Here is a 64,757-nt window from a genome sequence, read left to right as displayed (position 1 = left end):
TTTTTTACTTAATATTTCTGGTTCCACTAACAGTAGTGAGCACCCTCATTAAGCCTTTGTTCTATTTTGAAATAGTGTGACGCTTAAACAGCTGTTATAAGTGGTAATATTAGTTTTCCCAAAAATTGTAGATACGTGGTTAAGGCAGAAACGGGACGATATGTCGCAAGTCAAGAAGACGTTTGTTTGTGATTACACGTTTCGAATCGAATCGAATAAAATGACAGTGGCTTTCTCCATAATACAATTTCAATTGCCGAGGCGCACTGGCTATCGAATGCTGTGATCTCAAAATCAAATTTCCATTCGAGTTACATATGTAAGTTCGATATCAAATGCCGTGATTCGAGTCCATGATTTGACGAACTGCGAAAATCTGGCCAGTCGTGAAGGTTTGAGTTATTCGCACAGAATCGATAAGACCTTGCATACCATGTTAAGAAGGCTTATCCTGCGCAAATAGGCCCAAACAGCAGGATCTCCTTCTAATAGATTGGGCAAAGTGCGCTGAGATTTCAATCTTCGGCAGGTGGTACATCGCCCTATCCATCGTTTTTTTTTTAAGACGTCTCTATTTTCCACGGTATCGTTCAGTTGTCTCTCGCGTCGCCATTGGATGCAGGACGGCTTGGTTTGCTGCGTATTTCTCCATCGAACCGGCACGGCACTCTTCGTCATACCATTTGTTTCGGGGTGGGTAGAGGTAACCAACCACCTCTTCCGCAACGGTGCGAACTGATTGGGAGATGGAGTCCCACTTCTAATTTTTCGTCTATCACAACGTCATCAATTTTGTTTTTCGTTATTTAATCGGGGGACGCCCAAGTGCCTTTGTGGATGTTTCGATGATGGACCAAATATTCCTAAGACGACTTTAACATCGTGGCATGGGCAGTGCTCGTACGCTTCTCTCAAGATCCCATAGAAACGCGATTCTGGTCGAGTCCAAAAAAGCACACCAATCATTTATTTTTGTGTCAACAATTGGAAATGCCAAGTGAACCCAAGTCCTCCATCTGGTCTTTCTATCGCCGCCATGCCAATGGCCAATGCCCATCCACTACATGGCCAAGCCAACGGAGCCGTATATTAATCCGCCGAACTACATATGTCAATCGTTCATATTTGTTCAGCAAAGTAACTGCTATTCGTACCTAGGCATAGTCGTCGGGAGTTCGACTGCACCATCATCGTCAGACGACATCTTTTTTTCCTTTGTGATATTTCTCTTCGTACCACTTGCGTTTTCGGGCTCACTGAAATCCGACTACTTCTCCGGCGGTACGACGTAATGAGTGAGAATTGTAGTTCCACCTCGCATATGTCGGTTTGTTGAAGACTGCTCCCTGAGAGAAGATGCGATTGCGGCTTTTCGACGTTAAGATTCCCTTGCATTATTGGACGCACATTTTTTGCTGCACAGAAGCATGTGCGTATCTTATGTGCTGATCCGAGTCGATGTTTGTCCCTCGGGGTGAACGTACGTTTAAAACGGTGGAAGCGTACCTTCCGTCTATCACAACATGATCGATTTGTTTACTCATTTTTTCATCTGTAAACAGCCACGTAAGTATGTAGCTTCGTTAATATTTTCATACTGGAACTTAGTACAGTCACAATTAGGTCGCTCCCGAACACGCGTTCGGTTGCTACCTGGAGGACACTTGGTGTAAACACCTTTTTTGACCACTCCCTGGTGAATGACTATTAAAAACTTTCCACACATGCGTGGACTTCTGTACCTGAAACCCAACTAATAATCGGGATCGATTACAGTCGTGCACTGAAACTGCATGACCCGTATAAAGACCGTACCCCAGTACCGCAGTTTATTAGGCGACCTTAATTTTGGCCATTTTTAGCTGCAGAGCATTGTAAGTTCATATGTATAAGTTCCTATGTACTATGTCTAGTATGTATAGTATAAGCGACTAATTTAGGTTTGTCCAAAATTTGTACCATATACGAATTTTCAACCCTGTGGGGAATGTCTCTAGATCTGAACTGGTGTGCTTTTGCATGCAAACAACTGGCGAATTAACATGTTGATGTCCTAGGAAGTGTCAATTGCCCCCCGCTGCATCCCTTTTTCGATAGTTCCGAACTAGTCCGAAATTCTATTGTTCCGAACCAATTCTAAAATCGACATACGAAAGAGAAAAGCATCATGATTTTTCAATCTTTTCGGTTCTTCCGTGTGCGATTTTAAATTATTTTCAAAGAAATTTTTTTCAATTTGAAATTAAATTTGTTTGAATGATTGTAAGAAATGTACGTTTACATGCCTTTGGCTGTAGCTGACTTTGCAGAGGTGCTCGCTGTTATTGGTTAGTTCCAGACGGTTCCAAGATGTTAAAATGTTAACACACACTTTTGTTTTGTATTACCAAATTATGAAAAACCATACGCGAAGTGCAGAATGAAAGTGCATTCGAACGAAAAATCCGCAAACATATATCTATGTAAAGTAAACAAGCCCCCGCTGCATCCCTTTTTCGGTAGTTCCGAACTAGTTCTAAACTCGTCAGATAAGATCTAGTTCGTATTGCATCCCTTTTTCTATAATTCCGAACCAGTTCTAAATTCGTCACCTTAGATATAGATTTATAATGAAAGATGTGAAATAAAATAGTTTTTTTAAGAGTACATTTCGCTGATTTTGAACTGTCTGGGATCTAGTTACTATCGGACTGGTTCGTATTTGGCAAAAAAGATCTTTACAGAACTAGAAATTTTATTCACAAGTCCGCGGTTTCCCTGCAGGGAAAGTACAGGATGTTCTAGACCCCCCGTCCACACCCACGTAAAAATAGGACCTACAAAATCTGGGATGCTCTATCTTTAGGTGGTGTTGTTACCGGCTTCCGCTTTCGACCGGAAGTGAGTTAAACTCATCGGAAGTCCATTTTTTAAATGGGATATATGTACATGTTTTTTACCACGAATTCTGTTCATAAAAATACATAACTTTTTCGGAAACTTTTTTCTTGAATGGACTTCCGGTTAAAACAATGGACTTCCGGTCCGTTAACCAAAATATAGAGCATCCCCCTCTTGGTAATTAATATTTTTTCGTTTTCCGATAAAACATTCTCAGAAAATAATTTAAGTAGGCCTTCTTAAGAAAAGCCATTCTCAAAGGCCTACCGAAGAAATACTGGAAATAGTGCTTCCCTGCATGGCTTCTAAAAGGGCGTTTGATATTTGCAATTTATGCGAATGTGTAAGTTTATATTATTTAACACTACAAATGAATTTAAATATGCATTTTCGATTGCAATCAAAACATATTTGAAATAAACCTTAAATAAACTCTTTAAGGAAGTATGATTTTTATGAATTAAGAACTCCTCCAAAAGGTCTTCTTAAACACGTCCTACAAAGCCCTTCTAGAAGCCCTTATTTGGGTAACGAAAGCAGAAGGCCTTCAATTTCTGCCACTCCATACAAAAAAATAAGGGAATACAGAGTGGGAAGCCTCTTGACTTTCAAGAAGGCCTTTTGGAAGGGCTTTTAGCTCCTCAAATTATCTACTGGCTTTTTACTCATTTCAGAAGTCCAGGACGAGTTGAAGTTCGAAGGTCATTTAGAGGTGAAAAAATTCCGAGAAAAAGTTTCAAACAAAATTCTTATTTATTTTTATCTTCAGAATTCGAATCTGTAGTAAAAATATGTACATACATACATATGTCTCATTTAAAAAAATGACTTTCGGCCAGTCTAACCCACTTTCGGTCGATAGTACCACCAACGTTTTCTTTAGAGCTGCATACGGGCCTTAAGATAGGGCATCACTGAATTGGTAGATCATATTTTTACGTTTTTCAATAAAAAACGTTTCCCTCTGTTTTAGAGGGGTTGAACGGGTGGTCTAGGATACCCTGTATATCGATTTCAGCCTAACCAAGCGAGATATTTTCTTCCATTTCTTTCTTTGTAATAAATTTTACAGAAATGAATTAACGCTTGCCCGAGAAGGCAAAGAAAATGTTTGTCCATCAACGAAGCGCTTGGTTTTTCCAGTGCATTTATGTCTTCTCTTTAAATACTTTGTACCTGTTGATTTCCACCACCAAGCGCTTTTCTGAATAAGTTTAGCAAGACAGGTGGAAGAGCGTGTTCTCTCAGGCGTAACTACTTACCTCTTGGAATTTTCAGTATGGCACGAACAGCTGAAAGACTTAGATGAAAACACAACATTCGAAAAGAATACAATTTCAAAAATAAATTTGTAAAAATATTTTTATTATAATTGCTGTAATAATTACTTAGCATATTAAATAAATGAATAATACCAGTGTTTCTATTTATTTTAAATATTGTATGTTGTTGTATTTTTCTGCGCAAATAATCTAAGAAGAAGTGCAGTTTGTAATTTCATAAATCGCTGATGCATAACCGATTGTTGCGAAAACAGTAAAGTGCCTCGAAGAAGATGAATAAAATTACTAAACAAAAGGCATGTATTGAAATGACTGGGTCCAAGTTGAAAATAAGAACGAATACTCTGGAACAGTCGGACGTCAAAGAATTGAATTCAAAAGATAATGAAGTCGGATCAGCTGAAAGTAATCTTGGAGGAAATATATTAATTGGAAATTATGATGTAAGTATCAACAATCAACTCGACATTTACAGCGTAGGGATATTAAGTAACTTCATAGCTTACTGCGTACCGTGGATGCGCTTTTGTCGAATTAAAAAAGTAAACTTAGTAACAAATAAAAGGTGAATAAAGTAGGTTTTTGGAGATTCAAATCGTTTTAATGTTAAAAAAAACCCCTCGAATTTTTTTTAACCCTTTCCGTCGATTTGTTAAATATATTCGACATTTCATACGGCTGGTCCTGAAATGCGACTGATTATCTCCTATCTCCTATTTCATATTTTTTATTTTGTATTTATTCTATTTCTTTGCAAAGCTTGCTTTTTGTTAGCATTCTAGAAATTAATGGTAACAAAATTAGTTTTTATAGTTTTTTTTTTTTTCAAATTTTAGCGTTGCGACTATCCCATAGCTGAAAACACGTAGTTTTAATATTTAGAGTACATAAATGTGATAACCGGAATAAGTTTTTAAAATAAAAACTAGTTTTTCGAACAATATTTAAATTTATTATAACAATGGTTCAAATTAAAAATGGGCTATATTAAGAAAATCGCACGATTTGAACTGATTGAACAATGCGTTTACACGTATTTTCTTAATCGAGTGAGAAATAAAGAAAAACAAACGATTTGAAAGCAAATGCGAGCCAATGCACTTTTTTTTTTTTTTTGGGTTTTGATATGTGTTGGCGGAGCCGAACGCTCACAAAAGCCAGGTTATTCCTCTCCTTTGCAAAACTGTGTTTTGCTGCCACTACAACGAATGCTCTTTTTTCCTTGATAGTGAGTTTAATTCCTCCTTGGTATGGACTTGATTTTTGTAATTGGATGAATGTGCTGAGTCGTTGACAGCTCTGCTAGCAGGGTTGCTCTGACAGTTGATCGCAACATGTATTTATGTTGCCATTGTAGCAAACGGTTTGGTTGTTAGAATGTTATCGAATACGACAACAAATTTAATAATTTGTGAGTGTGTATATTAGTGTATGACTCGATAGGCTTTAGGCCAACATTGTAGACGAGACAGAGAGTTCTGGACATGTATTCGCGTTACAATTAAGAAAGACATAAACCAAAATTAAACTGTAACGATATCTTAGAATTTTAAATGAGCTTCTTTTATAAAATATGAAAGTTGTGATATGTTGCCAATGTTCATACCTTGGAATATGTTAAAAAAGTCACTATTATTCTTAACTATTTTATATTTATTTCTGACCGCATTAAGCCTTTCACACCTAAATATTAAGTGCTCATAACTATTAGTTTCTCCACACATGCATCTGTTAGAGCCAATGATTCCCACTCTGTGCAGATATGCTTGATCATAAGTGTGTCCAGTAAAAATTCTGTTTATAGTTTTGGTCTCTTTGGCAGCAAGTGTGCATTTATTGAACCAGGACTGTCTGGGACTTCTCGGAAAGATCTGAGCATATAAATTGGGCTTATTACTTGAATATAGTAAAAACTGATTATACCAGTCTTCTCTGATAATGTTGTGATTTGTTTTTAATGCTTCTTTAATAGACAACCTTACCTCAAAGGTTTGAGATAAATTTGTAGCGGCTTTGGCAATTTGATCAGCCTTTTCGTTGCCAGCTATTCCAATATGAGCTGGTATCCATATTATGTGAACTACTATGTCATGGCTAATTATTTTTTTTAAAACTTGCTCTATGTTATAGTTATCATTGTGATTTTTAAGGAATAGTTGGCATGCTACCAAACTGTCCGTAAATATCACAATTTTCTCATAACCTAGATTGATTGCTACCATTATTGCCTTATCTATTGCTTGGACTTCCCCAAAACTTGACGAAGACCTAAACCCAATCTTGTAAGAATATTCTTTGTTCTCACATTGATCATATACTCCAATCCCCACACTATCCTGCTGTACAGACGCGTCTGTAAAGAAAATTTTATAGTTAGCTGTGTTATAATCGTCAATGATATTCGCATAAATTGATCTAGCTAATTCCGTCGGTGTGTTTTGTTTTTTGTCAGGAAGGATTTTAGTCTTGACAGTCATGTTCGTAGGAAGAGCAACGTGATCGGTCACACCTAGACGATCAAGTATGTGTCTAAATTCAGTGTACACTTTGCTATAGCTAGAATTAACATTGGGAAATTCTTTAATGGCCTGTTTACATGGATTGTTGGTGGAAAAAATTTTGATGATCTCTTTAGCAGTTAGCCACTTCGCTCTTTCTGCAGGCGGCAACTCATTGGCCAGCGCATATATTAACGGTATTGGTGTAGATGGGGTCACTCCCAGTGCCCTTCTTAAGAAGCTGTTCTGATATGTTCTAATTTTTTTGTCCACAGTGATACAGCTATTGGCAGTAGACGTTCTGGCATATTCAATTTTCGATCTTACCATCGACCTGTAAAAATTGAGAGCTACATTGGGCCTTAAGCCCGCTTTAATTGTTGTTATTAATTTGAAAAGTTGGGAGTTATTAGCTGATTCTTTTATTATAGAGTCAAAGTGCTCAGTGAGCGTGAGTGAGGCGTTAATATTTCTGCCTAAAAACTTAAGAGACTTTGTCTGCTCAACACGTAACCCATTCAACGTGACATTAATGACCTTCTTACTCCCCTTGCTTAAATATAAAACTTTAGTTTTTGCAGGATTGCAAGAGAGATTTAACCTCTGGCATATATCCCCAATTTGTGTAATTTTGTTTTGTAAGTTGTGCGTTGCCTCCTCTAAATTATCCCCATAGGATGTCACAATAAAGTCGTCTGCAAATTGACATAAGTCTGTGTTTTGGTCCCTGATGCTATGTAACTCTATCGTATAGATGTTGAATAAAATTGGGGACAGGCAGCTGCCTTGAGGTATACCACCACTAATCTCCATTATTTCACCAGCTAGATTCAGCCTCCTAAAGGCCAGAAAGTTTGTAACCCACTCCACTATGTTGTCTACTACTCCCATACTAGTTAACATTCCTCTCAGTTTGGTGATGCTGACACAATTGTATGCGTTACTAATGTCAAGTGCACAAATTAAGATTTTACGTCCTTTATATTTGTTGATGGCAAGTTGGTGCAGAAGGTAATTTACTGCCATTGTAGCTGATTTTTCTTTTCTATAAGCAAAGGTTGTGTACGGCAGAATATTATGTTCTTCCATGAATTCAACTATTCTATTCTTCACACATGAGTTCACACACTTTAACAGTACTGACATCAGAGCTATTGGTCGAAAATTCCTATAATCATCTAAATCTTTGTCTTTTTTAGGGATTGGGACAATTCTAATGTTCCTCCAACTATCAGGAATTTGATTGGTAAGCCAAATATCGTTCAAAGCTGAACGAATATTATTCAGTGAACTATCTGGTAACGCTTTAATCATTTTATACGTTATTCTATCTTGTCCACCTGCTGAGTTTTTATTTTTTTTACTTAGTACTTCAACTAGCTCCTCATATGTAATGGCAAGACTGCAATCCGGAATGATTTCCTTATTAACTTCCTGAAACTCTTCGTTAGGGCCAACTTGTTGTTTTAACATTTTAAGGTATTCTTTAACTTCTTCTTGTGGCCACTGAACCTGATTAGTTCTCTGATAATCCCCCCTTACAGCTTTGACAAACCTCCATGCATCTTTTGTTGTAGGATTCTCATTAATTTCATTTATTTTATTTTCAAAACTGTTTCTCTTGGCTTCCTTTACTAGCTTTTTCCATTGGGATTTCATGCTCTCCAAATTGTCTAAATTTTCTACAGAAGGCAGTCTGTTACATTTGTATTGAGCGACCTTAAACAATCTAAAGGCCTTTGCTAACTCATCATTCCACCAAGCTTTTGGCCTTCTTCCCTTATTTAATCTAACGGTTGCATTTTTGATTTCTTCTTGAAGTGTATTTTCAATGGATCCAATATCAGGTTCTATGTGTGCTTCTTTTAAGGCTTTGATTAATTTGTTATTCGCTAGAAATTGCATCTCTGAAGTGACTATTGTGGGACTTTCAATTGTAATTGGGAAGTGATGGCTACCTCCAATCGTTACTGGATCTACCGACCATTTAAACCTGATGTTGGAATTTGTAAAGGCTAGGTCTAGTACCGAGCCATTTGTTTGCCTGAGATCTCTTTTGTACGTTGGGGACCCATCATTAAGATTTATGAAGCTGTACTCTTGTATAGTGTTATAGAAATTTTTGCCTCTACATGAGCTGATAGTATCTCCCCATTCTACAGCCCTAGCATTGAAATCTCCCAGTAATAAAACGTTGTGGTGGCCCTCTAGGAAATTAAGCACTCTTTGAATTTCTTCCTTGAATATACCATTAGGAATACTAGGTGGGAAATACACCGCACATATCGTAATGTTGGGTTTTAGATTTTTGGTTTCAGCAATAAGAACATCAAAATTTGTACTATATCTAATTTTGGGGTGAATTTAATACCTTTTTTAAACAATATCGCTACTCCTCCATATCCATCAGGCCTATATTTTCCAATGGTGTTATAATTTAAAATTTTTTTGGAGCCTTGATGTGAAAAAGTTTCACACAGTACTCCTATGTCATATTGGTATTTGTTTAGGTAAAATTCTATATAGTTTGCATTTGTCTTTAACGATTGTATATTATATTGTAACATCTTCATGTTGCAATATTTGACATCTTCTAACTAGCTGAATTTCATCATCTATTGTTGTACTGTCAAATTTTAGTTTTAGATTTTGAATTGCTTCTAATTCGGACTTGAGCTGATGCTCAATGCATAGTTTTTGTGTTATTTTGAACATTTCTGTTAAAAGTTTTTCAACTTCCGTCACCCTGTTTTTGTTATACTCTTTTTTCTCATATACGGGTTCACCACTTGCTTTTTGAGCAGTCACTGTACGTTTGCTATTATTGCTTGGTTCTGCTATAATAGCTCTCTTTGCTACTTTGTTGTACTTAACTTTCGTCATTCTCCTATTAATTTCCTGGTTCTTATCTATTATCTCCTCTCCAGCGCCTAGATGTGGAAAACCTGTATCCTCTTCATATAAAATGTCACATCTATTTTGCCTATCTGGGTAGTACGTCTCTAGTACCTCTTTTCTAGAAAGCTTCTTGATCGTTCTGATGGGACCGATCTCGCGCTCCTTCTCCCACATGTCACACTTGTCCTTGTCCGTTGCTGTATGGTCCACCTTACCACATAAAATACATATTAATTTGTCACAGTTGCTATCACATTCTTGAGTTCCACATCTAAGACATCTGCTTCTTGATTTACAAGACATTTGCGTATGTCCTAATCGACCACATTTTCTGCATTGTCTCAGAGGAGGTATATAATACGAGACTTCTAACTTAGTATATTCAAATATAATGCTTTTAGGAATATCCTTACCTAAGAATCCTATTTTGATTGTAGTAGTAGGTACAAAACGTTCTTTCTCATCATTTGTTTCCCTGCGTGTAAAACGATGCACTGAGGAAATTGGCACACTAGAATTTGCTTATTTTTTGATGTCATCTACATCATAGTCAAAGGGCACACCCATGGGCGTAGCCAGAACGAAATTTAGGAGGGGGCCCATACAAAATAAAAAATTCAAAACCAATAACTTACTTATGTACTAAAATTTTTTTTATTATAGCTTAAAATTATTGTAACCAATAAAGGTAAATATGTTGTACAAAAAACAAATAGAAGTTCACAAAAGTTGATATAAAACTATTCGTCGATTTAAATTGTTAACTTTTTACTGAGCATGTTTATTTTACGAGGAGGAAGCATCGAAAGCCTAACCCCTTCCGTGTGAGACTTTGACCCAAACAAAAATTCCTACCGCCATGTACCGTTCCCCTCCCGGTACCACCTTTAAGGATTTCGTCGGGATTATAACACTGTGTGACTTATAAGGTTATAGATCTATTCTCTTCCTCTTCTTCCTTTTTGGCGCCGTAACCGCCAAAGCGATTTTGACCAACTGACGCCTATTAGAAATGCCAAGTGAAGCCAGAATACTTTCAGAGCTGGGGCGTCGGTGTCCATTCGAACGACATGATCAAGCCAGTTGAGCCGCTGTATTTTAATACGCCACATACCAGCACGGGCATGATGAGTGATTTATAGTGTGGTTTTCGTACGTCGAGAGAGGACTTTACTCCTGAATTGCCTACTCAGTCCAAAGCAGCACTTGTTGGCAAGAGCGATTCTGCGTTGGATTTTCATGCTGACATTATTACAGGTGTTAATGCTGGTTCCCAAGTAAACGAAATTCTCTACTTCCTCGAAATTATAACTGTCAAAAGTGACGTGGGTGCCAGGCGCGAATGTGCTGATTGTTTGTTTGATGACAGGAGATACTTCGTCTTGTCGTCGTTTACCACCAGACCCATTCGCTTTGCTTCCTTGTCCAACTTGGAAAAGTCAGGACAGACTTCGCGGTTTTTCTTACCGATGATGTCAGTGTCATCGGCATAAGCCAGCAATTGTACGCTCTTGTAGTAAATTGTTCCTAAGCGGTTCAGTTCTGAAGATCTTATTATCTTCTCCAACATCAGATTAAAGAAGCCACATGAAAGAGAGCCGCCCTGTCTGAAACCCCGTCTGGTGGCGAAAGGCAACAGAGCAGAGCTGGTGGTATTACCTAACGTCATTTTTCACAGGCGTATGACAGACATAGCGGCATATACCTTTAAGTACTGTCGAAAGCGGCTTTAAAGTCGACAAATAGGTGGTGAGTGCGGATCATTTTCTCGCGGGTCTTTTCCAAGATTCGGCGTACTGTGAATACCTGGTCTATGGTAGACAATACATTCGATAAGACCTTGCAACCTATGCTTAGAAGGCTGAACCCGCGGTAGTTGGTACGCATGGCGGGGTCGCCTTTCTTGTGGATTGGGCAGAGCGCACTTGAATTCCAGTCGTCGGGCATGCACCTTATTACCTCCTTGCCATCGTAATTAAATAGCTCAGCTGATAGGCCGTCAGCTCAAACAGCTTTGGCATTTTTCTTCATAGTCAGGCGCTGGGATATCGACTCCATCGTCATCGACTGGGACCTCGAAGTGCTTCCGCTATTCAAAAGGGTCGAAAAGTGTTCCCTCCATAATCTGAGTACGTTCTGGACATCGGTCACTAGGTCGCCATGGTTGTTCATACAAGAGTCTTGAAACCTTCCGTAAGTCGCTTAACTCTCTGCTAAAAATTTCGGGTGTTTTTTCTGTCAGACAGCATTTCAAGCATTTTCTCACACTCGTGATCGTACCAGTAATTAGCAGGAAATGTGGTTCCACTGCTCGCGCAAGTCGGTTTGTTGAAGAGTGCTCTCTCACAGCAGGTGTGAGGGAGTGCTCTCTCACAGCAGGTGTGAGGGTCGAGCGCCGAATCCATTGGCCGTCTATTTTGATTGCAGCTTTTCGACGTTGAACTTTCCCTGCATTGTTGGGGGCCCTTTTTTTGCTTCTCCGAGGTTAGGTCGTATATTGGATGCATCAATATAGTAGTGCGAGTCGATGTTTGGCCCTCGGAGTGTACGTATGTACATCTAAAACATGGAAGCATGTCTTCCGTCTATCACAACATGCTCGATTTGGTTTCCCGTTTTTCGATGTGGAGACATCCATGTAGCTTGAGAGAACGAAAAATGACACTGAAGATGGAACAACGCCGAAACCGGTTTGTCTCCAAACCAAATTTGACAAGGGACGACGGAAAATCATTCCACAATACATCACACTCCTACCCTGTCGGAAACACCAACAACGAAAATGAGAATAGCTTGATGGATGTTTTTATGCTAGAACCCAGTAATACATAATGCCAAGCTTCGGGCCCCGGCGAAGTGGATCATCCTCAGCCCGCCGTTTCTATGTGGAGGCTGATTTTGTCGACACTGGCACCAAAGATCCCTTCGTTGCCCACCTTGGCATTTAAATGGCCAAGCACGATTTTTATACGTGTCGGGGGCAGCGCTAATATGTACGCTCTAATCTAAGAGAGCCTTGGATGCCTCGTCCTTCTCTTCCATCGGGGCATTGGCACATGTGAATGAGATGTTGAAGAATCTCGCTTTGATGCGGATTGTGGCTAGACTTTCGTCCACTAGAGTGAACGCCGGTCTCTCTCCCACCACAAATCCAACACCGAATTGCACTCCTTTACGTGGCAACTGTAGTAGACGTAGCAAGGCTCACGCTTACCTTCCTCGCCCCGTCCATCGCATTTCGTGGATGGAGCTGATGTCAGCCTTTATTTTCCCTAGGACTTCAACCAGCCGGACAGAGGCACCATCCCGATTAATCCCCAGCGCAAGCGGGGTGTTACGCCCTCCCACTTTACCTCGCTCCCAAACTAGCGTTCGGTCGCTACCCAGAGTATTCATGGATATAAATATCCGGACGTAGTTAGCTGCGATTTGAACCGTAAGCACACGAATCACTTCTGGCCACTCCCAGGTGAATGGCCGTCAAAAGCTTTGCAGTACTGGGAAATGTACAAAACATAGGGACCAAAAACGAATATCTCAACTAAACCCTGATGAATTTTTTTAAATTCGCTCTACATACCTGTATAATAAACCAAATAGCCGGACAAAACGTTAAATGATATACATACATATGTATGTATGTATAAGTATGAGGGCGTATTGAACATTTTGAGTACGCAGATTTTTTAGGCTGGTATATTTATTTATGCTAAATATATTGCTTGATTTTGTTTTGTCACACTTTAGAAGTAAACGTCTTGGCTGTTCACCCAACCGCTTAGTAAAGACACAAACCTAAAGACAAAGTAATAAACAATTGAACTATAAATTTATTTATAGTTTCCGTTCAATCAATTTTTGCTCATTGTCGACTGCAGCCAGGTTTTTACCCTTTTAAAATGGAAGTGCTTTGAAGTTAGAGATAATAACTTGATACAGAACCGGATGATCCACATATCTACTTTTCAAATCAATTTACTAATTATTTAGTTAGCGTTGGGAGTATAATTTGTTATACTGTATATATATAGGAAAAACCTTGAAATTTAGGGGGGGCCGAAATTATCAAGCAAGCATTTCGTGGTAGTATTTTTGAATATCTAGGCAAAAATTTGAAAGTTAGGGGGGGCCCGGGCCCCCCCTGCCCGTCCCTGGCTACGCCCATGGGCACACCCCTTACCACACCATACGACTCAAAGGCCGTATTTGGGATAAAGGGTCTAAGTCCACGCTTTTTAAGATCGCTATTGATAAGAAGGAGTTTGCTGCATTTGCAGACTTAAAGGTCACTTTATATAAAGTTTTGCCGATCGCATAGATGAGATCAATGTCATTAAAATTGAGGTCCCTAATTCGGCTTCTTAAAGCCAATCCGTTCCTAACCTTTAATTCATTCAATTCCTTGCACTCTGCTGCATCAACTAATACAAAGTATGTTCCACAAAAATTTGTCGGGTATAACGGTGAAACGCGCTCACCCTTATCTGCACCCACGCCTATTTTCGCGCCATCAGCTATTACGGCTTCCACCTCCATTTTGTCACTAGCATTTTCTGTATTAACTTTTCTAACCTCCTGCACTAACTCATTCTCGATTGCAACGGCAATCAAATTTTCATTAATCTTTTTGCACAGATTGAGATCATTGGCTTTTTTATCTAATTTGCACTTTTTATTTAAGTTCATTGTCGATGTGAAAGATTCAAAGTCGTTAGCCGATGCCGCCACCGACTTTCTGGTCGGCGACGCCATTCCGGCTTTAGTCTTTTTTGTAGCCCTAGGCTTCACTTTTTTTCCCGAAATTTACTCAATACTAAATTAAAAATACAAAAATGGTATACAAAATTGACAAAATACTCACAATACTTGATAATCTGCTGGTTTATGCTGCAATTTGCACACAAGTAGATAGAAAATCTAACTGCACTTAATGGCAATTCACCGGAGCTCTAACGGTAGTTATTCCTTTATAGAAAAAATAAAACACAATCAATTCGGCACGTCCAATCACTCTCGAAGTAAAAACGCGAATGGCCAATGCACTTTGGAATTTCAAAGCGTATTGAAATTTGGTTTATGTTACCTTGTTTATACCTACGGAAGAACCGCATTAACAAAAAACCGATTTGACTCAACATATTTTCTTTCAAGCATTTATACCTCTGTCTTTATAGCGCACTCGTTGTAGCCGTATTCAAAAGTAAATAAACGACATTTCTTTAATAATTAATTTGCGCGGTTGACCGAAATGGAAGCAAACAATAATTCGAATTTATTATAACACTTGGGGTGTTCACAGTTCGTTCCAAATTGTGTCCCAAAATGTAGACGTCTACATTTTGAGACATTTTTAGCATCAAACTGTGAGCACTCCTTTCTGGCAGTCGTCGCAAAACTTTACTGGTGTTGCCAGACATTTCTTCTTTGCGTCCATTTTTTATATGTCGCCTTTCGATTCTGGCTCTGAAAAATTTTAATTGTTTAACTTAATTACCGATTGCTAATATTTGTTCTTTCTTTTCCGTGATTTGTTTGTTTTCATCAGCCATTGCGCTCAAATCAAATGCAAATATGAAAAACGTACTTAATAAATTAAATAAAAATTATTAGTATTGCCACAATGCAACCCTGCTGCGAGTTTGCAAAATGTAGACGCGTAAAAAACATACCTTTGAGTGTGACCAAATGTAGACGGCGTCGTTTTCTAATTTTGTATGTGAAACAACAACACCACAGATTTTACGGTTAGAAAACGTCTTAAAATGCAGACGTCTACATTTTAAGACACTATTTGGAACGAACTGTGAACACCCCAAATAATTCATATTTTAAACGGGCTGTATAAAGAAAACCAGCCTATTTCCACTTCACGTCAAACGAATGATGCCTTTATAGTGGTTTTCTAAAGGTGTTCTTACACGATATGCATTTGCATCTGTAAATGTGACTTTTTCAATACATATGTAATTGCGAATGTCTGTCAAATTCGGAGTCTTTATTTAACTATTTAAAAATACGTTCTTTGAAAACGAAATAAACTAAACTCAAATGATTCTACCTGTGTGCCAGATGAAAATAGAAACATTTCTATTTCGTATGTACGTGCATCTGCTTTGTACAGAAACAAATCTTATTTGCCTCTACACAATAAGTTGGCATTTCGTTATGTAAAAAGTGGCATGTACACATGCAAATATATATCGTGTAAGAACACTTTAACTGATGTGAGAAATAAAAAAACAGGTTTGAAAACAAATTCAGGTCAATACCTTTTTCAATTTCAACGCGTTTTAAAATTTAGTTTATGCATCCGTTTTGAATCACAGCGAACTGAGTCAAAGTGCTTTATGTGTCGGTACAAGGTATGTGTCCATTTTGAATGCCTGCGAACTGATTGAAAGCGCCATTTACTAAAAGACCTATAGCAAACGTTTATTTTTAAAACTGAGCTATCTGAAACAGGTCTGTCAATTTGGCTTAGACAGTACCCTTTGCCATTTTGGCAGTATTTTACTTCAAATGGTACCGATATTTTTAAATTTGTCACAGGGCTCCAAAATGGCATTTTTGAAAAATAGTAATACATATCTCGATAAATTTTTCTGAAATTTTTAACGTGCACTACTTTTTCTTCAACAAAAAAATTTTAGGTTTCTAAAGTTTATATACTGGTTTATTTTATTTTGGTTTGTACTTATTTGGCACTTTTATTTTTCTATTTGGCACTTTATTATTCCAAAAATGGCTCCTCATAATCTGAAATACCTACAAGAGTCTCCAAATGTTTAAAAGATTGTCAGCGGAAGGAAATTGATTTTCCGTGAGCGTACGCGAACAGAAAATTTGCAGAAACTTGAAAGTTAGACGAACAGCTGATAGAAATTTTGTTTACATTAACAGCTCTATTCTGCACGTTACCGAAGATTTTGTGGCCGGAAAATTTTATTACCAAAAAATGTTACCACTTGTCACCGCGATTCTAGGTACGTTGGTAATGCAGAGAGCACAGAATGCGAAAAAGGTTTAAAAATTGGCACTTTAATTACCGGTTATAAAATTTATGTTACCAGCGCAGAATAGACCTGTAAAAAGTATAAAATTGAAAACGTAAGAAAAAAAATCCTCAATTATTATCCTGATACAGTTCACTGACTAAACGAATAATTACTTATTTCTTACAAGTTTAATTAGTCGCATTTTACTATTTCAACTTTCAAACCATCAAATTCAATTTAGGGATTTGCGTAAATTCCAACCAGCTCTTCTTGATCAGCTGTTTTCTTGTTGGCAAATTGCTGTTGGCTAAAATATGTATTTACATATATGTATAATATGTATGTATGTAAAATATGTAAGTATATGTGTAATATGTATGATATATGTATTTTAAAAAGTAAAACATGTTCTAAGCAAGGAGAAAGTAAAAAGAGCCGCACTTTGCTAACCCTTTCGCTATTTTGATGCCATATGGCGTCATGGTTTTTTGAATACCCACAGATTTAACTAAGCTTATCTGAAATTAAATTTTTATATCCAACGCGGTAATGGGAAGTTTCATAAACTATATTTTAATACGGTATTGTTATTTTGATCCTTACTAGATGAAAAATTTCAATTTTAAAACTTAACTAAAATATCGATTTTCTTCAATGAATTAAAAACAAATTGATATGCTATAGTCTCCAAAATAGTGTCAAATATTGCTATAACTTATAGGCTGCGTTTCTTTATACATTCCGGATAATCCGATTTCACAGCCGGAATAAACAGAATGCGTTTGAAATATACGTCAAAATATCATCAGGAATGTTCTAAAGAATAAATAAACAAAAAAGTTTATTCCAAACGTTCAGAATGATAAAGAAATGCAGCCATAATTTATTCAAAAAAAAAAAAGGCGTGAGTACTAGGTACTCATGAAATTTGATGTGTATACATATACACATATACACATACATACATATAAATATAATCTCAATCAAAGCTCGTTAGCTGTCAAATTGGTTGTGCTTGTTATTCACACAACTCGAGGAAAAGTTAAACTTCTTCTCTGTGCCACCGTGGTGACTTTTTTTTTGCAACACATATTAGGCCATTTAAATATATTTTAACTGAATATTTTATTAAAAATACCTATACAAACCTATTTTCCTTACCAGCGTCAATTTTTGTTTACTTTAACATTTGACATTCCTCCTCTTCTTCGCAAGTATAATCGATAAAATTGGGTTGGACACCAAAAAGTTATCGGTTTAATCTGAGATATTTTTAATTATAATTTTGCATGGCTCATCTCTTTTTCTAATAACAGAATAGGGAGTCAAGCTCGAAAATTAGGATAATATTTTTATAAATAAAGGCGATTCAGTTACACACATACAAACGTGGGTTAGGTTAGAAATTAAACATTAATTTCACTTAATTTTATTCATTTTGCTGATTTAATTTTTTTGATGCATTTTCATTTTTAATTCTTTTAATACATGACATTATCGGTATGATTGATAAAATACACTTGTACATATATACTTGTGACTCAAGGGCGTTAAAATATCTTGGAAACACCGCATATAGGTTGATTTTCAAGTTTTATGCGGCACAAAATATTTTATTGCCTCTATCTACTCAAAATTGTTTATTAAATGTAAAATTGAAATAATTTGTATTACAGATAGGTTATATTAATAAAATATATATATTAGCCAATAATTTACTATTTAAATATATTGACTACCTTTATTTATAAAATGTGTGTACACTATCATTAGTTAATTAGCTTTCACTTTCAGAATCTTCGCTGGCCTCAAACTATTCCTTTGTCACATCTTTGACAACGGATTTAGAGGGTAACAGCTGCTTTATTGTGTCTGGGGAGAACGATTTGATATTTTTTCTTTTTTTGGTCATGAACCGAAATACTGCTTAAAAACGAGTCCGAGCTCATCAACAGCCGGTTATATACATCACGGTTACATACTTCACGAGAAAACTACCGGGAATAATTTTCTCGGTAGTGTTTGTTGTGGGCCTCTTGAGCCCCCCGATAATTGTCCTATTGTTAATAAGGAATTAGTATCTTGTGCATTGTGGGTGTCATAGGATGCCATGCCGTCGTCGATTCGCCACTTCTCGCTCGCTATATTTGAGTTCCGGTCGCTTAACGAAAAATTTTGCATGTGAACGCAACAACAAAGTTAGCTAGCACGGATAGACGATAGCAAGTTTGGTTGTACCTCATTGAGTTCGTTCGTTTCGCCACTTGCTAACTGATGGCGAATCGATGACGGCTAATAATCAATTGAAGCGCATTTCCTCTTACTATGCACATGCCTAAATGTATGCAACCATTTGGCAAGCGAACACAGGGTGCTTCCAATGAAAATAAAAATTTTACGCTGAAATACACATGCTAACCCCCTCGAAATTTTGTGCTGGGATATGCGTTACAGCCTCGCAAATTTTACCCCTACCGAAACCAAAGATGTATACACATCAAAAAGTGCTGATAAACGCGTGGTATTTTTTTAAATTTGTATGATGCCATATGGCATCAACAATATTTAAAGGAGCTGAAATCCCCACCAGCAAATAACGATTTATTTGTACTGGAGAAGTCTGATAAATTCATTTGCAAGCTATTTCGCAGAGAGTAAAGTTCAATGTGCCAAACAAATTTAAGGATTGTGAAATCGAAAAGATTTTAGATGATTTTGATGAATCAGATATTTCTGACTTAGAGGATTCTGAAAAATCTGACATATTAGATGACTTACTTGACGCCTTGGATAAAAATAATTCTTTTGTTATAGAGGAGTTATCTCGCCAAAGTCCACTTGAAATTGATAAAGATAATTTTGAGAATCTTGATGAAAATGAAAAAGAAGAAGAATTATTAAAAGTGGCAGATCAGGGAGGAGTATTGGAAACATTTAAGAAGCTAAACGATTATCGTTGGAAAAAAGACAGATGGACCGCCCCAGAAGCACATTTTGAAGAACAAACGCCCAAAAACAAAGTAAAGACTCCACTACAATACTTTTTGGATTATTTTACAGATGATATTCTTAATGAAATCGTGGCAGCAACCAACCAGGCATCGCTCATAACCTCGGGGACTTCAATCAAACTAACCATGGACGAGCTAATGCAGTTTATTGCTCTAGAAATGATGATGGGTACAATTGCTTATCCTCGTCTGGCAATGTATTGGACGAAAGTAACTGAGATCCCTTGGTTTCGCCAGTGTATGACTAGACCCAGATTTCATTCTCTACGCAATAGCTTAAAATTCTCGTCGAGCTCCAGTATGAACGACAAGCTATTCAAAGTTCGCCCACTTTTAGATGCATTCTCTAAAAAGTTGTATACATTACCGAAAGATGAGAATCTTTGCGTTGATGAAATGATGGTCCCCTTTAAAGGAAAAACAGCACTTAGGCAATATATGCCTAAAAAACCCACTAAGTGGGGTATAAAAATATTTTGTCTTTGTAGTTCGAAAGGCGTTCTCCATGACTTTGAGATTTATCAAGGAAAGAATACAATAATTGGTCAGAAAAAGTTTGGGTTTTGTTCCGATATTGTCATTCATTTGACAAAAACGATTCCCGAACACAAAAATTTCAAAATATATTTCGATAATTATTTCATAACACTTGCTTTAGTAACTTATTTAAAACAACGAGGAATATGGGCTACAGGAACTATAAGAAGTAACAGAATAGGAAAAGTACCTCTTCAATCGGAAAAAGATCTTAAAAAGCTTGGTAGGGGTAATTTTGACTTTCGTATTGAAGAAATGAAAATATATATATTGTAAGATGGCTTGACGGGGGAACTGTACAGCTTGTGTCGACGATTTACGGTGCGGAAAAGTTAAAATCGAAATTCAACAACCAAAGCTTATTGCTATGTATAACTACGGTGACCATCCGTTCTGTTTTTTGCAGGACCGTACTGTTATTTAAAGGTCTGTCCTGCGTAGTTTTTCAAAACAGAAAACCCCCTAAATGTACTAATTTTTCCCAAGTGTCCTGCCTTTGTCCCGCATTTTCTTCGACATCTTAAAATTAAATTTCTTAATCGAAATAAAAGCAGTGTCGAAACTAATTGATAACTACATAATGGTAAGCTGGTTTTGAAGGTTCAACCAGTCAATGCGTTCTAAAGCCAATTTTCTTTTCAAACAAACGTTTTCGTAATTTAACCTACAGTTACTTTGCCGATTTCGATGAAAATTAGTGTTACAACCGACCAAAATCGAAAAAAGTGAAATTTCAATCATTTTCTTTTTACAGTAAATGAAAATCTGATGAGAAATGTAGATGTTACGGATCACGATCTGCACAAATTATATACATTTGCAAAGGGCAAAACTGTAGGTCATTTCATGAGATATTGACGAACAACTGAAAACAGTACAAAAAATATGTTTTTCGAACAAATATCGAAAACACTTTTTTGAAACCATGGGTATTTTTTTCGTGTTCAGCGACCCAACGTTTGCCTAAAAAAATTACTTTACAGAGGTTCATATTTCGTGTAAAGTAATATGTAATATGCCTTATTATAATTTTGTAAATATTCATTTCAAAAGGGTTAGTACCAAAGAAGCGAATATGATTTATGTTTAAAATTTAAAATTGGATTCACAATTAAGAAATATACACTCTTCGTTATTTAAATAGCGCACTGGACTATATCCTTAGTAGCTACAGGTTTCCTTTTGTTTGTTTGATATTCATAAATTTTTTATAAAACGTCTACGTCTAAACCCGATATTAAAATTTTTGGAAAATTAAAATCAAAAAAAAAAACAAAGGGGCGACATTTTTTTTGTGTTGACGGTGCTGCGCATTTTCTTCCATATAAAAATGTTGTCAAGCATACAGGCCGGGAGAAAGTGAATTTAAGTTTGCGATAAAACTCACAGGGATTGTTCCTTGAACAATTTAAAGAGACACGTATTTTTTCTTTTTGCTCAGAAATGCGAATTTTTTGAATGATGAATTTTTTTCTTTTTGAGTACGAACGCTTTTTTTTCCTCTCTTAATAGCAACTTTTGATGAAATCGTTTATAACTGCCGCAAAAAAGCAAGGATTTTAACGATTTTTTTTTAAATTGCAGTTATTGATCTACCGAATCGAAAATTTTTCAAGAAAAAAATTAAAAAAAGGCGTTAGTACTAGGTACTCATGAAATTTGATGTGTATACATATGCGAACGGCAAAGCATAAAAGTACGTTTACATATAAATATAATCTCAATCAGAGCTCGTTAGCTGTCAAATTGGTTGTGCTTGTTATTCACACAACTCGAGGAAAAGTTAAACTTCTTCTCTGTGCCACCGTGGTCACTTTTTTTTGCAACACATACTAGGCCATTTAAATATATTTTAACTGAATATTTTATTAAAAATACCTTTACAAACCTATTTTCCTTACTAGCGTCAATTTTTGTTTACTTTAACATTTGACATTCCTCCTCTTCTTTGCAAGTATAATCGATAAAACTGGACACCAAGAAGTTATCGGTTTAATCTGAGATATTTTTAATTATAATTTTGCATGGCTAATCTCTTTTTCTAATAACAGATTAGGGAGTCAAGCTCGAAAATTAGGATAATATTTTTATATATAAAGGGCTAGGTTAGAAATTAAACATTAATTTCACTTAATTTTATTCATTTTGCTGATTTAATTTTTTTATTCATTTTCATTTTTAATTCTTTTAATATATGACATTATCGGTATGATTCATAAAATATACTTGTATATACTTGTGACTCAAGGGTGTTAAAATATCTTGGAAACACCGCATATAGGTAGATTTTCAAGTTTTATGCGGCAAAAAATATTTTATTGCCTCTCTCTACTCAAAATTGTTTATCAAATGTAAAATTGAAATAAAATAAAAATGAAAAATATATAAATTAGCCAATAATTTACTATTTAAATATATTGACTACCTTTATTTATAAAATGTGTGTACACTATCATTGGTTAATTAGTTTTCGCTTTCCGAATCTTCGCTGGCCTCAAACTATTCCTTTGTCACATCTTTGACAACGGATTTAGAGGGTAACAGCAGCTTTATTGTGTCTGGGGAAAACGATTTGATATTTTTTCTTTTTTTGGTCATGAACCGAAATACTGCTTAAAAACGAGTCCGAGCTCATCAACAGCCGGTTATATATGTCACGGTTACATACTTCACGAGAAAACTTCCGGGAATAATTTTCTCGGTAGTGTTTGTTGTGGGCCTCTTGAGCCCCCCGATAATTGTCCTATTGTTAATAAGGAATTAGTATCTTGTGCATTGTGGGTGTCATAGGATGCCATGCCGTCGTCGATTCGCCAATTCTCGCTCGCTATGTTTGAGCTCCGGTCGCTTAACGAAAAATTTTGCATGTGAAAGCAACAACAAAGTTAGCTAGCACGGATAGACGATGGCAAGTTTGGTTGTACCTCATTGAGCTCGTTCGTTTCGCCACTTGCTAACTGATGGCGAATCGATGACGGCTAATAATCAATTGTAGCGCATTTCCTCTTACTATGCATATGCCTAAATGTATGCAACCATTTGGCAAGCGAACACAGGGTGCTTCTAATGAAAAAAAATTTTACGCTGAAATACACATGCTAAGCCCTTCGAAATTTTGTGCTGGGATATGCGTTACAGCTTCGCAAATTTTACCCCTACCGAAACCAAAGATGTATACACATCAAAAAAAAGGCGTGAGTACTAGGTACTCATGAAATTTGATGTGTAAACATATGCGAACGGCAAAGCATAAAAGTACGTTTACATATAAATATAATCTCAATCAAAGCTCGTTAGCTGTCAAATTGGTTGTGCTTGTTATTCACACAACTCGAGGAAAAGTTAATTTTCTTCTCTGTGCCACCGTGATCACTTTTTTCTGCAACACATATTATGCCATTTCAATATATTTCAACTGAATATTTTATTAAAAATACCTTTAAAAACCTATTTTTCTTACTAGAGTCAATTTTTGTTTACTTTAACATTTGACATTCCTCCTCTTCTTCGCAAGTATAATCGATAAAACTAGGTTGGACACCAAAAAGTTATCGGTTTAATCTGAGATATTTTTAATTAAAATTTTGTATGGCTAATCTCTTTTTCTAATAACAGATTAGGGAGTTAAGCTCGAAAATTAGTATAATCTTTTTATATGTAAAGCTATTGTTAGGCGATTCAGTTACATACATACAAATGTAGGTTAGATTAGAAATTAAACATTAATTTCACATAATTTTATTCATTTTGCTGATTTAGTTTTTTATTCATTTTCATTTTTAATTCTTTTAATACATGAAATTATCGGTATGATTGATAAAATATACTTGTATATACTTGTGACTCAAGGGCGTTAAAATATCTTGGAAACACCGCATCAGTTATTTTTTTTGAGCATTTCTATTTGTATATATTCCCAAATTTAGTTTTTCTTTTCGGAATATAATCTGCGGTTCATGTAAATGCAATTCATGTTGCAGGATTTTACCCGATGCTTTTTTGTTCCGTACGTTAACAGCAAAACGTTACTTAAAACTTTAAACTTTTTACTCTCACTTCAGAGAGTGATTTTGCTGTTTGACCTTTTTCCAGGATTTTACACGAAAAGTATTGGCTCAGAGCTATTATATCATCCATACATATGCATATTATACAAACATATATTCATGTATGTTCATCAATTATCAACGGTCCCAGTTAAAATGATTTCAGTATTTTTTTAAAATTTCGCCTTTCTTTTTTATCAAAATAGACTACTAAACCTATGCCTAACACCATCTACGAATATCAAAATGCATATGTGGAGTTTAAATAATCGGATGTAATACTCAATTTCCTCTTACTATGCATATGCCTAAATGTATGCAACCATTTGGCAAGCAAACACAGGGTGCTTCTAATGAAAATATAATTTTTATGCTGAAATACACATGCTAAGCCCTTCCAAATTTTGTGCCGGGATATGCGTTACAGCTTCGCAAATTTTACCCCTACCGAAACCAAAGATGTATACACATCAAAAATATTTTTTTTCGAAGGGAATTTTGATGTGTGTATGTGTGATTTTATCGATAAAAACGTTTTAATTGCGTATGCATGTTCACTTTGAGCAAATTGTGAGCACTGGTTGGGGAAATCTTCGGTAGATTGGGCAAATCGCTAATTGGGCCCCAATAGGGTCAAAATTAGAGCCCAATTGGGAAAAACTTTTGGCTCTGATCGGGCAACCTTCAAAAAATTTCCAGCAAGGAAATTTTGTCATAATGGGCAACAATTTTTGTGCCCTCAACTGGCACGAAAATCTGCTAGCATCATATAAGTGCATTTTCAGAAAAAAAATCATAACTCGAAAATGACGAATTTTAGCATATTGCTACTCGTACTGAAAATAGTTTATACTATTTCCTAATAGACAAAAAAGTTTGAGAGAAAAAAAAGATGTGACAATTTGAAAAAAATCAATTTGAAAAAAAAGAAATTTTTTGCCATGCAGAAAAAGTATCGTTGCGCGTTTTCTTCCATATAAAGTATGCTCGACAATTTCTTTTATATGAAAAAAAATGTCTAGCACTTTCAACAAAAAGAGCTATTAAAGTTTTCTAAAAATTCTGAATAAAAGGTTTACAATTTTTGGGTGTAATTGTTAGTTTGTTGAATTTTTGTACGAAGTTTGAAATGTGGATTTATGTGGTGCTGGTTATGTAATGTGCTACACTTTTATAAAGAAATATAAACATTAAATAAACACAAGAAAAAGCTGACAACAAGGGTACCCAGACTTACTTTAGACGAAATACCTTAAATGTCTTATCAAGGAGCATAATGGTTCTGGAGGTTGATTTAATGGTGGTAATATTAGATTGACCCCTGGACAACTCAATCCTGTAGCTCGTTTGTGTAACTCTTCTCTACCGATTATTTCTCTACTGGTAGAGAATATACCGTTACGATTATCCTTGAAACCTTGAGGGATTTCCCAAATATCCTAGGGCTCGTATCTCTGGATTGTTAAATAAATTCTCACGATGACCAAATGATAGTACAATTAACTTTATTGTACAACAAACACTTTAAAATACACGCTAATACAGTAAAAATACTATAGCTTGCTTATTTGAAACTCACTTTACTTGTAGATTGCTGACTTGTAACTAACTAACTTCGCTGTGGCGGCGCCCTTATATACCTGCGCTCGCACTTATGACAACTCTAGAACGTTCTGAAGTTTATCGCTCATTCTCTTTCTCTCGCTGTTCGCAGTGTTCATCCAACTTGACGTTTCTCTTTTTAGAACATTCTACGTCATTCCTCGAGCATTCTGCCTATTTCTCGTTGTTCGCTTCGCGTTGCCGCAGTATTCGCCACACTGCCCTCCACCTAAGTCTGATTGTCCCGATCAGACACACTTGCTGCTCCAAACGTTGCTAGTCTTTCATCTTTGTTGTCGATCTCCCAGCTGTCTGGATTCGATGCACTGCGTGCTTCAGCCGTTTGTCAACCTTATACGGACCTTTCCAGTTACGATGTTGTTCGGAGGAGAAGCCTTTCTTCGGCAGCGGCATGTGCAACAACACCAGATCGCCTTCCTGTAGCTCCTCTCGGCTTGATGCGTTACTTGACATTGCTTCCAGCTTATCTCCGGTGGTGCACCATCTCACATGGTCGTGCTTCAGCCGGCCACTGGTGGTGACCAGACCATGTCTCCTCTAGTGGGCATAGTTTTTGCCAGATCTATGCCGCATCCTCTGTCCATGACACCCAGGCTCCTGCCTTCGTGCTGCACTGCCTTTAGCACATCTTGCTAAATCCGGTTCCTCACGCTGAAACTTGCCCACTGTTTCCGCATCTTGCTCTTTCGCCGGCGTCAACCTCATTGACCGGACATGTATAACCTCGTCCCTGGCTTCCGGCTTAACTGCTCGCCTTTGCCGACCATCTTTTTCGGGACACTTCAAAGCGCGCCTACTACTTCCACAGCCGCTTCCATTTCCGGCCACCGGCGTATCACCATTGCAACGTGATTTAGCGGCTTTCCTCCTGCCGGAAACACTGCCTGGCTTGCCATGACCACTTCCTTGTTGCGACCTCTTCTTCAGTGAGCTGGCGGAGCCGTCACGCTTTTCCTGTATCGGTGAACCGCTTCCTTCTCCTGACGAAACCACACCGTCTTCATCACTGCCCACCTCCGCCCAACTAACCGCTTCCGTTTCTGGTAATCTTCGACACTTCCTCTAAGACTAACCGTCTGCTGCAGTACTGGCTGTCGTAACCAACCCTAAGTGGCACTCTCCTGTGACGATCTGTCAGGATCATTCTCTGGAGGCCAATCTTCATGCCTTGGCCAAGTAAGATGTCCACGCCGATGATGACTTCATCCATAATGTCTGCCACTATAAACTTAGTGTACGAGGCCCCACCGTCGATTATTACCTCGCATGGTACTTCTCCTAACACTTGGGTTCGTTCACCAGTTGCAGTCTGCAGCTTTGCTCCAGGTAGTGGCTTCACATAAAAAGTGGCCAAATCCGGTCGAATAATGGAATGTGTCGCTCCAGTATCCACTGTCAGTACTCTCTCCTGCCCATTCACACATCCACCAATAGCGAGGTTGCTCGCATTCCGGCCAATTTTTGAGACGGAGATTATGGGCCCTTCAACTTCTGGAGCCAGCACGCGGCCCTTCCTGCTGGCTCGTTTTAGTTTAACGACTGACTGGATTTAGATTCGTCTCCTTCAGCCCTGCGTTTGCGTCCTGCTGAATTGTCGAGCCCACTAGAACTTGCGCTGCAATCGCGGGCGAAGTGGCCTGGCTTTCCCCATTTGAAACATTTGCCAGAGCCATGCTTTTTCTCACCCAGCAGTTGGATAATCTTCTTCAGTATTTTATTTGTTTCGTCCGGTGTTTCCACTTCCACGCGATGTGCTTTGTAGGCTGGTCTACTTAGGAGCGCCACCGTTTCACGCGTCTGAGCATACGAGACAGTTTCAGCAAATGTAGGCTTTGGATTCGCGTACGTCTCTCGCTTGGTATATACGTCCCGCATTCCGTTGATGAGCCTCAGGATTTTTACCTTTTCGAGGTGCTCACCAGATGCGTCTCCAATAGCCAAGTGAGCCAACCCCTCGATCGCTGAGGCGAATTCTTGTAGATCTCGTTCGCTTTTTGGCAGTGGTTCTCCAGCTCCATCTGGTAGATCTGTCGCCTGTCCTCGCTACCATAGCGTCTTTCCACGGCCCCCATCAATGCATCGTAATTGTTCCTCTCACAGTCAGGAATAGTCTGCAAGATTTCCGCTGCAGGTCCTTTTAATGCCACAAACAGAGCAGCGGATTTATCCTCCATGCTCCAACGATTTGCTGTAGCTGTCTTCTCGAACTGGAGCTTAAAGACTTGGAAAGGAATCGTGCCGTCAAAGGAGGAGCACTATCGAAGTAGCTGGCCGATTCATCTGCAAATCTCGGAGGCGACCTTCCAACTCTTCTACCTTAGCCTCGACTTTATCCTGTCTATCCTTGATTTGTTCGTTATCTCTAGCGAAATTCTCGTGCAATTGTGTAATCTTTGCATCCTGCACTTCCAGCAACTGTGATACGTGTGTATTCTGTGCCTGTAGCTGCGCCGAAATATCTGGCAACTGTGTTCGCATCTGAGATGACAGCTGTGATGACATCTATGACATGGCAGCCAATAACGTGTTCATGTCCATAGCTGTTGATGAACTAAGAGCCTTTTGCTGTTCTTCAACCTTCCCGGATGTCTACTGCACATCCTTCGACGAACAAGCAGCCTCATCCTTCTGTTCGTCCTTTGCGGATACATCGTCGGGTTTACCCTGGAAGTCGTATTTGTCCACGTCGATGCCTTCAGCTTCCATAGCCTCTCGCAACCGTGATAACAATTCCACTTTTCTTCCGGAGGTGGCCAAATTACGCTTTTATAGCTCGTCTTTCAGCTCCTCAATCTTTAAGTCCTGAATTTTCGCCATTTTCAGTAGTTTATCCTTCGGGATTTATTTAACAATCCCACTTCTGACACCAATTGTTACGATTATCCTTGAAACCTTGAGGTATTTCCTAAATATCCTAGGGATCGTATCGTATTAATTGTTAAATAAATGCTCACGATGACCAAATTGTAGTACAATTAACTTTATTGTACAACAAACACTTTACAATACTCGCTAATACAGTAAAAACACTTTACAATACTCGTTAAAGCAATTACAACGCTTTACAAAACTTGTTACCACAATTAAACTTATAGCTTACTTACATATTTGCAACTCACTTTACTTGTAGCTTGCTGACTTGTAACTAACTAACTTCGCTGTGTGATGGCTCTTATATACCTGCGCTCGCACTTATGGAAACTCTAGAACGTTCTGAAGTTTATCGCTCATTCTCTTTCTCTCGCTGTTCGCAGTGTTCATCCAGCTTGACGTTTCTCTTTGTGGAACATTCTACCTCATTCCTCGAACATTCTGCCGATTTCTCGTTGTTCGCTTCGCGTTGCCGCAGTATTCGCCACAATACGTCATTCCCAACTATTCATTAGTAGTAGAGAACAGGGCGGCGAATTCATATCTCAATTCACCTTGGCAGAGAATTTTTACAGGAATGAGCTACTGATGTCTCCGAATAAAACTTTAACGCAAGGCGTACTAAACAAGGTGGTGTTAGCCGTATATAAGTAAAAAATTACACTAGAAAATTACACGCAGATATCCATACTGTCATTAGTATGAGTTTCAACAAACACGTAATTTTTACGTAATGCCCTTCACGGCGAAAAACTCAGCTGTCGCCCCAACACCACCTTGTTAAATACACCTTGCTTTAACGCATAGTACTATTGCAGACCACATTCATTTGGCCAATGGGAACACACGAGAGCTCGCCATACTCAGTGGTGCAGCAGGTCGATGTAATCGGACATACACGATACTTTTTATGACTCGACTCTAGCGCCACCTGGCGGTTCAAATTATAAACTTAACCTATCCAGTCCCAGTAGCAAATGGTAGTAGCTAGGAAATGAATCTGTAATAGCAAAAGTAAGGGCCTAACTACTGAATTCTTTGATGAATTTTAACACGGCCGATGTCCTACGAAATTCATATCTTACAAAATTGCAAACCTGGGAATATCAGTTTATCAGTTGTTTGCATCTCTGACTCGCGTATGCAGGAATATGAATTCAGTGAGCATCTACCTAGGAAGTTTAGATATTAGCAACTCTCAAATGCAGGGATATGATATCATCATGGTTCATATGAATTTAGTATTAAAATTTCTTGAAAAGGACAAGAACAAAAAATATTTTTCTCTTAAAACAAAATGACCTCGTTCCCTGCCCCGCGACCTATTACTAACTCGCTTACTTTTTTCAGAAGTGAAACTTTTTGCTGGTGGGGTGATCAACTCAAACACATACAAAAAATTAAGTTAGAATCGGTCCAGTCGTTTAAGAGGAGTTCAACCATAAACACACGTACAGAAGAATTATATATACATACATACAAATAAAGATAAGTAAAAGTTTCAGTATGTTTGGAAGGGTCGCGCCCTCTTTTCCAATGGCTCCACATTTCGCCATGAGTATGGGATTGATTTCGTATATTTCCATACCAAATTCGAGCACTCCAGGTGGTTCCACGCCCCCTTGACAAATCGAGATTATATTTAGCCCAAAACCATCCTTGCAAAATCACCAGTAGGTGTTAAAAATTTAAAGAACAACATGGTACAGTCATTCGCGAAATAAGTATAGATAGATAACCAATACATGCACCGAATTATAAGCAAATCAGACCATGACTATGATTTTCTCGAATAGATCGGTCCCTGGTCCACCTACCGGAAAAAGTAAATTTTTTACCTCTTAAAATTTAAACAGAATCAAATCGCCCAGAGAAATTCGTCAGAAGAAAGTTCGCTGCCAAAATTAAATTACACCGCAGTTTATGATTCTGCCCACAACCAATGTGACGACGAACTTCGTCTGACGAAATTCGGCAAGAATAGATTTAGTTTTATTTTTGCCGCTGCCGCTGGTCACAAAATCAGCTCTCAGTAGAAATGGCGCTTTTTTTCCTCATTTTTCTATCAGATAATTATCAGCAAGAATCAGAATGGCAAAATTTGGTGATTTATCTTTTAGCTTTTGTATTTTTATATTTTTTATTAGTCACATTGAATTGAATTGAATTGATGCGAATTTCGTTTCCGTTCTGTTTTACTGGGCGAAATGTTGCGGCGAATATTACCCAACGACATCGCTCCGACAGACGAAATTCGCACAGCGATTTGGTTCTATTTATACTTTCACAAAAAAGGGACTTCTCTGCCTGGATCTTCTAAGTTCGGTCCTCAGAAACCGTGGAAACCATAAATAATACCAAATTTTATGATTCATTGGGAGAATCAGTAACTTTTTCATGGCGCACCCTAATGCACACCTTGTTCTTCCTGATTCGTACTGTAACCGGCCTAGAGACGCTGGCCGTATCCATGGGCGTCGCCAGGTTCGACTTTAGGGGTGGAGGGGCGGCCCGACATATAAAAAAATCCCAAAATTTTCATCTTTACACTTTACTGCCATACCTAAACAAAAGCGTTGGGCGGAGCGGTTTCTGACGCCTAGCGTTAACGCCGAAGTGCCGTACCTAAACAAAAGCGTCAACGCTACGTCAAATGCAGAAATAACACCAACAATAAGCATAGGTTTGTTTGTGTGTAACACGAAAATGACAGTTTCGCCGTTTTCTGCAGCCAACTTCAATGCCTAATGCCCTGTCAAAATCGGATTTTCCAACCGCTCAGCGTTGACGCCGCGTTGTTTCGGTATGCTTCATACAAATTGTATGGGCATGAGAATTTTTTGACAGCCAGACAACGCTGACGCATTTGTTTAGGTATGGCAGTTACTTGCCGATTTGTTTTACAAAAATTATTTAAAAGGCAGACGTCTCGGTTGCTCAGCAAACCGGTTAATCGTTTCTGCAATTATTTCACATTGATTCTCTAAAACAAATTTTCGATGTATTCTTAAAATGCATAAACCTAAAGGTAAATTTTATAGGAAATTAAGGTAACAATTTATTAAAACTAGTAGTAACCCCCGAAATACGGGTGAGTTCTTAGCTCAAAATTAATTTATTGAAAGACAACAATTAATCTTGCATTGCTAGTGTTGTTCCGATCAGGGATGTTGCGAATGTGGAAATTTAGACATCCGCGGATGCGAATGCGGATGCCAAGTATTTTTATATCCGAGCGCACTTGTACACAAGGATATTATAACTTTGTTCATATAACGGCTGTTTGTAACAGGCAAAACAAATCGAGATAGATATAGACAAATGTATACATAAATGATCAGAATGAAAAGAGTAACCATATGTGCACACGATAACTTGAGTAAAAATTGAGATATTGGTATGTGTACTTCTTTTGAGCGTGGGCCGGATGGTGTTGAAAATGGACAAAATCGGACAATAAGCACGCCTACCTCCCATATAACGGTAGTTTTCAGATATACGAAAACTGCGATATTTTAGTAACTACTGAAGCTTACTCACTCAAAACTGATATGTACAATCCTTTTTAAACGAAAAATAAGAATATTATAAATTTTTGGAAAATGGGCGTAGGCTGAAAATTAAAAAAATCGGATAATAACCATGCCCACATCTCACATAACGGTAATTTAGAGAAATGCGAATAAATCAGTAAATACTGAAGCTAATTTATTCAAAATTGATGTTTGCAATAATTCTTTAGCAAAAAGTACGCTTATAACCACATATGTGTATCTCGGTAACCGTACGATCAATGAGTACCTAACTCGGTACGATTATTGTGGTTGCCCCATAAAGGCAAAACGTTGAAAGTTATTGAAATCTGACTAAAATTACGATCACCTTTTTATAACGCTAATTTTACCAAAAATCGATACTAACAACAATCCTTTGAAAAGAAGTAACATTATTATGGAATTTTGGAAAGTGGGCGTGATGCCGTCCACATATATCCATATAGGTTTATCTCATTATGTCTAACTGTAGTTTTCGGAAAGGTCAAAAAACTATATTGAATAATTTAGGTGAGTAAATTAGGTGATTTAGTTAAATAAAAAATGGAAGGGTTAGTAATTTTTAATGTTTTTTTTAGTACTTGAATTTAAAAATTGGAACATTGTATTCAATAAAAAGTTTTTAAAGGGTCGTAAATCAAACCTGCGCCACTAAATAACTACTCGCTCGCTGCGAAAAACTTGAAACTTGACAAAATTATAAATTCTTTTCGATTGACGCTGCGCTAGTCGAGAGGACTTTCAGTTATATTTGTTTATTTTTTATTGCGGTGCAATAATTCTTTTTTGGGAATTGCATCGGTCTGCAAATGTCGTATGTATCCTCCTGACTTTCATCTTCACAATCTAGTATCATGGCAAGATCGTTGTTTAAACACCGTTGTTTTCCAAAGAATTCTTCATTCTCATTCTTTTGGTTGTTTCTGAATGTGGAGAACCAGTAACGTCAACAGCGTTTTTCGATTATAGTTTTTGTAATTCATTTTTGATCCTTTCTTCTGTGACTGGCCAGATATACGTTTTATCATTGCACTTGCATAATATTCCAGTGACTGAAAATAACAGTTATTTTTTACCAGTTAAACTTGGCTTAGTATTTTTTATTCCGAAAGTTTTTTCTGCATAATAAACAAACAGCTTATCAAAATTAAACAAATTCGGTATCATGTGAAAGAGGACTGAAATAGCTTTTAAACAGAAATAACGAACGAAGGCTACCACCTATATATATATATTATTTATTTTGTATAATTTAATACTAAAGATATTCATATACCTTGGTGGTTTGTTCTATGGTAATTAATTATAATTTTTTATTGAAATATTTTTCAATAGTTGACTTGGCTTGTTTAGACATTTAAGTTTTAAAGCTATTCAAGTCCTCTTTCATTTGATACCAAACTTGTTTAATTTGGATAAGCGGTTTGTTTATTGTTTTAGTTGGGAATAAAAAATATTTGGCTAAGTTAAACTCGTAAAGAAAATAACTGTTACTTTCGGTCCCTTCAATATTCGCATTCACAAAAGATCCGCATTGATTATTGCGATTGCGAATGCGAATGCGAATATTCGCAACAACCCTGGTTCCGATACGAGTAACTACAAGTAATTACACGATACGTTCTTCAAGTACTGAGTACTTTTTGTACTCGAAGCCTTCCCGCAAGTACTTAGGTGGGTATCGAGTACGCGATTAAAGTACCCTGCAAAAATCGTTGGACCATGTAGTCTATTTGTGGTAAATTGGAGTACTTACAAAAGTGTTCCTCTGTCATGCTGTAGCGGACCAACTCGTGTCTCTGCGCCAGCTTATTGTTTGTTATTTATTTATTTATTTATTTATTCATTTATTGACAGCCTTTAAAGGCCTATAACAAGTCTGAAAATTTACAATATTTGCTTACTATTTTATTTGGTACAATTTTGGGTTTATAGTTTTTATATTGATATATGCATACATTACATCACAGGATCCACAATCATACATGAAAACAATATTCTTATTTCACTACATATTTTGTTCTTACACATTTTTTGAGAGGACTATCCTAACATTTATCCTGTACAAATATATATACATTTAAACAAGGTAATTTTATTAATTATATTAAATTAAATTATAAGTGTGACCGTGGCTGTCGGAATGGACGGGATCCCGAGCAGCCCGAATGTTGGGTACTGTTTAGGTGGGCGGCCCGAAAGGACTAGTTCCAGAGCCGCACTTCCGATCACTTCTCGTGTTTTAACGAAACGTGATTGAAGTTGAGCATTTGAAAGCACATTTGCATGTCTGGCTGTAGCTGAACGTGTAGAGATACTCGCTGTTAGTTCTTAGCTCCCAGCATGTTCGGGTTCGAATACCGTCAGAGGCAACATGCAATTTTTAATTTTTGTCTTGGTTTTTATTAATTTCGAAAAAGCATTTGAGAAGTGAAGAACAAAAGCGAGTACAAACGAAAAAATATAACAATGCCCATTGTTAATATGTTGGAGTAGTTTTGTGCTACTCTGATGTAATGCAGGGATGGAGTATATGGTCCTGCCCTAGGACATCGCAATGTTAATTGGACCATATTTTTTATATGAATTGTGGTTAATTTTGGGGTACTCTTTGGTCCTTAGGGTGTACTCTTTACACGCATGCATGGAGTAGTCGCGATTTTTGCAGGGTATTACTTGCTTTTCAAAAAATTCTGAATTTTGGTTCTGACAATATATGAATCATGATGTTGTGGTTTTTGCACCACGTTAAGTTGTCTAATAAAGAAAGTGTCAATTCCTGATTTCCCGTACTAGTCAATTATTAAAATTTTGCAAGATACAAACTTGTGCCTACTTTTTCGGTAAGTTTTGGTCGGAGAGTACTCGAACCGATTCTGTTTTTCTTCACATGACATACGCATTTACAATGAGTTCGATATGAGTAAGTATCGAGTACTTCTCTCCTATACATTTGTGGCATCGATACTTTTTATACCTTTCATGAGCATGAAATGGTATTATAACTTTGGTCCGATGTTTGTAAGTACCAGAAAAAGAAGAGATAGACCCATTAAAATGTATACTTAAATGATCAGAACGTCGAGCTGAGTCGATTTAACCATGTCCGTCTGTCCGTCTGTTTGTATGCAATCTAGTCTCTTAGTTTTCGAGATATCCGGATGAAATTTGGTAGGTGCGTGTATTTTTATAATGTATTAATCATTTGTCGGAACAGGAAGAATCGGACCACTATAGATATGTGATTTTTCGTTATAACTTCTCCATTTATGCAGCTAGAAACATGAAATTTAGCAATACTTCCACCCATTATCAACAGAAAACTTAGAGTTAAGCTCGGAACACTTTGACGACTGCAACTTCACGACGTAACGACAGCGACATCATTTTTTCGACAAATGTCGCCTTGAAGCCAGCTTCTTAAACATTTTGAAGACCTCAGCGACATAGCAAACAACTGACTTTAAAGTTTGACATTTTGGTATATTTATTTCACAAATTGTGTATTTTTATTTAAATAAATAAGAAAAACATGAACAATCAAGAATATGTGATTAATTTTGCGACAATTTAATTTTGCAGCACTACATCTACTCATTGTCGCCGGCAAAATTAGAAATAGATTTAATTTGGCGACGTCGACAATTGCAGTCCTGCAGCCAAGATGTCGTGCTGTCGTCAAAATAATTGTGTCCGTAAGAACGTGTGTATTTAAAATTTGACAGATGCTGCTTGTCGCTTGCTGTCGTCAAAGTGTTCCGAGCTTTAAAATTACAAAAATCGGGTCACTATAACTCATAGCTCCCATACAACTGATTGTTCAGATATAAGATTTTTCGTTATAACTCCTCCATTTAAGTAGCTAGGAACATGAAATTTTGCACAGTTGTCACTCATTATCAAAAGATTATTTTGAGTGAAAGTGGCTAAGATCGGGTCGCTATAACCTATTGCCTCCATACATCTGATTGTTCAGATATGAGATTTTTTGCCATAACTTCTCCATTTATGCAGCTAGGAAGATGAAAATTCGCACCGTTTTTCCTCATTATTAACAGAATATTTACAGTGAAAATTACAAAGATCGGGTCAATTAACATATATCTCCAATACAACTGATTGTTCAGATATGGGGTTTTACCGTATTTTAAAAATAATAATACAAAGTCGACTGAGAAAATCGTCAAAATCTATGCTGTATAAGCTTTATCTCTTATATCACTGATTGTTCAGATACCAGTTTTTGCGATATATGTATCTCTTTTATGTAGGAAGCTCAACCCATTAAATTGTATTACCGGTTTACATACCGATCACATAGCAGTGAAAATCACTTAGATTGGTGCTATATAAGGTATATCTTCCATACCTCTGATTGTTTAGATATGATTTTTTATATATCTATCTCCTCTATCTATGTATGCTGTGAATATCTAAATTATTTTAAATGCAGTAATCTGTTAAAGTAAAATTTTCAGATGTTCAGGCATAGCCGAAGACAGCGCTGCTCTTACTTGTTTTCAATATTTTTAAAGAGTACAGGTATCGAGTACAAGGTCGTATCGGAACAACACTATGTATTGCTAGACACCTGATAACCCAGGATAATTTTTAAGTTCTTAAAAGACATTACTCTACTCTAAGCTTCGTGCAGTGGGCCATGAGAAAACCGTCATCTTTAAGGTATAGTCCAACCCTTCACAATATCTGGTACTAGTCTTAATCTGAAACGCAATAATCATTGAAAATTTGCGCTGTTTATGGTGAAAAGCATTTAATATCACACTTTAAAACTAAAGCTTTCTTAACCCTAGAAGCCTTATATATTTGGGAGTAACGTAAGGCCTTAACATACGCCTTAGAGGCTTACGTACTTAAAAGATAACCTGTGAGGTAAAATATACTTAGTCCTGTCTTATTTATTTTTAAGAATATTGAAATTGTGAGTTTGGCTAATAATAAAACATAGTTTTATTAATAAAAACTATAACCACATTTATTTAAAACAACAAAATAAAACGCCAATTTTGTGTTAAAATTAAAAAAATACCCATTCCGTATACGCCTCGCAGACGTAGATTATACTTTTGGGGTTAACACTTTAGTACAAAAATTCAACCACTGGTTCTAAAAAATTTTAAATATGTATACCGGCTAATTTTGGATCGTTCATTTTAAAAATCACATACAAAAATGTGCAATGCTTTGAGGTTTGCGGTCATTCTGGGTCAATTTTAATGGTCAGTGATATCCTAGGTGTTTAAAAAAGAAGGGGATCTCAGTTTTTTTATTTTTTGCTTTCGTGAAATATATTTTAAAAATATGAATACCTAATAACTTTTCCGAGTCTCAATTCCACGGAAATATGGTTAATATTTTTCAAAAGATTATATCACTCACTATCGACTTTTCTGCCGCTTTTTACTTTTTTGACAAATATGGTCAACTGCAACTGCAGCTTGCACTTTAGTTTAATATATAGCTCAATTCTGTGGCTGCTACAGATCGGCCTAACTAAGTCGTATGACTGTGCGATTATATATAGATACTAAAGCCCTGAAGTACAAAACATAGCGACATGTAACACATCATGCAAGTGCCAGTTTATATCATGTCGCTTATACATGTTTGAAAGTGATATATGAAGACACTGCCGAATAAATTGAAATCAAATCATGCATCAAATTTATGCATATCAACAAAAGGAACACATGCGACATATTCAGCATTATTATTTACATTGTATATACGGGAAGAGATTTTCCGAATTTTGCAAGCTGCTACTATATTAAAATTTATTAAACAATTATCTACTTAAAAATCTATATACATTTTTATACAAGGCAGGATTAAACAGTATTAAAAATATGCTGCAGAAGCTAAGAACTGCTATAACAATAGGGGTATTCTCCAAATCTTACAAAGCCATTGCACGTAGCACGGATTGCATGGATTGCATAGCTTGCAAACACACAACAACAAAATACGTGGGAAACAACATTTTCTATCGCTGCAAACTATGCAACGTCGAAACCCATGTGCATATTTTGTAAAATAGCATAGCAAGATAAATGCGACCTTGTGCTAGTTGTTTTGTTGTTGGAATTGCTACATATTTCTCTCATTCCTCTCATCTCGCTCACTTCATATTTTTTTTGCTGTTTCTTGTTATTTTATGTTATTTGATACATAATTTCGCTGCTTGCTACCCATGCATGCTACCACTTTGCGATGGGGTGCTCTCGTACTCTTCAAAATTTGGAATAGTATTTTTGCATTTCGTACAATCCGTGCATCGTGCAAGACTTCGAGAATACCCCTAATATGTTGGAGATGGAATGACAGGGAATGGCAACGCATGAAATTTTTGAAAATGACATTTTAATAAATACGCTGGGAAGAAGTTAAGAAAATGCTTAAATTTATATTTTGTTACCTACTTCACCGATTTGAAATCTGAAAACTAAACCTTTAATGAGCATGAAATGGTATTATAACTTTGGTTCGATATTTGTAAGTACCATAATAAGAAGAGATAGACTCATGAAAATGTGTATTTACATATGTATGTGACCAGAACATCGAGCTGAGCCGACTAAGGCATATGGCAACCGAACTTCAGATGAAATGGTTTTACAGATGGCAACTGCAAGCTGGCAACTGAGTTGCTATATTGGCAACTGCATTTTTGTGGTCGCTGCGGTTATAATCGAAGGTTGTATACCTACATATAAGGTAAACTTCAAAGTCGACGCGACGCAGCGGCGCCCATGGCCGTATCCAATAAAGCACGCCAGTCGTTTTTTAATTGCGCATACGTACATACATACGTACGAATGTATCTATCTATATACAGTGACGAGCAAAACTGTAACATGGTGTAACTCTTTTTATTTCAGCCACCGCCAAATTTCCAAGTTCTAACGACTTTCATCCTTTTGTTGTATATTCTTGTTGGTACATCCCTACTCCCTCTCTCATAACGATTTGAAGTCGATACAACAACAATAAAAAAACCAGCAGACAAAAATGTAAATTAAGGCAAATGTTACAGTTTTGCACTCACTCTCAGTTTTGCATTTGACAGTTATCTCTTACTTAGTTGGAAGTCAGATGACTTTTTTCTGTATTGTAATTTATTGAAGAAGTGATCACCAGTAAATAATATAGTTAATCAGGAACCATAAATGTAAATAATAGATTTACTGCGGCAAGGCAGGACCGCACGAAAAGTGGCAAAAAATTTTGGAATTTGCTACTTGAAAATGTTAAGACTGAGAAAGAATATAGCCTAAAGTATTCCCAAGGACAAAGGAAGTCTGTCAAAAAATATTACGGTACGATATCTTGTGAACTCAGCAGCAAGTATCGATGCAGCCACTATTACAGAAGTGCTTAAGGTATTAAACTTTAATGCAAATCAATAGACAGCGAGGCGAAGAATTGCCAAATTGAGCGCAAAGGCATCATAAAGAAGAAAAAAGCAAATTTGATCATAATACATGTGCGAGTGTGGCAGCATGTTGCCTATTGGGATATGTTAGGCAGTTCAGAATGCAATAAAAAACATATTTTTAAGTTTCAATTAAAGGTTATTTGCTCTGAAAAGACTAAATTATCCGCTTTCAATCAGATGGCCGGGCATGGTATTGGATGGAAGACCGAAATTAAGCCCATGCGCATCATGTAAAGCAAACTGTGAATCACAGTCGTCGGTCAATAATAGTTTGGGGTTGTATTTAAAAAATTTTGTTTGTCCTTTAGTACGCATTATGCGTAAGGAACAGTATCTGTTCATATTTCAACAAAATTTGCAAGATGTAGTCGAAAAAATGGGAGTTTCTGCTGAAAAATCACTCAAAACACACTGCACATGTTCGCAAAGCCAGGATACAAAAGCAAAAATTTGCTAATTTGAAATGACCTCCACAATCCGCGGACATGAATCTCATCGAGAATTGGCGAAATTAACTAAAAGCACAGCTTAATAAGTATCAAAGTCCGTAAAATCGAGTACATGAGCTGTGAAAGCAAACTAAGGATATACCTCCAGAACTTTTACAAAGCTACAAATAAGTTATGCCAAATCGCATCCAGGAACTGAAACGAGCAAAAGAGTACTGAACATTGTGTTAGTAGTTCTTTTTTTCCGTGAAAATTGTTAAAAAGTTCTTAAAAACATATGAGTGCAAACTGTAACATCTGCCTTAATTTACATTTTTGTCTGCTGGTTTTTTTATTGTTGTTGTATTGACTTCAAATCATTATGAGAGAGGGAGTAGGGATGTACCAACAAGAATATATAACAAAAGTATGAAAGTCGTTAGAACTTGGAAAGATAGCGATGGCTGAAGTAAAAAGTATCACACCATGTTACAGTTTTGCCCGTCACTGTACATATATAAAAATGAAATGTCTGTCGTACGACGGCGATGCCTGAACAAACGGTTGAACCGATTTCAATTCTGTGAAAATCACATTTTTGGGCCTTCTGTGTGGAAGGTTCTTTGATTTAAAAAAATTTGAAATTTTTTGTTGTTGTTGCCAAAAAATGAAGAAAGCTGAGACGCCACGATTTCACAATTTCATAGAGTTTTCCGTATATTGAATGTCACTAAACTACTAAACGGCTGGACCGATTTCGTTCATATTTGGAACATATTTCAGCACCTTGAAGGGAAATTTTTCGACTAAAAATTTAATCGCTAGGTGGCGCTGGGGTCGGGATATTCATAAAAATTGCATTTACTTCCAGATTTGGCTCATATTTAGAAAACAATTTAGCCAATTTAAAAGAAATATTTGGACTTGAAACTTACACGATAGGTGGCCCTGTGGCCGAGACATCCCCAAAAATTATTTTATGCTAAGAGAAGGATATATCTACTATATATTTGTGGAAGTATGTATGTATGTATGTATGTGCCAGGTTGCAGCCTAAACGGACGGACAGAGTCGAACAAAATTTTGACAGAGTATTGCCATGACACCTGGGCCTATAATAGGGTAAAAAATTGGGATTCGACAAGGGGGCGTGGCACCTCCCATAGGCGTAAAATTTTTAATCAGCCATAAATTCGAAACTATAAGTCACATGAACTTGAAATTTGGTATGCAGTCATATATATGGTAGGTGCTTACAGTAGAGTATATATAAATTACTGTGAAAAAGTGGGCGTGGCACATCTCATAGGCGTGAAATTTGTCATCAATCATAACTTCGGAACCATAAGTCACATGAACTTGAAATTTGGTATACAGTCATATATATGGTAGGTGCTTATATTTAGTATGGTATAAATAAATGAGTTTGTAGAAGTGGGCGTGGCACATCCAATAGGCGTGGAATATTTCATCAGCTATAAATCCGAAATTATAAGTCATATGAACTTGAAATTTGTTATTCAGTCATACATATGGTAGGTGCTTATAGTAGGGTATATATGGACGAGGTTGTAAAAGTGGGCGTGACACATCCCATAGGAATATTTTATCAGCTATAACTCCGGAACTATAAGCCACATGAACTTGAAATTTGGTATGCAGACATAACTATGGTAGCTGCTTACAGTAAAGTATATATAAAGGGGTTTGTAAAAGGGGGCGTGGCACATCCCATAGGCGTGGAAATTTATATCAGCTATAATTTCACAACCATCAGTCACATGAAATTGAAATTAAGTATGTAGACATATCTGCGGTAGGTGCTTATAGTAGGCTATATTATATATTTTATCAACTATAACTTGGGAACCACAAGTCCCAAGAACTTGAACTTGGTGTGCAGCAATATCTATCTATAAGTCCCACGATCTTCAAATTTAGTATGCAGATATATCAATGGCAGGTGCTTATATATAAATGGGTTTGTAAAAGGGGGCGTGGCACATCCCGCAGGCGTGGAAGATTGTATCAGCTATAATTTCAAAACCATAAGTCAAATGAATTGAAATTTGGTGCGCAAACGTATCTATGGTAGGTGCTTATAGTAGGGTATCTTAATATATAAATATCCCGTGTCACTGTGTTCGTTTACACTAATCTCCGATACCACTTAACCGATTTCAGTGAAATTTTGTGGGTGTGTATTGTAGGTTCCAACTTAAAAGATAGGATAGTTGTGAATCCGAGAAAAAATATATTTTTTTTCATCGAAATTTTTTCTATGCTTCTCGCATCGTGCTTATCTAATATACATATAAAAATCGAACTCTTCCTAAACGGCACGATCGATCTTTATGAAATTTTTTGTGTTATATATGGTAGGTATGAGAATCGGATGTAAAGTATATTTCATACCGCCAGGTGCAGGGGGGCGTGGGGCCTCCCATACAAACCGAATTTTTCATATTGCACATCTCTGGAAGTGTTCATGGTAGACTACTCGAATATGGTATGGAGATATATGAAAACATTGCATATTCATGGATAAAAATTGCGGTTATTGAGAAAAGTTACGTGGCACCTCCCATACAAACCGAATTTTTCATACTGCATATCCCGGAAAATGTTCATGGAAGAGGTCTCGAACTTGGTATGGAAATATATGAAAGCAATCGTATACTCCTGGAGATAAATTGTGGTTATCGGAAAAGGAGGCGTGGCACTTCCCATACACATCGAATTTTCCATAATGCATATCTCTGAATGTGTTCATGGAAGAGTACTGGAACTTGGTATGTACAAGATATATAAAACGCGACTGGTCATGAAGAAAAGTTGGGGCTATTGGAAAAAGGGACGTGACACCTCCCATGGTAAATTACTCGAAAATGGTATAGAGATATATGAAATCAATCCCATGCTCTTGGAGAAAATTGGGGTTATTTGGAAAGGGGACGTGGCGCCTTTGAAACGCACTGAAACTATTACGTATCTTTGTATGCATGTACAGTTTTGCTAAGTTATTTAAGACGGCAAATATGCCTACTGACAACCACCAAACCGGAATATTAGAAGACAAATGCGTCACTAAAAATCATGAACGTGAACTCTTGGTGAAAAAGTTGGACCAAAATGTTTCAACACACGGTTAAAAATTTTAAACTTTTTGGACTACACACATATATGACCAAACTAAATAAATTCAGTTTCAAATACAAACTTTCTAAATTAAAAAAAAAGAGGGCACATATGTTGGGCTTAGAATTTAAACAGTTCGGTTTAAATTTTAAACCCAAACATTTTCATAATTAAGAATAAAAAATAAAAATAAAATTTCATGCTCCGTCAGATGGGGATTGAACCCGGACAGCCTTAGTAGCAACCAATTATATCAAGCAGCTTTGCACACTCAGCCACAGCCACGCATGTAAATGTGCTTTCATATGTTGAGTTTGAATCAACACCACATTTCGCTGTGTGCAAACATTTTCTATTTCGGTTTAGATTTTAAACCAAATTTTCTATATATGAAACCTAGAAACTAGAATTAAAACATTTTCGTTTGATTTTTAAACCACGAACTTTTTGGACTAAAATTTAAACCACAATATATTAAAAATTGCTTAAAACTATTGACTGGTTTAAAAAGTAGACTATAAAAGATTAAAAAAGGCAGTAGTCCCAGCGCGGTTTAAAAATTAAACCCAAATCTTTGACCGTGCACAAAAAAATTATTTTGGGCGGGACGAAGTTCGCCGGGTCTGCTAGTAACTATATAATACTAGCAGAGCACCCGACGTCGTTCGGGGTAATTAAATCAAAATATAAAACAGTAATACAAATATTCAGATCAGCATAAATTAGAGGAGAAATACTAATTTCTTTTCTTTCTAAATTATGGCATCCATATAAGCAATAGTTTAAGATTTATCGTACTTTCACTAATATATATTGATCACCACTTTCTGTACTAAAAATCTTTTTCCATTATTAATATTAGCTGGATTAAGGTAACGATAGAATTTTCAAATTAAAATTAGTCCACTATGGTACATTTCGTTTAGCTTCCTATTCGCCTAGCTGCTTTGCGGCCGGTTACTCAATGTATGGTTAACACTAATCTGAGGTTAAACATCGTTGTCGACCTCTTTGACTCCATGCATACAACAGGGAGTCGGTAACGTCGATAACTATGTTTAACCGGAGATTAGTGTTAACCGAACTTTGAGTAACTGGCCCTTAGTATAGCTGAATTTTTCTTAAAAAATGCTTAATTCAGAAAAAGTGTTATTCATTATACATGCACATGTTTCGTTTGACAGCATCGCGGGATTAATAAAATGATTTAATCTTTCCATTTCAAGAAGGTCTAAAGACTGTGAGGTTTCAAAAAACACAGTTTTAAATATCCGTGTGATCTTATAGTTGAATACATATTTCTCCCTCTTTTACAAACACATTTACTTTATTCTAACCACCTCCCATACATATGTCTGCATACAAAATTTCATGTTCATGTGACTAATGGTTCCCAATTTATGGCTGGTTAAAAATTCCACGCCTATGGGATGTGACACGTCCCCCTTTATAAACCCATTAATAACATATCTTACTATAAATACCTACCAAAGATATGTCTGCATACCAAATTTCAACTTCAGGTGACTTATGATTTTAAAGTTATAGGTGATAAAAACTTCCACGCCTATGGGATGTGCCACGCCTCATTTTAAAAACTCACTTATATATATGTTTTTATAAGAGCTTACCATATCTATACCTACGTACCAAATTTCGAGCTTGTGGGGCTTATGGTTCCGAAGTTATAGCTGATAAAAAATTCCACGTCTACGGGATGTGCCATGCCCCCTTTTATAACCTCATTCACATACACCTTACTATAAGCACCTCCCGTAGCTGAGTCTGCGTACCAAATTTCAAGTTCATGGGGCTTATGGTTCCGAAGTTATATTTGATAAAAATTTCACGCCTATGGGATGTTCCACGCCCCCTTTTATAAACACATTCATATACACCTTAATATAAGCACCTACTGTAACTGTGTCTGCATACTAAATTTCAAGTTCATGGGGCTTATGGTTCTGAAGTTATAGCTGATAAATATTCCACGCCTATGGGATGTTCCACGCCCCCTTTTATAAACTCATTCATATACACCTTACTATAAGCACCTACTGTAACTGTGTCTGCATACTAAATTTCAAGTTCATGGGCCTTATGGTTCCGAAGTTATAGCTGATAAATATTCCACGCCAACGGGATGTGCCACGCCCTATTTTAAAAACTCATTTATATATACCTTATTATAAGCGCACACCATAGACATGGCTGCATCCCAAATTTAAAGTTCATGGGGCTTATGATTTCGAATTATAGCTGATAAAAAATTGCAGGCCTACGGGATGTGCCACGCCCCCTTTTATAAACTCATTCATATACACCTTACTATAAGCACCTACCGTAGCTGTGCCTGCATACCAAATTTCAATTTCATTGGGCTTATGGTTCCGAAGTTATAGCTGATAAATATTTCACGCCTATGGGATGTGCCACGCCCCTTTTACAAACTCATTTATATATACCTTATTATAAGCGCCCGCCATAGATATATCTGCATACCACATTCAAAGTTCATATGATTTATGTTTTCGAAGTTATAGCTGATAAAAATTCCACGCCTATGGGATGTGCCACGCCCCCTTTCACAAACTCATTTATATATGTATACATAAATTACTATAAGCACCTACCGTAGCTGTGCCTGCATACCAAATTTCAAATTCGTGGGGCTTATGGTTTCGAAGTTATAGCTGATAAAAAATTTCACGCCTATGGGAGGTGCTAGTCTCAAGTTTTTTCTCATGTGTCATGGCTATACTCTGTCCAGATTTCGTTCGATTCTGCCCGTCCGTTTAGGCTACAACTTGGAACATACATACATACATACTTCCACAAATATGTAGTAGATTAAAAACTAGTTTTTATTTTTGCAGTTTTTGAAAGAACTGGAGATCACCGAAAATGGCATGGACATTCTAGATTTGAGTTCTTTGGCGCAACTTGAGACATTGACGTGTAATCATAACAAATTAAAGGAACTGATAATTAATGGGAAAAGTTTGAAAATTTTAACGGCGAAACATAACAGTGAGTATCAATAGTTTTACATACATAAATATACGCATACATCTGTGGTGACAGGTATGCAACCGATATTATACGTTACTTTTAAGAAAAGCGAGATTCATAGATGCAATATTGCTTATTTTGAAATTTTTATTTTTGTACGAATAATTTACAAATAAGTCTAAGCTTCGCGGTCATTTTTGGCAAGAACTCTTATAAGGCCAAGGGAAACGACGCCTTGATGTTTTGACACCACCGACATGCGTCAACCACTTAAAGAACTGGATCTTATTTCCCTGCATTCTGTCTTGTAATGCGGCGGTGCTTCAGAGTATTACATGCTAAGAAGCTTGGGAGAGACTTAAAAAGCAAAATTTCCGTTAATCGGGACTTTACCGTTCAATTGCCTACGAAGTCCAGAGTGCTAGAGTACTAGCGATCGCGATCGAAAAAATCCAGGTCCGACTCCGGATCAGCGTAATATCCACGTAACTGTTAGGCTTTTTAGTACAATCTTTTACTCTATGCCGAGAAAAAACTAGGGCAGCAGTTAATCGGTTTCAAGCCGGGCACAGTTGAGATATGAAGTGATCACTCCTGAACGCTTTTAAATGGCTACACAGGGGGTGGTTTAATGAAGATGAACCTGATCCAGTGTAATAGTTCAACACGCGAACAGCAATAATGATGCTTAAAAGCAACGAATGATCTGGAGCTGACAGAGTATCAGCTGATCAAAGCTGGTTGGGTGCATGTACATATCGTCACTAGACACGAATAAAGGCGCGAGCTCAAAAGTTGACCGCGAAAAAAGACGCATGGAAAAAACTTCAACGAAGAAAGACTCCTAACATAGTTAACTGCGAAGAAAGACGCGTTGAAATATTTGACGGCGAAGAAAGACCCGTAACTCATTTTCGTGGTCGATTATGTTTGCAGGTGTAACAGTATGTATATTCCCCAAAGAGTTTTTAGGGAATGATGCTTAAGTGACAGTCCTTGGCCAGGTACAAATCTATGTTTACGCGTCTTTCTTCGCCGAAGTTTTCCTTATGCGTCTATTTTCGTAAGATCTTTTTTACGTGTCTTTTTTCGCCGTCAAAACAACAGCGCGCCTTTATTCGTGTGTAGTGACGATCAGTGTTGCCATTTTAGCCGTTTTCCGGCTAGATTTAGCCGGTTGCGATAGCAAACAGCCGGAGAAATTTCAATTTAGCCGGCAGCCGATTTGTTAGCCGTTTTGCAGAAAAAAATTAGCCGTTTCTGGCCGATTTTGTTATTTGCCTTGTTTTCTTAAATTTCAAATATATATATATGTTTCTATTTTTGACTAAGCGACCCAAAATATGTTAGAAATGGCTACTAGCCTTATCGTGGAGAAAATTTTCATGTCAGGCAGGGTTGTATGAAATTGGGCCGATCTCGCTTATTTTTATTTTAAACGAAGAAGGGATATTCTTCATAAAATGTTTGTTATAAATGTCTTAATTTTAAGTGTGAAGTTTTATTCCTAAACTTAGAAAATAAGAAATTGTTTCACTGTTAAGATACTTAAGATGCGTTTGTGTTTGGATATAATGCCAACAAACAGAATAAATATTACATGTAGATATTGTCTTCCCAGATAGCGCATATTCAATTCCGCCTAAATTACAAAATATCGTTTTTGCCCACTCCCAAAGGTTTAAAGTAAGGGAAAAATTGATATTTTCAAGCACTATGTACACATACACTGCTGGAACAAAGTATTGGCACAGCAAATTTTTCACAATGTATGCAACAATTTTCATTCTAATATTTTTTCCGCAAATTTCGTATGAAAAAATGGTTTATTCTACAAGAAAAAACATAAAAATATAATTCCTAAACTTTATGCAAAACTCGCGAAAATTCAGCAAATTTTCATGAAAATGTTAAACTTTTTAATCAGATTTTTTTAGAATTTATTGAGTATCCATATTTTTAGCCCAATCAATTTTATTACAATAAAGTGCAAGCTTTAAGTAGCTAGGAATTACCGTTGATTTTTGGCAATTTTTTTTCCACGCTGTCTCTTCCATAAAATCTTTTTTTTTCCGAAAATCCTTTATATGGAAAAAATGCAAAACACCTTCAACAAAAAAAAATCTCAAAAATCAAAGCGATTCTTGACTAAGTTCGTTTTCGCATTTTTTATTACTAGAATTTAATGGGCTATAAAACTGCATACTCAAAAAAATTCTCAAAAATCTGACTAAAAAGTTGAAAATTTTGATGAAAATTTGCTAAATTTTTGCGAGTTTTGCACAAAGTTTAGGATTTATATTTTTTTGTTTTTTGTTGTTGAATAAACCATATTTTTGTAAAAAATTGGCGGAAAAATATTATAATAAAAATTGTTGCATATATTGTGAAAAATTTGCTGTGCCAATACTTTGTTCCGGCAGAGTTTGTATTTTTTTAAACAAACTTTTTTGCTGAGAACTCATTTAAATTCCAAAAACCGAATGCCAGCTTGAATTAAAGGAACTAACACTGTCGAGTGAGTCGAAATGAAAATAAAAGAGCACAAATTTTTATGTAAAGCAAAACTCTCTGGGAATCCTACGAGACATCTGCCGGTCATATGACCGGTCATCCAAATGAGAGATCTGCAGTCTTTTGGCATCATATTTTACATCAGAATTTAAGAGATTTCTGAAAAATCTGACCAGTTCTTTTGTGTAACTGTGATTTTGCATCCCTTGTCAACATATGGCCTCGGTTGATGTTAACTTAAGGTCGTTGTTTTACTGCCTTAAAATTGAAGGGAAATTTTTACAGCGTTTTTTATGTGTATTGGTTTCTATTTGAGTGTATTGAGAATCGGTCAGTCAATAGGTTTGTTCGTCGAAAATTCAGCGGGAATTATTACTCAAAATATCAGATAGTAAGAAAAAATGCTTCCAAATTCTCTCTCATGTAGAGAAACTTGCAATTTTCTGTACGAACGCAAATTTACAAGCTTTTCTGCCAGCTAGTGTCTACGGTTGCATTTCAAACAAAAGAAATTTGTATAGAATTTTTAAAATTCTTTTACAGGGGCAAAAAACAGGATCTATGTGTATATATCTTGTCAGTCCGACTTTCTTTCTTCAACATATCATTCAATTTCTTTGTCGGGTTTACTATATCGACTCTGGTTGAGATTGCATTCCGGTTAAGAATACAGTTTTTTTTGCCGAGTACCTTTTAAATCATTGGAATTAACTAAATTAATTAAGTAAACAAGTATTAACATACATTTTTCATTTTAAAATCGCTCCAGTTTGCACATTTTTAAATTTAACGAACTTGTTTATTCAAATTATCGTCGACAAAAAATCCAACCATGTGCCACAATCATATGTTTTTCCTAATTGCAAATTCTTGGCGGCAAAATTTTTTCCGGCTCGAATTTGTAACTTCTCTCCAAGAAATAGTCTTTTTACGCGTGATTTATTGAAATAAAACATGTGAAATTTAGTTGAAACATTTTAGCCGTTTTTAGCCGGTTTTATTTGCCAATTTAGCCGGTTCGTCCAAAAAGTTCTGGCAACACTGGTGACGATATGTATGAGCAGTTCATCAGAATTTTGTCTGAATAATTCATCCGGGAAGAGAAAACACGTTGAGTACAACTTTTAGCTCGGTCACTTTTGTGATTCCTGAATTTTGAATTCAGACGTGCATTTTGAGTGATTTATAGAGTGTGATTTTTGTACGACGAGAGAGTAAATAAAGTCCTCTTCTCAGTTGCCTAATCAGTCCAAAGTAGCACTCGTTGGCAAGAGTTGGATTTCAAGGTTGACATTACTGTTGGTGTTAATGCTTCTTCCTCAAGAAGCATATACTTACGGTGACCATCCGTCCTTTATTTTAGCTCTCTGTCCATTATAATTTTTTTCAAAATAAAGGACGCGTTTTGTCCTTTATTTCTTAATCTGTCCTTTAAATTAATAATAATAATATAATAATAGATTGGCGCTTACACATATGTTAGTGTTTGGCCGAGCTTCTCCTCCGACTTGTGGCGTGCGCCTTGATATTGCCACACAAGGCGAAGGGACCTACAGTTTTACGCCGACTCCGAACGGCGATTGTATTTTTATGAGAAGCTGTTTTTCATGGCAGAAATACGATCGGAGGTTTGCCATTGCCTGCCGACGGACGACCGCTGTTAAGAAAAAACCTTTTTTCTATATTTTTTGCGATGTTGCTTTGTTCCTTTAAATTAGTTCTGGATTTTTCAGAGGTAAATTTTTAACAGAGAATATAAAATAATAATAATGTCCCTTATAAAATATAATGAAAACCTTCGCCTTTGTTTCGCTCCTCTCTTAAGGGTTGCTATTTAATCGATAATCTTCGTGCAATCTATAAATCACGAATCATTGCTAATACTGATAGAAAAATTAATATACATACTTTGAGTAAAATTCTCAAAAGAAAGGGGAAAGTTGGGCCCAGTACGTGTTGCACGTTGAGTTTCAAAACTGGCATTTAGTGTTCATAATTCCCTGGAGACTTAATTTTTCACTCATTTGGTTAATTTTTTGAATGAAAGCTTATAAAATTTGCAAGTGCTCAGTGGAGCCTTATTTGTGAATTTTTTATTTTAAATTTTTTAGTGCAAGTGCAGAAAAAGTAGCAATTTTGAAGAACATGTATGCTACTTTTCCGTTAATAAATGTTACATAATAAAAACCAGTTGAAAGCAATTGTTTGGTTCTTCCAAAATTGAAAAAAAAAAAACAAAAATTTGAAATGTTATAAAAAATTTTCACCAAAATAATTTTTTTTGTTTGTATTAAAAATTGGTATATGCAGTTTAATAGATCATTAAATTTTATAATAATAAAGAGCAAGGTGCAAGTGTCTAAGAGTTCCCGTTGATTTTTAAAAATAAAACAAACGCATTTATTTCCCATTTTGCATGCAGGTGTGCTCGAAGTGTTATCGAAAAAAAATTATTAAAAATCAACGCAATCTCTTAGCTACTTGCAACTTGCACTTATTGTACTACAATTTAATAATCTATACAACTGCATACCCACAATTTTTCTAAAGACTAAAATTTTTTTTTAATTTTGGTGAAATTTTTTTATAATATTTCAAATTTTTCTTCTGAAATTATTCTTAATTTCGGAGGAAACCTACAATCGCTTTCAATTAGGTTTTATTATGTAACATTTATTAACTGGAACAGGAGAATCGATATTCTTCAAAATTGCTACTTTTTCGGCACTTTCAAAATTCGTGCTCAACTGGTCTCTTACTAGGTTTATAAGCTTTCATAAAAAAATAATAATCCAAGCGTCTTTAAAAAAGGGAAACTTGTACAATTAGATAATATAATGTACTAGTAAATGTTTGATTTAAATTACGATACTTTTATCATTTTGAAAAAAACTGTCCTTTATTTTACGTTGGTTAATATGGTCGCCGTACATATACTACGTTTATGTGACAGAATGCACGAATTCTTCATTTCATGAATTCATGCAAAGTTCGCGAATTCATGAAATAAAGTGCTTTGAAAAGGTGGCAACGCACTGGCGAGAAACTAAAAACTAGGGTTGTGACTTTTTTGGCCTCCTTTTAAATTTGCAAAAGCCGTAGGTACCAGGCAATGAACCATATTATGTTTAAATTGGCTTTAATATATTTTCAGTTTATTCTATTTCAATTTATTTTATATTTTAACAATCCCATACAACTTTTCCAGTGTTTTAAATCCTGGTTATGCCACTCATGTTTTTTAATCTAAAAACATCATAACCCTAGTAAACAGCTGTTTGAGCACTTCACGATTTCATGAAATGATGCCGAAATCGTGGTTAACTTTCGTGTATAATTGATGAAATGGTTTTTATGCAGCCAATTTTAACCCAAATTCATGAAATGAATTCGTGAATTAACCTGCGCATAAACGTAGTAATAGTCATCTACGTTTTCGAAATTATATGTATGCTCTAGGGCAGGGGTTCCCAAACTTTTTTCACCGCGGCACCCTTATTGGGTGATTTGACAATTTTCCCCTGAAATCATTTGACGCTGAAAGCTTGCTGGTGTATATGTTTTTAACCGACTTCACAAAAAGGAGAAGGTTATCAATTTGTCGGAATATTTTTGTTTTCCCGCCATCTGTGGGCATTAGCGTTAAAATGTAAAAAAATCGTTCCTTACTAGTGTTTGGACTTAACTAAGATCAGATTAGATTTACTCCGGTTTTTGAAAAAATTTGAAATCTACTTCTCTACTCCGCTTGACTTCAAATCTATTCCGTTTCTATTTATTCATGTTATGCCCCTCTTGGGGCCGTTTTTTGAGTGTTCACCACCGGTTTCAGTAAAAAAAATTTAAAGTTAGCCAAATCTCACTGTTAAAAAGTAACTCTTTCATAGCAATGCGTCAATAAAATTTGTTGATGTATGCCTGTAGAAATTGGCGGATGCATAACTTTACTTAAGTTGTTAAAAAATATATGTAGAATGAAATTTATATAAAGTAGAAAAAGTTTAGATCCTGTTGCTCTTTAAAAAATTAAGGGCCTTATTCTGTATCACGAACGATAGGCAAAACGAACAATTCGTCTGCAGACGACAACCTCTCTGGTTGCGATTTTAAACTCTATCGGTCTTCTTCGTCTTGCATTTCATACATTACGTTGCAATGGTCTCGGTTGCGTTTAAACCGGCTAAAATGATGCCGCCGGACTAATTTTTGAAGCATTCCTCTGCAGACGAATCGTTCGTGTTGCCTATCATTCGTGATACAGAATAAGGCTGTAAGTGTTAGAAACGTTCTACTTTATAGAAAATGCTAAATATTACCTAAATATTTAACATATTATCCTTACATTGCCCCGCGTTCTTATTTTTGCATGAATAGAAATTTAGTTATTTGTTTATGTTTTTCTTTTGTTATTATTAAAATTTATTAAAAGCATTTGTGTGTTGAATGAATTTCTATTCAGGTAGTTTTTTTTAAGGAATCGGCATCGGCCGATCCTTTGCCGTCCGGCCGATTAATCGGCATCGGTATCTACCTAAAATTGGGAATCGGTCGGACTCTAAACCCTATACCTGAGCTGTTCAGTGATGCAGCTCTTATTATGTTCCTCAAGATCAGATTAAGGAAATTACATGAAAAGGAGTCACCTTGTCTAAAAGCTCACTTGGTATCAAACCGCTCAGAGAGCTTTTTCCCAATTCTGACGGAGCTGCTGGTCTTGCTCAAAGTAACACACAGGCGTATAATTGTCGCGGAGATACCAAATTCAGACATCGCGGCATAAAGACAACTTCTTTTCGTGCTGTCGAAAGCGGATTTGAAATCGACAAATAGATGGTGAGTGTCGAGTCTTTTCCAATAGTTGGCACGTATGGCGGGGACGCCTTTCTTGTGGATTGGGCAGAGCATACTTAAATTCCAGTCGTCGAGCATTTGTTCGTCTGACCATGGTCTGTATAAGAGTTGCTCCATGAACCTTAGCAACTCTCGTGACCGTACTTCAAGAACTCAGCTGGCAGGCAGTCAGCTACAGCAGCTTTATTGGTTTTTAATCCACGTATACGACATTCATGCCTCGTCATAGTCAGGCGGTGGGCCATCAATTTCATGGCCGTCTAATGGGGGCTCGGGTTCGTCCATTCAATTAGGGTGGACAATGGTTCCTTCCATAATTTAAGTACCTTCTGGACATCGGTAACTAGGTCGGCATGGTTGTTCTTACAGGAGTTCGCGCTGATCTTGAAACCTTGCGTAAGTCGCTTGACTTTTTGATAATTTTTTTGGCCTGTTTCTTGTCGGAAAGCATTTCATGCTCTTCACGTATTTCGGCCAATCTTTTTTAATACGGAAAACTTTGCTCGCTTTCTCTTCAGCTCCCTAAATCGCAGCGTGGGCCTGCTGAAATCCTGTATCTCTGTCTAGCATTTGGTTCCTCGTTTTTCGATATGGAGGCAGTCGTATGGGTTTTTAGATCTTTTTATGCTTGAAGCTAGCGCTGCATAGTAACATGTTTCGAAGTCCGGTAAAGTCGATCAGACTCAGTCCGTTGTGGAGGCTGAATTTTCCGACGATCGCGTCAAAGATCGCTTCCTTGCCACCCTGGCATTGAAATCATAAAGCACGATTTTTATATCGTGCCGGGGACAGCGCTCGCATGTGCGCTCCAAGCGTTCATAAAAGAGATCTTTGGAAGCTTCGTCCTCCTCTTCCATCGGGGCGTGGACGCAAATGAGCGGGATGTTGAAGAACCTCACTTTGTTGCGGATTGTGGCTAGATGCTCGTCCACCCGGATGAAAACCAGTACTCGGCTACGGAGTCTCTCTCCCATCACAAATCCAACACAGAATTTCCGCTCCTTTACATGCCAGCAGTAGTAGACGTCGCAAGGCCCCGTATGTTTACTGCCTTGTCTCGTCCATTTCTTGGATGGTGGTGATGTCAGCTTTTGTCCTTCTCCATTAAGGGTCCCGATATTCCAATGGCTCTTGCTTCCTGCATAAAAGTATAATTTATTAGAAAAAGTGGACTTAGCAATATTTACATGAATTAGATAAAAAAAATTATATATATGTATGTATAACTTGTGTGTTACTCTTTTCTTCCAGATCTGGTTACAATTAAGGCTCTATCTTCTCCAACGAAGTTAGTAAACATCGATATATCCAACAATGATTTCGAAGAACTGCCCGATTGGATAGGCGCCTGCAGTAAGTTAAACAGCTTATATGCCGATCACAATCGATTATGGACCATTGACAATATATTCGCCAAAGACGGATTTCAGGAATTGTACACATTTAGTGTTGCTTATAATCACTTGACGTCGTTGACCAGCTCTCCAATGATTTTTGGAACGGTTTCGCATCTATACTTGCAATGCAATAAATTGCAGAAATTACCAGATAATCTCTTTGCGATAACGTGCAAAAGTCTGAAGTTGCTGAATGTCTCGTGCAACAATTTATGTACGGTAGCGCAATGTCATCCAGTAAATGATGCCTGGTGCTTGGAAGAGTTATATCTGTCTAACAATATTCTTAACGAAAGCATATTTCCCACCTTTGCAGAGGCAAGAAAATTACGCATCATTCATGCAGCCTATAATACGATACGTGAGCTGCCTGAAAATATTATACGCAATTGGAATGATTTGGAGGTATTAGTCTTGTCGGGAAATAAGCTACAAGATCTGCCAGACAATATTTGTATGCTAACCAAATTGGAAGTTTTGCGCTTGCATTCAAATTTGTTGTATAAAACACCAAGTCTGTCAAGGTTATCTAACCTCAAAGTATTAGATTTGGCGCATAACCGTTTAGATCATGTTAACCTTTTGCATATTATGCCAAAGAACATAAAATATCTGGATTTGTCATGTAACATGCAATTACAATTTGATGAGAAGCAAGTACAGATGTGCCAGGGTTTAAAGAAAATGAGTTTGGTGGATGTGAGCGGTAAAAATCGGGCATGCTTGCCAACCACAAAACTAGAGGAGTTAAAAGACAACAACGTCACGCGGCAGCCATGGAGTGTAGGATTCGCCGAAACAACTGGAAAGTGTCGCAAACTACTCGTAAAGCAAATACGTTTATGTAATTTTTCAGAGGACGAAGGTCTTTTCGGTATGCTCGAAAGCGCAACTATAGGCGCTGTTACTACCGCGCTGGCGAGCACGGTGCCACAAATATTGATGCATGAGCGAAGTGTAAAGGAAACAGCAAAAGAATATATGAAATATACATTACTATCCATTTATCAGCGCTTAGCTAGCGAAAGAGGATGTGATAATATGCATATTGCACTCTGTCATATTGCCAAAGAAAGTGGGGGATTCAAGGACTATATGCGCCCGAAGAGGACCAGGCGGTACGTATTGCGTGTTGCCAGCATTGGCAACATAGCGGCATATTTAGTTCGGAAAACAACTACAATTTGTTTGACCGCAAATAGCTACAGCACGCAGATTTCCAACAGCGATGACAGCCAAGACGCTGCAACGTCCCGCATAAATGACCCCACGATACACGAAACCTTTCTAAGTAACGATGATGAATTCTTAGTAATTTGCAATGCCCACCTCTGGAAAGTCATGGATATTGAACACGTTACTAAAGAGTTGCGAAAAGAGGAGAATATAGTGCTAGCTGCTAAGCGTTTGCAGGATATTGCTCAAAGCTTCGGTGCAAATGAAAATCTCAGCGTTGTTGTCATTCGTTTCAAATATGTAGGAACCGATGTAGATGATCTATTGAAAGAGCTGAAGCAAACGGTGCGCAAGAATCCCATAGCACAAAACCTAAATACAGACGATAAGCTGTCAATCGCCAGCCATCGTCTCATCGGGCGTTGTTCTCCGCGCCAGAATTTGATGGGTGGCGTGATGAAAAGTGATCGTTCCTCACCGAGTGGACAAAGCGATCATGTGCATAGTTATCTCAACAAAGCGCTTCACAACGAAGAGTACGCTTTTGCGACTGAGCACGTTATTGAGGAAGATGAGGACTTGGAAATTTTACATGAAACCGACTCAGTGCTTTCCGAAGAACAATTCAAATGTTGGGAGTATATGCTAGAACAAAATACACAACTGCTATTCGATAAGGAACTCAATACAATATCAAAATCGATTACAAAAAACCCAAACAATGAAGTACCCAACGAGCCTAACATTGGCCTGGATAAAAGCGAATACAAAGATAATAATTTGATTAAAAATATTGGTAATCGTTTCATATCGCACAGTTCGCCACAACTGTTGTATAGTGAAATTAAAAAGCCACTCACAACATTTACCCATAAACATCAAGAGAAACGCCATCAGCGACAGCAACACCAACAACAACAAAAGCATCAACAAATGTCCTTCCTGTCGAAACACTTCGGTAGCTGTCGTTCTTTTCAAACACAGTCAAGATATAACCTCTTCGAATCGAAGAGTCAAAATTCGGTAAATCTAGGGCTTTCTTCAAAATTGGGTGGCGGTCCCAATGCAGCTTACTTTGGTTCCTTGCAACGCCTTATGCCATACAATTTGGAATATGATTTCACGGTTACTCAAGATCGTTCAGCGTTGAACGAGGAAGATGATGAATTCAATGAACAGGAAGATCGGATGAAAAAATATTGGGGTATAGCAACAACGGAGCTGTAAGGAGTGCTTGCTGCAAACATGAGTTTTATTTTTGGAAAATAATGTAAATTAATGTACAGAAATTAGCGATTATTTGGCTAGGCGCTATTTAAAAATATGTGTTTTTTTAATCTGGTTGCCATTAAATTAATTGCCGGCATGTCGTTATCGGTATTTTTGGGTATTCGATTTCATACGTGCAATCAATGAAATATATTTTAAGCTTAGTTATATTGAAGAAGATTTGCACTGTCCAGCTAAGCATTACATGTTTGAGAAATATACAGATAAATGCACGTTAAAGAAATGGCTTTTCAATGGTAATTTTTGAATTAGTATTAAATTATGGCTTTATTGTGAACAAAAAATACTTCTGTTTTTGAATGCAAGTTTATTATGTTTCGAAAAAATCCTCAATAGTTCCGAGAATATCTTGAAGCTGGCATGACAAAGTCCACAACAACTATAATAATTAATAATATAATTTTCTGGCGCTTACTCTTTTTGTTTGGCCGAGCTTCTCCCCCAATTTGTGGTGTGCGTTCTGAGGTTATAACACAAAAGGCGATGTGTACAATTTTTCGCCGAATGGCAAGTGGCTTAATGAGAAGATTTTTCAAGTCAGAGAACACTGTTTGAAACAACTTTTTTTAATTTAGATGTTACTTGTTTCAGGGATCGAAGCCAGCTTCTACGGAGTGGAAGTACGTAATTCGAACCACTCAGCCACAGAGACCTTGACAATAACTATAAGCTCTCTCTTTATCCGCAATACTACCGTGTGTCAGGGTACCATTTTGATTGAATCAACATGGCCGTGTGTTTATGCTATAAGGCGGAAGATGAGGCAGCATTTAGTGGCCTAAACTTATTCATGGCGACTACGCACACGGATTAATATTTAGAGACACCACTTTCGAGGTTGTAAACAGTATGCGACAAAATTAGGTGTAATAGAACCCACACACAGACGTAGAATAGAGAATTGAAATAAATAATAAGCGCAGAAAGGATCATTTATGGCAGTCATGCCCATGCATATGGAATTCTGCCAACGTTGGACATGACTGATTTATGAAATAAATTGTTTCTCTCCCTTTAAATCTCCAGGTCCAGATGGTATAATAACGTCCATGTTACAGCTAGGGATGCAAACGATGCATCGATGTTTTCAAAACATCAGGGTGGTCCAAAAACAGTAGAGTCGGAATTGTAATGCTCTCACCCCCTAGGATTGTTCTATATCGAAAAAAAGTATACCGCTATTTTGAAATCAAAAATTATTTAGAGGTCGCTCAAAGCGCTCAAAGTTTTCCATGTATTTTTATATGGGGGAAAAAAATTCGTGTAAATGGTATGGAACTCTTGAAAATCACTATTTTTCGATCGGAAACTCTGGCTAACTTCAGGAGACTTTCAATAAAAATACCCAATTGTTTATTTAACCATTTTTTAATACTAACGATTTTTATTGGTCCCCCATTGGATTTTTCAGGGTTTTTGTGGGTTTTTGGCGGACCTATAAATTATAGTTTCGATGAAAAAATTGTTAAATAAACATTTGAGTATTATTATTGGGAATCTGCTTCAGGGAAACAGAGTTATCCGATAAAAAAATATTGATTTTTAAGAATTCTATGCCATTTCTACGAAAAGTTGTTTTTTTCCCATACAAAATACATTGAAATCTTTGGGCGCTTTGAGCGATCTCAAAATATTTTTTTGATTTTAAAATAAAAAAATATGAGTATATTTTTTTCGGTATAAAACAATCCTAGGGGGTGAGAGCATAAAAATTCCAACTTTACTTTTTCCCGTGTGTTTTTGGACCAACCTATTTTACATACATACTGGCGATCAAACGTGAGTGCATGCTGGGTTTTGTTAAATATTTGTCGTTTTTTAAGTAAATTTTTTTTTGTTATTTTTTTTTTTTTATAAAAATATGCTTCATTTCGTAACCAGCACTTAGAAAAATTCAACAAACTTTTTCGTCTGAATATTTGAAAAAATTCTGGGTATGTAATTCTAATAAAACAGGTGCAAGTTTTAAGCGGCTCCAAATCGCTTTGATTTTTCTCTGGCGGCTTTTGGGTTTTTTTTCATATAAATGTGCAATTTATAATAACTGGCGTTTTTAGCGGCATTTTCAAAAAATTCAGATAAAAAAGTTCAAAATTAAGATAAAAATGTGTTGAATTTTTCAAAGTTTTCTATAAAGTTATGGTTTGTAGCAGATATGTGAATCTAGTTCCTTCGAGTTTAAAAAATATTTCAGGCTACGTTTTATTTCGTGTAGTAGTGAAAAGTTGAAACATCGGTATAACCGACGTTTTTTAACATTGATGTTTGTTGTGGGGACACCGATGTTTTCAAGCATCGATGTTTTTAAGAGCGATGTTGCATCCCTAGTTACAGCAAGTAAAGGAGCAAGTAACCGATGATTGAAACCCTCTATATCGTCGATGTTTGTGCAAAACCGCCCATCGACCAATTGCAAAACCGCCTATCTTACGGCATTAAAATTTTACAGGAGAGCGAAAAAACGGTTTTTCTTTGAAGACATTGCCTTGAGAAGCGGTATTTTCTCTAGCTTTTATTTTACGAATCTCTTGTTTTAATAAGGATTTTATGATTTTTATGCATAAATCCCGATGCCTGGAGTTCAGCGTTACTAAATCTCATTTTTGCCACAACGGCGACTTAGGCGGTTTTGCAATTGGTGGATGGGCGGTTTTGCAAAAACATCGACGATATATTTTGTTTAAGAGTTAAAGTAGTGTTTATCCCAAAACCTGTTAATAATAGGAATAAGATACCCCAATTTAGACTTCGAGCCATAGGCGGTAAGAAAATCCCCTTATCTATAAAAATTAAATTGGAAACTTAACTTTGAGAAACTTAAAGAGAGGGCCCACATCTCTTATTGTTAAAATGCTACAAATCGTGAGCTTGTATGGCTTTTATGAGCTTTAGCTTTCGTACAGTATGCGGAGGGCCAGATTTTTAGCGTTCAGTTATTTCTACGTTGTGCAGAAAAAAAAATTCGAAAGGTATTTTTTTGCAGAAAATAAATGAAATAAAACAGCTAACTTTAGTTCAAGCGACCCAAGTCAATTTGAAAGGTACTGCGAAGAACGTAATTACGAGCATAGTGAAACAAATTCTGAGTAAATTAAGAAAAACCGAGGAGCATAAGTTCAATTAGTAATAGCTTAAGGATGTTTGGATGATCCATTGGTTAGAAAAATACCATCATTCGGACCACCGCATTCATTTTTCATAATATTTTTTCAAGATGTCGCACACGGTCTTCAAATGTGACACAACTCAAAACTTGGCATTATGGAAATTATGCACTAAAAATGTACACAGAGTAAAAAGAAGAACAGACAGAGAAAGACAGTTACTCATACGCCACGTACACCTGAGTAACACGCTTTTCTACTAACTTTTATAAATAAAAACCCTTTGAAATTTATGCTAAACTAGATCGCCCTCACCCGCTTCGCTGAGTGTATGAAATTTCTACGTGCTACATTGAGTAAAATTTATTTCAAGAAAATCAATTAAAAAACAGGAGTTTTAAAATTTGTTTAACCATCTTCAAAATAATTTCAAACTGCATAAAACTTTCTTTCTCACTTATCATACTTTTTCTATTAACTTATCCCCTGACTCAATTTGAGATTTCAAACATGTAGATTTGATACCCATATTGTAGTAATTCATTTAAATTATTAATAGTTTGAATTTAACATTCTGAACAGTTGGCAACCTTTTTAAACCTGTTTCGTGTGACACTCATACATATTGTGATACATATTCAAAACCATTTCGATTCATACCAATCTATACAAATATATATTTTGAAAGCCGTTTTTTTGTGTTCGCAAAGCTCGCCCCACAGATTTTTTTTGAAATTTCGGACACCTGCTTCAGACGTCCCAATGATGGTTATAGGCTATGTATATTGGATTTCTGTAGAACAATTATACGCATCCATTTTGAAGTTGCCACCAACTATACTATGAAGTTTCTGGGGCAGATTCACTATAGAACCGGACCATTGTTGCCGCCAGGGAGTGAAGAGGAAATGTTCTTCAAATTTATTTCGTTGTGAGATTAACCGTTCTATGAAATGCTGCACAATTAGAGAATTTCAAGAATTTCTTCACGGACATAACACTTTCGTTAGGTTATTTAAGGCGGCAAAAGACCACCAAACCATAATCTTGCCGATGAGCGTGCCAATGGAAATCGTATACGTGAATTGTTGGTGAAAATGTTGGACCTAAATGTTTCAATGATAAAATTAAGTTTGGACGGAACGAAGTTGGCCGCGTCTGCTAGTATTATAATATTTTATTTAAACTAATTGAATTTAATTTAAAAAATATGGCAACCCTTGTGAAAGACCTCTAAACTTTCAAACTAAAAGTTTCTTATCAATATTTATTTTGACAACCATATTTTAATTCTTCAGATTAATTGGAATTTGACTTTTCAAACAGGTGGCAACCCTTTTCAAAATACATTCAAACTACAGCTTTTTTAAGCCTCTTGACATCAATTTTTTTAATATAATTTTCAAATAAATAACTCCCTTATTTGAAGTTGAATTTGATTTTTTGGAAAAGGTGGCAGCCCTCATCAATGAGTAGATACCAATTTCCAGCAATCTACCAAAAACATTTCCTGAGAAATGCAGTATGAAAAAATTCCGTTTTTTGGGAGGTGCCACGCCCCCTTTTCTAATCGAGATTAAATGTATCCTATATTTTAAGTTGGGCTAAATGACAGGAGTGTACAAAATTTCATGATAATCGGTTGAGTAGTTAAAGCGTGAAAGCGTAGCAATCAAACAAACTCACTTTCGGATTTATAATATTAGTAAGGATAAAGGAAAAAATTCGGCCTCTGTGGTGTAGTGGTAAGCAGTGCGCACTTCCACTCCCCAACGCCTGGGTTCAAACCCTGGTCAAAGCAACATCGCAAAAAATATAGAAAAAAGGTCCGAGTGTATTTCTGCCATGAAAAACAACATCAAGGCGCACGCCACAAATCGGAGGAGAAGCTCGGCCAAACACTAACATATGTGTAAGCGCCAATCTATTATTATTATTATTAAAGGAAAAAATTTGCGGGTGCACATCAAAAACTTACGTTTTATTCATAAATACTTTTATGTAAATTGTCAACGTTTTTTTAACCATTGATTTTTTTAAAGAACGGGCGTCTGTATTTAGTTTCAGATTTTATATTGAATAAAAATCAGTCGCTGAAGCTGAAATCTGAAAATACAATAAAATATTAAAAAAAAACTCTAAGTATTACTGTTATTCAGCGTCCATTATATTGAACAGCGATACCCTAGGGTTGTATACTGAGAAGTGATATCAATATTTTTTAATTTTTTTTTTGCGAAATATATTTAAAAAACGGGAATGGCATTTAAATTTTCTTTCGTATCTAAATTCCAACGTTTCCTATATAGTGGCGGTCGAAAGTGTATGAATGGGGTTTCATTTTTAATATTTACAATGTTTTACCGGCTGAAATTTTCTTGATATTTTTTTTTTATAAAAATATGGTTCATGCTTTAACAAAAACCATATAAATCACTCTTTCAAAGTTTATACAGAATTTAGAAAAAATTTATATAAATATCGAGCTTTTCAACCAGAATTTTTATAAATCTTTTGGTATGCAGCTAGTAGGCTTAAAAATGTTAGTAAAATAAGTGCATGTTTTGAGCGGCAATAAATCGTATTGATTTTTAATATTTTTTTTTTTGCTGATGGCGTTTTGCCATCGATAACTGCGCTTCCAATGTCACGATGCACAGTGGTCTGAGAGTGGCAGAATGTCGGACTGTCTAGAAATAGCCAACTAAGGTCCAAATTCACAGTGCGTAGTTAACCCAGAATCGTCAGTTAACTACAGATTCTCAGTACAAAAATCTGAGTTAGCTACGCACAGTGAATTTGACCCTAAGTGGTTGGCTAGCCTCTAAGCATTCCTATTAACAAGATCTATGGACAAAATAACATCAGTAGAATTCAAAATCACTTGATGTCGGTGCTGTATGGATCGTATTTTTACGTACAAATTTGAACAGGCATTTCACGAACTCAACACTCAATACTCTAAGTAGAAAAGAAATTATAAATTTATGACTGCAAAACTCTGGTCTAGAGGTTTACGCCCCCGAGCCACGCCGCCGTTTTTTGTCATTTCTTACGCGCCGCCGCCTTAGGAATTTTGTACAAAATTTTCATGGCGTATGCACATTGAAAAATATCGTTTGATGGAACTACTATGCGTATTTCTTTGCTGATTTTTACGTTCGTAAGCTATTTTATTCTAGGGTCACACAGACGTATACAATTACTAAGTGGCTGTATGAAAACTACGTTAGCATTCATAATTGGTGGTCAAACCCCAGGAAGGTGTTGCTTCATTCCATCGCAATGTTTTCTACACAGGGTTAAAGTTCCCCATTTTTGGTAAAAATTATGTGGTTTTATTATTCATTCCATTCGGTTATCCTTAGAAAATTTTGGCGCTCAATATTTTAGTGGAAATTTTTACCATCTATAAGCCATTTTTTAAACAAAGTTTTTAACCCTTTCCCGTTCTGGTGGTAGTAGATGGTTTAAACTGTTTGGAAAAAGTAGACCTCCCTATCTATAGCTCGCAAAAATCGTAAGAACTACGTAATTTAACATAACGGTAGATACGATTCTTACAAAAATTTATTAATAACGACATAAATTACCCCAATTTTCAATTTTTATTTCTTTAAATTTAAATATTACATACGGATCTGTCGAAAGCATAGAGAACCCTGTGTGTATGTAGGTATATACCTCAGACGCTCAACATTTTAATTCAAGAAGGGACTAACAATAATTAAATTTAAAGCTAATTCAAGAATGAATTAAACAGAATTATCATCTGAATTGGCATGGCGAATGCCTAACAATAGACGACATGATAAGTTTAGTAGCCTCATGGCTCTTTGGAATCTACCTTATAGCCTGTCTCCACATATTTTTATTGCCTGACATAAGTTTTATCAGAGGCAATATTTGTGCGTGGCCATTTTTTATCTTGATAAAAGCATTTGTAAGATGGCTATTTTTGCCAGATTTAATCACTTAAAAAATTAAAAAAATATGCCATTTCACACCCAAATATATAATAACAATTATTTTAATAGGAAACAACTCAATTTTTGCTTTTATATTAAAATATCAATAATGTTGCCGCCACGAAGTTATCGCGCATATGAAAATGTAGCTGTCAAAGTATCAAATTGCTGACAATATTTATCAAGGTAAAAGCTCTGATAATTATTGCTTGCCAAGAGCAATGCGG

At 36.5% G+C, this 64,757-nt stretch overlaps 1 protein-coding gene across 1 annotated transcript; it reads left to right on the top strand.

The window, feature by feature from the left end:
• The first annotated feature begins 4,435 nt into the window (after positions 1 to 4,435).
• Positions 4,436 to 57,395, top strand: LOC118735373 (protein phosphatase PHLPP-like protein). Its single transcript, XM_036465089.1, has 3 exons — positions 4,436 to 4,606; positions 46,095 to 46,248; positions 54,847 to 57,395. The coding sequence occupies exons 1-3, from the start codon at positions 4,436 to 4,438 to the stop codon at positions 57,393 to 57,395; spliced, it is 2,874 nt and encodes a 957-aa protein (XP_036320982.1).
• The last annotated feature ends 7,362 nt before the right edge of the window (positions 57,396 to 64,757 follow it).

The sequence above is a fragment of the Rhagoletis pomonella genome, unplaced genomic scaffold (assembly GCF_013731165.1).
Source record: "Rhagoletis pomonella isolate Grant_MI unplaced genomic scaffold, Rhpom_1.0 Rhpom_scaffold_00003, whole genome shotgun sequence".
NCBI lineage: Eukaryota > Metazoa > Arthropoda > Insecta > Diptera > Tephritidae > Rhagoletis > Rhagoletis pomonella.
Note: the sequence above shows the minus strand (reverse complement) of the source record. Positions and strands in the feature narration are given on the sequence as shown.

Excerpts from the sequence above, each read along its gene's own strand:
- LOC118735373 (XM_036465089.1), top strand. The coding sequence starts at position 4,436 with ATGAATAAAATTACTAAACAAAAGGCATGTATTGAAATGACTGGGTCC. Across the intron at positions 4,607-46,094 it reads TATTAATTGGAAATTATGAT|TTTTTGAAAGAACTGGAGAT; the intron begins GTAAGTATCAAC and ends TTATTTTTGCAG. Across the intron at positions 46,249-54,846 it reads TTTAACGGCGAAACATAACA|ATCTGGTTACAATTAAGGCT; the intron begins GTGAGTATCAAT and ends CTTTTCTTCCAG.